The following is a 60,948-nucleotide window of genomic DNA, read 5'->3' on the forward strand; positions in this document are numbered from 1 at the left end:
AATGTGGACTTTGTATGTATATAATTGCTCCATAATAAACCGTTGATGTTCACATACCAACTAAACACAATGGGGGAGATTTATCAAATATGGTGTAAAGTGAAACTGGCTCAGTTGCCCCTAGCAACCAATCAGATTCCACTTTTTATTCCTCACAGACTCTTTGGAAAATGAAAGGTGGAATGTGATTGGTTGCTAGGGGCAACTGAGCCTGTTTCACTTTACTACATGTTTGATAAATCTCCCTCAATAACCGCAACTAAGGACAGAAGAGAAAACAGCCAATGTACATTACATTACATATCTGATAGATTGATTCTGATACCTGCTGGTTCACCTTTACTGCTTTTACATTACCTGCACAGCCCAGCAGTAAAGCAGCCATCACTCCAGCCTGAACTGCTATACCCCCTCTTAGCTCACTGTGCCATTCTATAAACTGTGCCAAACCACGTACTTCTCAGGTTACATGATGTGCATTCATTTGTATACATGGTAGCGTGTGAAAGTAGACTGAAAGGTCAGAGAAGTCAGGAATCGTTCAAGCTAAGCGTAGTAAAGAAGCTAGAGGTGTACTACTATTATGATGGAAGGAGCATGCATTTAATTATGTGAAAAACAAGGGAAGTGTATTAAAGAAATCCAGACATTCTATAGAAGATCCCATTAATAAAAGGTGCTAGTGATGATTAGAAAACGTTCTTTAAATGGATTGCAATATTAATGTAATTTATGTCAGCCAGCTACCTTTGAACTCCGTGCCCTTCCAGGTGCCTGGAAAAGCTAGATACAGTCCTGGGAAACTTCTCTCAGTTTCCCAGGACTGGATCCAGCCAGGGGCGTATCTCTTAAATCTCTTATGGCCAGAGGCAGAATCCTAGCGGCAACCACAAGAGTGACTGGCAGAGCAGAGAGCCAATGGCTGCTTGCTATGACAGTCCACTGTTTTTACCTATAAGGGCCATTAGGAGCCCTTATGGTTAAATACATAGGTGCAGGAGAGGACTACCTTCTGCTTAACCCCTTATGTACTGCAGTGTGTAATGACCCAAAGTTTCCTTTTCCTTTTTGCATTTTCCTACTTGATTGCGCAGCTGACGAGCAGAGGTCAGAGGTTATCGGTGCAGTGAAGCAGAGATCTCTGTCTTCTGCTTGTTAAGCCTTTTTTTGTGTTGCAGAATGTAAGTAAACATTGGGTCACTTACACTCTGCATTACATAAGGGGTTAAGCAGAAGGACACAAGTTCTTACCTTCTCCCTCGGGCCCTCCTCCTGCACGGGCTCCATAGCAATTGCCTACCCTGCCTCTATGGTAGCTACGCCACTGAATCCAGCTTTTTTCAGCACCCAAAGCGGCGAGTTCAAAGGCAGCTGACTGACAAGCGCTTCACTATTACTATAAATTTGTTCATCCCTAATGATCTCAATAAGTGTTTGTTTGTGTGTTTGTTATTTATTTTCTGTATATTTTTATAGTTGTAAAAAATTCTCTAATTGAGAAAAAAGAATGAAAGATCACTTATTTTGTATTTAAATACATTCTCATCTACAATAATTGTAACTATGGAGTATTGGAAGAGGGTCTAAGTACTTACCTATTCTTTTACACCATCTTGATATAATGGTGCAGATCAAGGGAACAGGGTGGCGGTTTAAAAATGGAGGGTACCATCAGAAACTGTGCATCAGTGCCCATCAGGGAGTATAAAATATTTTATTACTTATTGAGGCTATGTTCTCAGTGAATGGTCGTTGTTTAACGTTACTTACAGCCAGAATTAGTGATTATGATGATTAATTTCAGCTGTAGGGAGTGTTAGACGACGGCCTTTTATGAGGATCGGCTGTTGGGTATACAGCGTGTGAACATAGCCTGAAGTGGTACCTTCACTTTAACTATTTATCTGCACTTGTGCCAGATGTGAGGTGGCATTCTGCCCCCAATAGAAGAGGTACAGTTCAAAATGAGGAGACTTTAGCCCTTATTACACAGGGCTATTACACGCGCCGACAGCAAGCTAGTAGGTGCAGGAGCTGTGGGAAGGGCTCCCCACACGATCTTTACAACATCCGGGGAGCCCATAGGAGATAGCAGCGGTCTGCTGCCACTGCTCCTATTACGCTGAGCGATGGCAGCAGATCGTTGCTATCCTAGTCTTTAGTCTTTCAACATGTTGAAAGGTGTTGAAAAACAACGATCAGCTGACATCGTACATGTCGACTGAACGTTGCCTTTTATTACACAAAACGATAACCGGCGGTAATGGCCAATAATCAGCCAAATACGGCCGATAATCACTTTGTGTGATAGGGCCTTTTGTTTGCAAAGTAATCTCCACAATTAAGAACATGCTGTATGTTTGAAATGCAAAAGACGTCTTTATTATTTTTTAATAAAGGAGTGACAATAATGAAGTTTTTCTTCTGGTTTTAATGTTATTTCTGGTTGTTGTATATCATATAATGTGAAAATTTTGAAGCTGAAACATCAGAAAGAAATAACCTATAATATTCTAGGTACATCTATAGCCTGAATGTGAATGATAGTTCACTACAACTGCTGTGCACAATGTACTAACATTAAAACCTCCAAAAACAGGTGTATCCTCTATTGGCACTACCTCTTCTCACAAACTTCATAGCTGCAGAGAAACAGGAAAAACCAGTGCTGGGAACCAGTGCTGTCCCTTTATCTGGCAGCCAGGACGTGAATTTGTTGAAGTATTAATATGTGCCTCTAGCCCTTCTAGTGAATGCAGAGTGTCATCATGATATATAAATGAAGGATTGCAATGGGAAGCTATGGAAAAAGGAAAATAGAATGTAAAAATACACAAAGGCAACTATGTCTAAAATTTCCATACGAAAAGAAAAGGTGTCAACTGAAAATGACCTATTGTTTAAATCAAGTTTGTATGTTCAAAATATTTTTTGTTAGAACTTTCAAAATCTGAATTAACGGGATGTGAAATAAAGCAAGTTTGCCATTTACATTTATTATTTCTTTTTTCTTTTTATTGTACATTTTTATTTTATGCTTTTTTTTTTTAATTCATCTCCAGTTTTTAAAGTAGATTAAATTCACAACTATTTGTGAACATGACAATAACATCCCGTTCGGAACGACTGAGACAAATAGAGACTGTAACATTTATTTATTTATTGGACAGGAATTTCCTGGATGAACTTGGTTAGTCAGACATTAGCAGATGGAAATGTGGATCAATTTAGAGCAATTTGAAAAGTAGGTTAGATACATATCATTATTAGATCCTACTTGACTTGGTTCATTGCTTCTTACAATCACATAGTAACATACATGTCTAATAAACAAAGCTGTTCTCTGGCACAGCGGCTTGTGGCATTGTAAGGGTGTGTAATAAAAGTAGGGCTGGATACAATTTCAGAGGTCTTTGGAAGAGGGAAGAGGGAGATTTACAATTGTTTTAGATACAATGGAGTCACTGAAAGATTTAGCCAAAGAGGGAAATTATTGAACAGAAAGGAATGAAAATTGAAGCTGTGCAGATTGATAGATAAAATACACATCATGTGAAAAAAAAAGTTTCTGAGTTAAAAAAAAAGTAAAGTAATTGTTCAATACAGTGGGAATATGTAGCATGCCGAACCCTGGGAAGTGAGTGAGCATGTGAATTAATGTGTTTGTGATAACTATAACAACACTGGCACCTTCCTACAACAACCAACAAAGGCCACTATCACACCTGCCTTTTTGTCAGTATTTGTAGGCCAAAGCCAGGAGTAAAAGATACTATGGCCAGATGTTACTTTAAAGCAGGGGCGGGGAACCTTTTCCATGTCGAGGGCAGGTCGGGCATTAATAAAATCATTTGAGGGCCGCATACTGTGAGCGGCAGTTAGTAGCGTGGGTTTGCAGCATCCGGGGCAAGGCAAAGTATTGTTTCCCTAGTGCCCCTGCTATTGTAGTTAACCCCCAGTGATGTCCCTTGTAGTCTAGTTAACACTCAAGTCATGCACCTTGTAGTCTAGTTATCCCCCCCATTGATGCCTCTGGTAGGCCTCGTAAACCCCCCCAGTGATGTCTCTGGTAGCTGTAGTTACCCCCCCCCCCCAGTGATGTCCCTGGTAGCCTAGTTAACTGTCCCTGGTAGCCTAGTTAACCCTTCCAGTCATGTCCCTGGAAGCCTAGTTAACCCCCCCAGTCATGTCCCTGGTGGCCTAGTTAACCCTTCCAGTCATGTCCCTGGAAGCCTAGTTAACCCCCCCAGTCATGTCCCTGGTAGCCTAGTTAACCCCCCAGTCATGTCCCTGGTAGCCTAGGTAACCCCCTCCAGTGATGTCCCTGGTAGCCTAGTTAACCCCCCCAGTGATGTCCCTGGTAGCCTAGTTAACCCCCAGGGCCTGTCCCAAATAAAAAAAATTAAACATCCCACTCACTTTTTCTCTGTTTCCATGCTGCCCAGGTCCTCCTGCAGGCGGCGCGCAATGAAATGACACCATCGCACGCGGCCCGCAGGACAAGGAAGACGTACGCTGCTCTGGTGGGGAAGGGGGCGGCAATCACAGCATCACGCGCACACGCATTTAGCCTACACATTACATATTTATAACTGTATGTGTATATATCAGATGGTGCAGGCTGCTGCAATTTTTGAAGAAGTTTATGCAACTGATTTGTTTTGGCACTAAGCACATTGGGGGACATTTATGAACGTTGGCGTACACCACAGAAAAGGCGCATTTTCTGGGGTGTACACCAGCCATACAAGTTCTATTAAGGTGAATGGATCAGTCAGGAAAATATTGGAGCAGATTTGCTAATTTGCTTAATTTGCACCAACAAAATGTCTAAAATGACGTGAGACATTTATTATGTGTTTTACACACTTTATGGACACTTTTCAAGCTAAAAGGGTGTGCTAGTAAAAGGGATGTGATGTCTACAAAGAGGTGCAACAAAAATTTGCCAGAATTGTGGCTCAATATTATGGTGCATTTAAAGCCTAACTAATAGTTGGTGTAAATTAAAATGAAACAAGAATACAACAGGTTTACCAAACAGCAACACTTAGCCGGGCACATTCTTTGCCTGCCTAGTTTAAGATTACACTGTCTAGGAATTAGACTGTTATAGTAAATCTGAACCATTGTATCTGCCATTTGTGTAAAAAAAAAAAAAAAAACCGTCATCGTTTTCTGTAGCTTTCTCTCCACATGTTGTCTTCGTGCCGCTTCCTCTAAATGGTAAAGTCCTGTCTACCTTTCTCCCTGACAGTTAAAGGAGAAGTTCGGCCATTTTCAAAATCCTGCAGCCGGCAGGGGCAGGGGGGAGTTTGATAACGAGTATGAACTTACCTTTCCCCGGGCTTGTGGTGAGCGTTGGGACCAGCCGCCAGAAGGCATTTTCCCCTGAGTTGTGATTATGTCATGACTGGTCCTGGCTGGTGGACTGCCGCTCAGCCAATGAGTGACTGGAGTAGTGTCCCACCCTAGTCAAATTCCCACAAACATATCACAGAATGTCAGTATAATACATTAATTGATCTGGGCAGAGTAGTATGTATATAAATCAAAACAGCTTTCACAGAGGTGTACCACAAACTAAAATTTAACCTTTATTAATATTAAAAAAGTTTAAAAACGCCACAGTACATTTAGTAGCATCAAGGTCAGCCAATTGCTCACCTAGTGTAACCGGGTCCCAATAGGGCTAAATACAGGCTAAACATAAGTAAATAAATGTATAAATGCATATCATTTTGGCTTGAAAAAGAGGCTTTGTAGCCTAGAAACGCGTTGCCGTTATGCAATAAAACAACCCATCCCAATACCTACGTGTCCTGAGATCTCCCTGCACCACGAAGACTCCGTTCTCTTGGGAAGTGTACACCTACTGTGGTCACTATCTCATCTGCACGATTCTACATATCCTGCTATGGTGAGCAGATTCATGTAATCCGGCAGCTTATGTGGCTGCTCGTATGGCTTCCCCCCTGCCCCTGAGGGCTGCTGGATTTTAAATATGCCAGTGCTACCACTTTCCTCTACAAGTTGCATAATCAAATGGAGGTGTTGGGGGACAAAGTATACAGTGTCTTATTATTTCATTGCATGTTTTTTTTTTTGTCTTGGGGATATCTGAGTATCAATGTGCCACTATTATATAACAGTGCATTTTAATTCAAAATTGAATTGCTTTATAAATGTCTCTATGCTAGCAATGTGTGTTGTAGGTATCTATATGTCTGATATATATAACCCGGTGAAATCAAATCCTACCTGGGTCTCACACTTGAAAGATTTTCAATTGAGAAAGAAAATGCTACTGCTGTTACTCAGACAATGATTCTATTCAGGTTACAAAGTGAGGTATAGGCATATCAGTGTTTACCGAAAAGCCTGCTGGCCTGTAACACGTCCAGAGGTAAAGTAAAGCAAAAGTACTCAAACGGTTCTAATGGTTAGATTTTGAGCAGAGTAAAGGCTCCATTACACAAAACGATTATTGTCCGATAACGGCCGCTATGGAAGATAACCGTCTGGTGTGATAGAAGACAATGATCAGCCGACATCAACGATCGTTGTCTGTCGTTGTCTTGCAACATGTTGAAAGACAAACGACTAAGTTAGCAGCATCTGCTGCTATCTCCTATGGGCTTCCCGGACAATCTAGCGATCACCTGGTAAGCCCCCCCCCCCCACAGCTACCCGCGGCCCCCCCTGCACTTACCCGCTCACTGCCAACACGTGTAATAGCGCCGACACCAAGCGGGAAACGGGGAGAAAACGAGCACTGACAGCACTCGTTTGCTCCTCTTTGTCACCCCGTGTAATAGGGGCTTTACTGTGGCATGTATTATGGATCACATAGGGATGATGCAGGTAGCCAAATACATGCTGACATGTAGTTCATGCAGTTTCTAAATTGAGAGCCCCTTAAAGCATTGAAGAGGAGGTCCAGTGCTCTGGGTCGACTCTGGGTGGACTTGAATACCAGTGCTGGCCAAAGAAGTTGCATGCAGCCCTAGGGAGTGCGAGAAAAAACATTGATATAGCCTATGGCTTATGACTATATCCATGTTTTCCAGGAAACCTTCGGGCTCCATCCAACTTCTACATCCACCATTATTGAAATGCCAATCGATTGGACTCGTTCTAGTTGCGCTCATCTCATCAAAATTGGCACCTTGCTTTTTTTCTCATTATCTGTGTAATATTTTAAACTTGCAGCCCTGTGTCGAATTGGCATGGCCTAGAGTGTGTATTCCTTAGGATTGTGACACCACTCTGTTCCTCCTTTCCGCCCTTCTTATCACTAGGAAAGCCCCCGGGCAGGATTTTTCACTTGTCTGAACACTGCACAGGTGCCTTAACGATCCAGCTCAAGTGCAGTGTTCCCACAGGTGATGAATAGGAGAAATTGTTCAAGGGGCACTCCTAATTATGAGGAGGGTGGGGAGGAGGGACGGAGAGGCGGTGCAAGCCTAGGGCATAGACACTCTAGGTCGCGCCAATTTGACACAGGGATGCAAGTTTAAAAGTTGTTTTTTAGGACAATAACTGCATCACCTGCCGAACAGACCCCAGGACAGATCTTGAATTAAAAGCAGCTATCCGAAGGTACAAGCGGTTTGGGCCGGTCAGATTGTTGGTACAGAGTCGCTTTAAGCCGTATATAAGATTAGGCCAATTTTACACAACAGTATTTTGGACAGTGTTTTGCATCAGCATTTGTGAGCCAAAATATAAGTGGAACAATAAAGTATAATAAAAAGATTTGCATCTCTTTTCCATTTTCAACCCACTTCTGGTTTTTGTGAGATTTAACCATGTAAAAAGTTGCCTAAAGGCCTTATTACACGTGGTGATTGGGGCAAATATAATATATATACAGTAAATAATATAATAAACATTTTACTTACCTGTCCATGCTCCCCCAGTGTCATACTGCCTGTTTTGCTGAAGCTTCTACACCAGTCTCTAAAGTGACAGGCCACTCAGCCAATCACTAGCCGCCTTGCTGTTCCGTCTCGGTCAGTGATTGGCTGAGCCACCTGTCACTTCAGAGACTGATGTAGAAGCTTAAGCTGCGGCTCCCATCCTAGGAAAACAGGCAGAAACAAGGGAATGTGGGGAGGTAAGTATAAAACTTTATTATTTAGTATATTATTAATAATTTATTTACTATTTATTATTTACTACATAAATATCGTTAACGCCCTTGCCACACCATAGTCGAGGCATATGGCCCTTACACAGAATATTTTTTTTTTTCATCCTCCCTTATACATGTTACATCTTTTAAACATAATACTTTGGTCAGTATGTATAGGAAAATACAGAATAAGGCCCAAAATACTGAAATAGGTACAGGCACAAAACTTTTGTTAAGTTTTATAAACTGCATAGCTTCCAGTGCTCCATCATTTATACAATACCTGCTCATCCATTTTGGCTTCTTGACCATGTTCAGCTTCTGCAAGCAGGCCTGTAGGGTTGAGGGCCCTAAATCACATTGTAGTTGTGGGTAATTTTTGGCATATCCTATGGATAACTGTTGAAGGTTGCTCCTGGAAGCTGTCCTGGAAGTGCCCATATCCTTGAAGCTCCTTGGTGACTTTATTAGGCAGTAAGGGAGGGCCCTAGTTGACTTGATCAGATAGTACTGACCCTTTCTTTAGGGTATATATGGGTTATTAGACCTAGATTCCCGAGCAGAAACGTCCTTTTCAAGATGATTACCCCGCCTAGGATTAGGGTAATCACCTAGGGTATATCAGGGTTAAGGAAAGGCCCATAGACTCTTGCTGTGTATCCCTCACCCTTTGATTTAGGCATGCCCAGGCCAATGTCCCTGATAATTGTGGTTGGATATTTCAAATTCCCTGTACTAAATTGTCAATTTTTGGGTTGGTACTTGCTTACTTTAATTTACGAAATGGGAATACCCCCTTAAGTATTTTAGTCTTCAACTATTTGGCAATTTGTTGAAAATTATTAAATTTCTGATAAATTTAAATAGTTACACGCAGAATAAAGGTCCTACTAACATATAGTTCTATAGCATACCATCAGAAGTTGCAGCAGCGCGGAAGACACCATAGAGCATTACTGAGTGGAGCAAGCTGTGGGTCAAGTACTAGGGTTTGGTAGAAGACTTACTAGATCTTTCAGCAGCTTCTCTGTGTTTCTTTCTGCCTCTCTTCGGCTAAGTGCTTGTTAGTTGATCCCTCATTGTGTGATAGTCTGTCTCATCTCTTGTGACTGACCTCTTTTAGGCCGGGTTCACGCGCTGCATGACACCGGCCGTTCTGTGACCCAGCTGTGTCATAGAGCAGCTGGTGTCAGCTAAGATCATCCCGGCCGGTACCGGCCGGATGAACTTCATTTATGTTGGATTGGGATGCGGCGCACACGCATCCCAATTCACCATAGCACACAATGGAAAGGGCATCCGGAGCTGCATTTTCCATTGTGTGAACTGACATGTCGGAAATTGTCGCAAAACTGACAATTGTAGCGATAATGATAAGCAGTTAAGGAAAAATGTTAACGCAGCTCAATTATTGATCCTAATCCAATAATTCTGACTGTTTACATTCTTTTTTGAACTACAGAAATAATTTCTATGCAAACCCAATTTTCTTGTATCACCAAATTTACATCTCAGCAGCCTGTGGGCAAAAACTGTTTGGCACTTTAAACTATGACACATAGGGGTATTGCTGTGAGTTTTTTTATCTTTATTTTTTAAATTTTTTAATAGAAGTTATATAAGTTTGAAGTGATCGAAACAGACGGGGCAGCAGAGGTTCTGTGTCGCCCTTTCTGCTGCTATACAATGTGAGACCATGTTCAGACATCGTATAACAGTACCGGCCGGATGATCTTCATTTCTGCTAAATTTGAGCCCACATCCAAATTCTCCGCTGCACACAATGGAGTGTGCAGCCGGAGCCGCATGCTCCATTGTGTGAACTGACAGGTTCTCTGCGGCCAATATTTAATGAATAGTGGCCGCAGAAAACTAACATGTCAGTTTCTCCTGCGGCCGGATGGAATCCCCGCCGGAGCGTATACTATGTGTATATGCTCAGGCCAAGATTGCATTCATTCACAGACAACATATGGTTTGTATAAATCACTGCTGTTGTTGCAAATTGTAAAAACGGCCGTGATTTATACAAAACATACATTGTGTGAACATAGCCTGAAATAGTAAATCAAGATGTAAAAAAAACAAACATATATATGCAGCAAAGTTAATTCAAGTTCACAGGATAACACAAACACAGAATCTGTGCTTAATGCTGACAGTTAACCCTATACATGCTGCGGTTCAACATGACCGCAGCATCTATACCGATCACAGAGTCCAAAAGCTAGCTATGGACACCAGAGGCCTCCCTGAGGCCTCCAATGTACTGGCAGTAGACACTGGCAGGAGAGAGGGGGGAGGGGTGGCAGTATTTTTTCAGTACTTTTCTGCAGTATTTTTCAGGTTTTGGTATAACCTCAGAGGCACTGCCATGATCTATGCTCACTTCCTTCCCTGCCGCTGTCACAAGCTCTCGGCTGGCAGCAGATTTAAATCCATTACTACAATGACAGAACCAGTTCGGTTCTATCATTGAAATAGAAGCTCCTATAATGAAGCAGGTTCTGTCATTCTGGGGAAAATGTGACAGTGCAGCGTCAGAGAAGGGAGGAGAGCAGGCACAGATATCGGTTTCAGCTCATAGGATCATTATGATCCCATAATTTAGGTTCGAAATTAGACCTGGGCATGGAGGTATCAATGATGCTAATCAATGAACATCAAAAATGTTAAGATGATCAGATAGAAAAACTTGATATAGCATAATTTAAATCACTTTTATAGTCATGTGAAGATCAACATGTTTCAGTATTTGATTTTATTTAATTTGATTAAATTAAACTTACAAAATGATAATTCACTATAGTAGAGGTCAGTATATATCCTGGCACATATAGCAAAACAGGTAATTCAACAGAACATCAAACCCAGAGATTTCCCAGTCAATTGATTGAGTTCTAAAATATATATATCTCTATGTTTATGCTATTATAAAGAATGGCATTCAACCAGTGTATTTCGTTGGTATTCTGGGTAACAAGTATAGTATGACACTGTACCGGTCATATTCAACAACTGTAAGTTGTATCACAGCACAGCCAATGACTACAGGTGAATGACACATGGAATTACAATTTCCCCTACATAAAACACTACACAACAAAGTTCCCCATAATGCACATATAGAGATAAAACCTCTAATAGTTTACAGCTGTCTAAGCTATTTTGGTTACTTTTATGGTCATAGATACTTTGTGGGAAAAGAAAATTGTAGAAGGAACTCAGGTCAGATACATCGTGGTATGCATAGGGCAAGGCCTGAGTCAGTGGCATAGCTATAGAGGTAACATTGGGCACCTCAGCTGGGGGGGGGGGGGGGGGGGGAATATAGTCCTCCTTACCAGTGTGCTGCCTCCTTCTTGCTGTGGCTGCGAGTAGCGGCATCACTTTGTCACATAGACCCAACGAAGCAGTGCTAGGCAGCCCGCAAGATAAACTAAGGGGCTGGGGCAGAAGAAGATGGTGAGCTGAGGATGCCAAATGGTGATGGCGCATATAAAATATGCTCATGTGCCCTCGCTTCACTCAATCCGGCATCCGACTGTCCACCCTCTAACTTCTGGTTACAGTCTCATTACATGTCAAAAAAGAGAAGAAGGAGCAGTAAATGCAAGGTACAGGAAGAGGAAAAGCTCCCTGCCACTCCTCCCCTAACCTTTAAGCCCTGACATTGGATACTGGTATGATATTTGTAGAAAATCTGTGGGAGGTCATGCTCAGTAGAGGGGGCACATAGGATGGGCGACATATTAAAGAGAGAGAGACACACAGAATGGATGGATGGGGGACATATTAAGGAGAGGCAGCAAAGTGTGGATAGATGGGGGACATATTAAGGAGAGGCAGCAAAGTGTGGATAGATGGGGGACATATTAAGGAGAGGGAGACACAGGATGGATGGATGGGGGACATATTAAGGAGAGGTGGACACAGTGTGGATGGATGGGGGAAATATTAAGGAGAGGGTAGCACAGTTTGGATGGATGGGGGATATATTAAGGAGAGGGAGACACAGTGTGGATGGGGGACACAGGACACAGTGTGGATGAGGGACATATTGAAGAGAGGGAGACAGTGTGGATGGGGGACATATTAAGGAGAAGGGACACTGTGTGGATGGATGGGGGAATCATTAAGCAGAGGAGGACACATTGTGGATGGATGGGGGACGTATTAAGGAGAGGGAGACACAGTGTGGATGGATGGGGGACATATTAAGGAGAGGGAGACACAGTGTGGATGGGGGACACAGGACACAGTGTGGATGAGGGACATATTGAAGAGAGGGAGACAGTGTGGATGGGGGACATATTAAGGAGAAGGGACACTGTGTGGATGGATGGGGGAAACATTAAGCAGAGGAGGACACATTGTGGATGGATGGGGGACATATTAAGGAGAGGGAGACACAGTGTGGATGGGGGACACAGGACACAGTGTGGATGAGGGACATATTGAAGAGAGGGAGACAGTGTGGATGGGGGACATATTAAGGAGAAGGGACACAGTGTGGATGGATGGGGGACATATTAAGCAGAGGAGGACACATTGTGGATGGATGAGGGACATATTAAGGAGAGGGAGACACAGTGTGGATGGATGGGAACATGCTAAAGGAGGGGAAGATGGATTGGATAGATGAACGACATACTGAGAAGAGAGGGATGGTGTGGATGGATGGGGGACACGTTAAGTAGGGGGGACACAGTGTGGATAGACTGGGATGTGCTGTGGGGAGAAACAAGAAGGGACATGGTATGGATAGATGCATTGAATTATTTAAATGTTTACAGAGTGTGATTATAGTTATGTATTAACTGTGTGTATGTGAGATGGGGGCTAAGTCAACCTCTGGTACCCAAGCCCACAAGACTTTAGCTATGCTGACACGTGACACCAGGTAGAGAATGAGCATTACCCGCATCGGTTTTGGTCTGAAGTGTTCTTTGATATAGCAAATATTGTAGCAACTGTCAGGAATACTTTGCATATATGTTTAGGAAACCTACTAAATACTATTTTATGTAGGAGACATTATATCTTACCTAGTCTTTTAAAGTAAGTTCTTTTTGATATTTAGTTTTCTCTGCAACAAAAGCTAATAAGTGATACGCCTTTATAAGCAAGGTTCTATGTAGTACACCTAAAAGAACGACGAGAGTATTCAAAGGTGGTGCAAACTCACAGAGACTATCTGAACGCAGGAATTGTTTCTCACTGAGAAACTACAATTTCATGCAGATCATTCTTAAAGTCTTAAAATTACTAAGGAGCAAGAAGGACATCTCAGTTGTAACTCATAGCCACCTATTGCATAGTTTTACTTTAGGAATCTATCCTGCACCATTTTTTTTTTGTTATTGATATTGTTTCTATTTGAATGGGAATTATCACTTAAAGGGGCACCCCGGCAAAAAAACCTTTTAAATTTATTGGTTTCAGAAATTTATAAAAATTTGTAAGTAATTTCTATTTAAAAATATCAAACCTTTCAGTACTTATTAGCTGCTGTATGTCCTGCAGGAAGTGCTATATTCTTTTCTGTCTGACGTGGTGCTCTCTGCTGCCACCTTTGTCCGTCTCAGGAACTGTCCAGAGCAGTAGCAACTCCCTATAGAAAACTTCAACTGCTTTTGACAGACACACTGCTCCCAGACATAGGTGGCAGCAGAGAGCACTGTGTCAGACTGGAAAGACCCCAACACTTCCTGCAGGACATACAGCAGCTAGTAAGCACTCAAAGACTTAAATGTATAAAACTTTCTGACACCAGTTGATCTGAAAGAAAAAAAAATGTCAATATACCCCTTTAAATACATACTACATGCAAGAAAACTTAGGGTACACATATTGAAAGATGGCTCAGTCAAATCATTGCATTGCAAGTAGAGATTTTCTTTACTTACTGTGATACTGATGTTACTGTACTATATAAGGAGACCTCAACATTGTAAGTATTGCATTGCAAATATTGCACCCTCATTTTAGTAAACAGTAAGGGAAAGATTTATCAAACATGGTGTAATGTCAAACTGGCTCAGTTGCCCCTAGCAACCAATTAGATTCCACTTTTTATTCCTCACAGACTCTTTGAAAAATGAAAGGTGGAATCTGATTGGTTGCTAGGGGCAACTAAGCCAGTTCTACTTTACACCATGTTTGATAAATCTCCCCCTAAATGCATAAGTGATATTTTCCCTCTCACCCTCCTCCCTTTGCGAAATTATATTCTTTGTCTATACAGTGCAGAAACATATCAATTGTACAGTTATATAGTGGTACTATGGTAAGCTATAGCTCAAGTCTAAATAACTGACAAGACATACTTGAGGAAGGACTAGCTGGCAATTAAATACTAGGAATCCAGACTGATGGGTTGAGGAGTCCAAAGGACAATGCAGTTTTTGTCCATAATGCCAGCACAATGAATTCCTTTCATGTCAGGGAGTTCTCTTTTCCATCTCAGGGGATGTTTCCATGCCACTTGATGTAGGTACAGAGCATGGAGCGGTCACTAATACAAATGCAGGTGGAATATTCCACTGTAGCAAAGGAAGCTGCATTTACCATATGTATTAAGGGAATGGCGAGTAATTTAGTGGAATATACTATATTACAAAGGAACATAAATGTTACTTTTTAAACAGGAACAAAGTCCTTCCAGATGATCTTCCAGTTTCATACACGTCTTCCAGCTGTATGTCTTGTTGGGTCCTTCGTTAAACGTTAGTTTGTTAAATAAATTTCATATTTTTGGAGACACTTTGTGGAGTAGACACCGGGGGTTTACAGTTCCCTGTGTCAGCACGATGTTCATTTGGGGTAAACCTGAGTAAGGCGAGCCTTTCAATCAGATGGGGGTGTACATAGATCTTGGTTAGGATTACCTATGCCATTCCGAGGTGTGCTTGATAATGAGAATAAAAGAGAGCGTAGGTGTGAGAGCTCTATAGTTGCATTTAGGCCACAGTCTATTAACAGCAAACATTTAAAACCAAGATGGAAGCGATGCTGAAAAACAAGGCAGAGGATGAGGTCAAGGAATCTGCGTGCCCACGGGTTGTTGTTGTTGTTGTGTTTGTGGAGGTCGTGACGGGTGATGTTCCACTTGAATTTGACGGAGATGATACATTTTGCCCTGCCAGGGTTGTACTGGTATCATTGTTTTTTGGAGTAGACTGACTGTGGACCTAAAACAATCAGATAGAAATGAGAATAAGTTACATATTCAGAGGCAGGTAGGAATGCTATCTGGTAGTATTACCATATATCACTGCGGGGCTAGGTTCACACTATATAAAGATGACGGACACCTTTCATAACAATGGGTGTCATTGTGCAAATTATAAAATATATAAAAAAAATAATGGACATATTTGCGCAATGATGGGCATTTCAGTCTATGGGGAAATGGATGTGAGGTCAGATGGACCATCCAGGATATTTTCTGTCTTCCATGGGTTCACCCGAGTAAAAAACCGAGTTCACCCGAGTAAAAATACAGGTGGAATGATTGATGAATAGAAATAGCCTTAAAGGAGAAGTCCGCCAGACCCACAAGTGGTGGGGAGGGGAAGGCTAAAAAGAATAACATGCTCTTACCTCCCCCACCCCAGCCGCTTTCTGGTCATCCTGGGTCGTGACGTGTGAGGTCCGTGTGAGGCAGGACCCCACTATGGACGCTGACTGGCTAAGCGGACCTCACATGTCAAGACCCAGGTCCCTGCTCAGACCAGGAATTGGCTGGGGACCTGGGGACCGGAGCAGCGGTATGCGGCCACCAGCACTGGAGGAGGTAAGAGCATGTTATTTCTTTTATTCCCCCCCTTCCCAGCATTTGCTAAAAAATGGATCTCACCAGACTTCTCCTCTAATGCGGTCCTTACCACCAGTCGCTCAAGGCCCATGGCACGTGGCTTTCTAACTGATAGCAGCTGCTGATATTCTCCAACACTGATGCCACACAAGGAACAATATCACAGGCTTTGCTTTACGACTCAACGATAAAGTCATAAAATACTTTTTGCACACTGATATTTTCAATTTGATTACCAATGAGATCTGTTATAAATGCATTAGGTTACTGATCACCACTCTGCTCTAAAAGCAGTGGTCTGGCTGATGTATACATAGCTATACATATTTATAAACCAATTTTTGTAAAACCAATTTTGCCATGTTTAGAGGAAAGACTTAAAGAGGTTTTCCAGGCAAAATCAAAAGTAAGAGAATACCTGGGTCTGACCTCTGTACCCCCTGCTGATCTCTGTATTGGCCCCTAGCTTCTGTGTTATGAATAGAACCATGGGTCGGCACTTGACCTGTGGCTTTTTTAAGTCAGAAGGTGCCAGAAAGAGCCAAGTAAGCTGGAAGAGTGCTTACTCAGCTTTCTCCGGCACCTCCATAGGAATGAATAGAGCCACAGGTCATGCGCCATACCCATGGCTCCAGTCATAACAAAGAAGCCAGGGGCAGATATGGACATTGTCAGGGGGTTCAGAGGTTAGACCCCCCCCCCCTGCAATCTCTTACTTGTCCCCTATCTTGTGGATAGGGGAGAAGTTATTTTTCTTGGAATACCCAGGTAAACATATCCCCTCTTTTCTATCCAATTTTGCGTTGAAAACTGCAGTATGAAAACTGCACAGAGCAACCCCCACTCATGGCTAAAATACTTTGGCTAAAACGAATAAATACACTGCATTGAAAACTGGCGTGGCTCTAACCTAAAGCCATTGAGCTCCATTAGACTACATCTACCATTGTATGACTGTAGTCTTCATTTCCTTTCTAGCTGTACCATCTGTCATGTGAACACGCCATTGCCTACAATCCAATTTCTTTGTGAAATTATTTACATTTTTGTTATATGTGTATTTAAGAGATATTTAGCAATAGCTGTAAACAATGTTCATTGGAATTAGAAAGGAGAATGAAAAAGGAAAACGGAATGGAGGCTTATTGGGATATTAGTGGAAAACATAAGCTAAAGATGACTCTACATAAAGGGAGGCGTGAAACTTTCTCTAATGGGGATCTCAGAAAAAAATTTGGAAATGGACATTGGAAAAAAAAAACAAAAAACAACAACCCAAATCAAAGTGTTTAGTTATAGCAACAATTAAAGAAACAGTAACACAATGGAGAATGTTTCACAGTACATATGTACTCTGTATGTATCAAATCAAAATCATATACATACCCACATCATTCTATCCATGTATCAATTGCTAATCTGGGAAGGCAATCTACAGTCTTCACCATATGGTGCATAAATCTAGAGTCAAATTTCAAGAGACATGGTTCTACGAGTACACGTAACAGGTTGTAACTATGCATTGTGAGTTCACTAGATAAATCCAGTACACAGGGTGATCATTCCACAGTCACACATATACATACAAATTATAGAGAGTGAAAAGGACCAGATAGGCTTCTCTAATGAGATACAAAATAACTTCTTGTAAAAACCACATCACTGTTTTTTTCCCATTTTGTCTAAATGTTGATAATGTAAATAATTTTAGATGATCAGGACTTGTACTATACTATTTGTTTCTCATATATTTTCTTGTCTCGGTAAAGCACAAATGCGGATTTGTAATACACAGAGAATGTAAAGTATATATAAATCTTACCTGGCTGGGCATGAGAAAAGCCAATAGGGCCATTCCTAGACAGAGAGTAAGGATTTGATTCATCTTGTTCACAGTTCTTGCTGTACCCCTGATTGTTATAATAGTAATACACTTAGTCTGGCTCCTGTTGCAGATGGCAGCTGCTGTGTCCCTTTCAGATGAGAAGGGTGACTGACTCTGTTAGGGGTTTTTATGTGTTTTGTAGGAGATATCAATGCCAATGACGTCCAGGTTTCCTCCCTCCCATCACATGGTACTTTACCTCCTCCACCCTCCTTCTTTCCTCTCTTCATTCAGACCCTTTTCTATTTATCTATCTTTTTGTGCTTGTGTTTTTAGAATAGTTGTTTGTCAAGTTTATTGTTTTTTTTGTTTTTTTAATGCTGGTTTTATTTTTATGACCATATGCAAATACAGTCTATAACGTTTGCCATATGGTTAGCCTCTGTGTGATATACAGGATATTTTTAAATGTACACTGTGATTTACCAATCAAGATACATTTTTATTAGATTTTGAATAATTTTTGTGTTTATTTATTATTTATTTTAAAATGGAATAATAAATTATCTAACAAGGGAGGATTCAATCGATTGTGCGGCTATTTAAATTTACTATTATCAGGCGCACATCTCCTGTTTACACTGGGCGATGTGCGGCTGATATCGATAGTTTAAATGGCCGCACAAAAGATTCAAGCAGCCGAATGGGGTGGTGCTGTTTTTTCAAGAAAGTAGCTGTGTTCTTTTTTTGATCCTGGTTGACAAATTTAAGGAGAAATCTAAGCAAAATAAATACGGATGATTCCCTCAACTGGTCAACCTCAAACATACACGCAAATAAAGAAAGGGGAATCAACAAGGAGGGTGAGAGGGGTAAGATAGACATAAAGAGGAAGATAATTTTTAATTAACTTGTTATATTGATATTGTATTACCCAGATTATTATTCTAATTATTATTAATAATAATAATAATAATAATATTAATAATAGTAGTAGTAGTACTATTATACATATATATATATATATATATATATATTTCTATTATACACACACATATATATATATATATATATATATATATATATATATATATGTAGTAATAATAATAATAATCTTATTGTTGTTATTAGATTTTTAATGTAATATAAATATAACAGTTATATAAATCTAACATGTGTATACTATTGTATGATACGTGTCTAATAGAAATAGCCATCTGCTAGCTTTAGCAAGCTTTGGGACGGTTTCATTAGGTACAGTACACAAGGCTGTGAGTAATGACAACAGTGACACCTATAGGCTGTCACTATTATCTGTAAGCCAGAGAAGTAAAAAAACACACTGCTCGAAATCAATATTTTAATCATATCTAAAGATGTGGCCGGACAGGTCGGGAGATGACGTAACAGCAAAGGAAAGTTTAATCCTACCGTTCTAATCTTACCAGTAGGCCGAAGCTTTGCTATTGCATGATTGCATTGAGTGTGTGCAGGGAAGCTGTCCATACCTTTTGTAGAGTCTAGATCTAAAATGCTTCAATATTGTTCTGAGTCGAAAGGAATGGAAATTTATCCACTATTCGTAGGATGGTTGCTAAATATCTGATTGCTGGGGGACCCAAAAAGGCTCAAAAAGGGGTGTGTCGAGCCCAGCAGTAAGTAGTTTGGATCAAATGGTGGTCAAGCATGCACCTTGCTGCTCCATTCATGTCTATTGGACTGATAATAACAAGTGAACTCTGTGCTAGCTACAGTAGTCCCATAGACTTTGTGGTCATGAGGTGAGGAAGAAAGGGGGGGGGGGCTTAGGACCCCTATTCTAGCTGGTGGTCCGGAGGTTATTCATTTATCACCTCGTAGATATGTTAATTGTTGGAAACCCCTTTAAAGCCAGTTTTACATGAGCATTGTAAAACTGCATTTCTGTCTAAATCCAGACCTGGCTACAGATACAGATATAACAAACAAAACTAACATTATTATAATTAGCATCTGGTATTCATGTTTTCTGGTGCTCAAAAAAGATCCATTTATAGTTAAAGGAGTATTCCAGATACATCCCATTTTTTTAAATAGTGGTGGGGCTGCGTGACCGGCAGAGGTGGGCAGGTAGTCATCTGGGTGGCTCCCTGCCCGTGTCTAGTCACCGCTCTCTGCCTGTCAGCGTGCTCGAAGGGGATGACTGACAGGCAGAGAGGCCCAATACTGGACAGAGAGAGGTGACTAGACATGGACGGAAAGCCGCCCAGATGACTACCTCCCCGCCTCTGCCTGTCACGCGCTCGGGTTATTAAACCTCTTTCTCTCGGATATACAGCTCCTGATATTGGGGTTTGGAGACTCAGATGTCCACTCCAGAACCTTCTCTTTGTTCTGCTGTAATCAATGACAGGTCGACTTGCCGTTATGTTTTCGATGCGCAGCTTCTAGGCTAGTGAGAGCAAATTTGCCCCCTTATTTGCTGATAACGTGCTGCATTCATCTTTCCTTCAACTTTAACCAAGTTTCCTGTTCCTTTGTAGCTCACACATCCCCAAAACATCAGCGATCCACCTCCGTGCTTTACAGTAGGAATGGTGGGCCTAGTTGACACCTTGTTCCAGACGTTTTGAGACTTGTCTCTGTGCTGTTTGGCGTATTGTAGGTGAGATAAGGCATTCGCGAAGTAATGGCTTTCTTCTGGCGACTCGACCATGCAGACCATTTTTCTTTTAGTGCCTCCTTATTGTGCATCCTGAAACAGTCACACCAGGTTTTTCTTTGCATCCTTAACAATTTTTCTGGCAATTTTTGTTGGTTTACATGACTGTGGTTTGGTTTGTAAAGCGCCCAAGATTTTCCATTTGTTAACCGCAGTGTGAACACTGCTGACTGGCATTATCAATTCCTTGGATATCTTTTTGTACTCCTTTCCTGTTTTATACAGTTCAACTACCTTTTCCCATAGATCTGTTGACAATTCTTTTGCTTTCCCCATGACTCACAATCCAGAAACATCAGTGGCTGGATGAAAGATGCAAAGAGTTTGTCTGGATCCCAGAAGCTCACTCAGCTTTTATGCACACACACAGATTACAAGCAACCAGGTCACAGATGAGGATGTTAACTTTAGTAGCCATTCAAACCCATCAGTGTCCACTTCTGTGCAAGTTATCAGGCCAAAATCATCAGGGTATGTAAACTTTTAATCAGGGTCATTGGGATGTTTTTGGTTGTCATTATGATTTAAAAAGAGAAAACACAGAAGTTTGACGATAAATGACTTCACCCGACCACTAACCATGAGTGAAAAAAAAGTCTTTGTGTTATCATTCATATTCTCTGAAAAAAAGGCAAGAAAGCAAAAATTCTGCTAGGGTATGTAAACTTTTGAGCAAAACAGTACATAATATAGATATTTAGAATGGCAAAACTGCTATAATTAATAATGATTAATAAAAAATTAGGTTCTAAGCAAACCATTTGATCAAATAGTATGTACTATCTGACTACATTAAGATGACCTCAGGAAGATGGTCCTACACTGACACTGGCCTCTGTTGGGCTGATACTAAGCCTACACACTGGGCATGCAGGATCCGTCTAATCTCAGCTTAAAACCAGGGGCGGTCTTGGCATTTCTGGGGCCCCAAGCAAAGTCATGTCTGGGGACCCCCCATGCCCCCCCTCCTCGACATGCGCTGCCCCCCCCCCCCCCCCAGTAGTCCTCTTATAACCCTCCTACCACCATACAGAGATTACATATCACCTCAAAACTGCTCTGAACAAAACAGGAAGATATTACCAATGATGCCATAACATAATACTGCCACACCATGACCCCTATCACTACAGACCCTATAACAGAGTGCAGTTACATCCAGTGACTTACAGGAGGCGTCTTCTCTGATCAGCGTCTTTTACTTTTTTTCTTTCTCTCTCCATCCAGCGTGGGCCACCTTGAAGTCTTCTCCCGGCTGGTAATCTTCCCTCCAGAATCTGTCAGAGAAATATTTTAGGCTCCAACACATACAGTAGTTAGGTCCCCTGTACCCCTATATAGTAGTTACGCCCCTCTGTGCCCCCACAGATTAAAGGTGTCCCTGTGCCCCCACTTAATAATTAGGTATGTTCTGTGCCCCAGTATAGTAGTGAGGCATATAGGCACTTCTGTGCAGTCCCAATGTAATTAAGACCGCTGTGTGCTGCCCCCAGTTATATAGACCCCTTGTGCGCTGCCGACAGTAGTAAATACCACTTGTGTGCTGCCCCCTGTAGTATATACCTCTTGTGTGCTGTCCCCAGTGGTATATAGACCCCCCTGTGTGCTCCCGCAGTTATATATAGACCTGTGTGATCCCCCAGTTATACATAGCCCCCCTGTGTGCTCCCCCAGTATACTATATAGACCCCCTGTGTGCTTCTCCCAGTCGTATATACCCGTGTGCTCCCCCCAGTTGTATATACCCCCCGTGTGCTGCCCCCAGTTTTATATACCCCCTGTGTGCTCCCCCACTTGTATATAGCCTCCCTGTGAGCTCCCCCACTTGTATATAGCCCCCCTGTGTGCTCCCCCTTATATAGCCCCCCTGTGAGCTCCCCCACTTGTATATAGCCCCCTGTGAGCTCCCCCACTTGTATATAGCCCCCTGTGAGCTCCCCCACTTGTATATAGCCCCCTGTGTGCTCCCGTTTATATAGCCCCCCTGTGCGCTCCCCCCATTTATATAGCCCCCGTGCATTCCCCCACTTATATAGAGCCCCCCTGTGTGCTCTCCTGTTTATATAGCCCCCCTGTGCGCTCCCCCGTTTATATAGACCCCCACTGTGTGCTCCCCCGTTTATATAGCCCCCCTGTGCGCTCCCCCGTTTATATAGCCCCCTCAGGCCCGCTTCTGCCATGAGGCGGAATGAGTATTTCGCCTCAGGCGGCAGATTCTGCGCTCCTGCAGGGGGCGGCAGACAGCAGCCCTGCAGCCGCTTGCCTGTCCTGTCATCAGCGCTCACCACTGTACCCCGCCGGGCTCCCGCGCCGTCAGCCAGCATCTCCCTTTGCCCTTCAGCCTGTGGTGAGTGTCGGCGAGGGCTGCAGTCGGATCGGTGCGCGCGGGAGCGCCGGGGTGGGGGGTGGGGGGTGGGGGGGTATTCCTATAACGGCTGCATTCCCATGTCGAGGAATGCCTGTAACCGGAGTCTCCCCCGCCCGGACAGCATCTGATAAGATGCTGAGAGCGGGGGAGAACTGTACTGATATGTGCGATGCTGTAATGAATCAGCCGCGCGTGGTGCTGTCATTACAGCGCGGCACATATCAATAGAGTTCTCCCCCGCTCTCAGCATCTTATCAGATGCTGTCCGGGCGGGGGAGACTCCGGTTACAGGCATTCCTCGCCGACACTCACCACAGGCTGAAGGGCAAAGGGAGATGCTGGCTGACGGGAGCCCGGCGGGGTACAGTGGTGAATGAGTGGTGGTGATGGTGGGGGGGGGGGAGGCAGGGGGGGTCGCTAGTGTGGGGCGGCCGCCTGAGGTTTGCCTCAGGCGGCAGAGACCACAGAAACGGCCCTGAGCCCCCTTTGTGCGCTCCCCCCGTTTATATAGTCCCCCTGTGCGCTCCCCCCGTTTATATAGCCCCCCTGTGCGCTCCCCCGTTTATATAGCCCCCTGTGCGCTCCCCCCGTTTATATAGCCCCCCTGTGCGCTCCCTCGTTTATATAGCCCCCCTGTGCGCTCCCCCCGTTTATATAGCCCCCCTGTGCGCTCCCCCCGTTTATATAGCCCCTTGTGCGCTCCCCCTGTTTATATAGGCCCCCTGTGCGCTCCCCCCGTTTATATAGCCCCCCTGTGCGCTCCTCCCGTTTTATATAGGCCCCCTATATATAACACACACAAAAAAACAAAAAAAACATTTTTACTCACCTGGGTCCGGCGTCTCCTCTTCTCTTCTCGTCTCTTCCCTCTTGTGGTCGCAGGAAGTGTTTCCCCTGCGGTCACATAAGGCCGCTCTCCCGTTGTCATGGCACCGGCGCTCCAGTGACGCCTCGAGCGCCGGCACCAGAGACACAGAGCAGCCTCTTGTGACCGCAGGGAAAACACTTCCTGCGGCCACAAGAGTGACTGACAGGGAGGGAGCCAATGGCTCCTGCCCTGTCAGTGCCGCTGCTGCCTGTAACTATGTGCGCTCGTTACGAGCGCACATAGTTAGCTGCAGCGGTCTTGGGCACCAGAGCGGGGCCCCCCTGGATGTCGGGGGCCCCACGCAATTGCGTGGTATGCGTGGTGCCCAAGACCGCTACTGCTTAAAACACCCACAGGAGATGAGTGGAGTGCACAGCCAAATGGAGGTAGCCCCCCACCCACACAAACACATAACACAATAAAAAATCTAAAAATGGCCAGCACAACCACTACCACTGTTGACACCATGGCACCAAGATACAGACAAAAAAAAAAAGAGTGCAACAACACCTGTTATTGCGAAGACATATCATATATATTATATACAGTAATGGCAAAACTTCTATAAAAATTTTCTTTTTAAAAATGAGGGTGCACTGTCCCATCCATATTTGCATAACGCAAGATTCACATATTCTTGACATATGGTCCGTAAGCTGGCTGCATGACATAGACTAAACTCAACACCTCAACGTGACCCTCTGCATCATAATTTATCATAAACAGCTCCAGAACGACCAAAGCTGTACACGGCCGTGTCAGTTCTATAGCGTTCTATAGTGTTTAAAGCGGAAGTCTGGGCAAAATAATTTTAAGATGTGTTATTTCCCAACAAAAGTTATGAATATTACTAATAGACATTTATTATGGAAAATGCACCTATAGTGAATTTTCTCTGCACTTACTATAGCATGGCCTGTTCAGGTCTCTGTAAAGTTAATGACGTCACGTCACTAAACTGTCAACACCTGCTGCAGCGCCGGGACAGACGTGACATCACCAACTTTACAGAGACCTGAACACGCCATGCTGTAGTAAGTGCAGGGAAAATTCACTTTATGTGCGTTTCCCATAATAATAGTCTATTAGTCATTTTCATAACTTTTGTTGGGCACAAAACATATCTTAAAATTATTTTGCCCGGACTTCCCCTTCAACTATTTCGAAACTCCCTGTATTAAAGTGAATTATGATGCAGCAAGTCCTGTACGGTTCTGTCCTTGATATACAGCCAGCTTATGGACCATATATCATGGACGTGTGAATCTGGCCTTAGTAGTGAGGTCTCCCCCCGCAGCCCAGTTTTTGGGACGTTACTTTGCGAAATCTGGTGAGACGCAAGACATCACTATTAATGCATGTACGAATATGCATAAGTAGAAGGTGATGAACGATCCCGCAGGTAGGTGGGACAGTGCACTGAGGGGTCGGGGAATGGACCCAGAGCACCAAGGTAATTTACATATTTAGTTTTTTTAAGAATACACCAAAATGGCGCAACGAATCATAATAAGATGGAATTGACATCACCTACAGGTACATAACAGCTGTTCTCAGGATACAGAGCTCAGCCTCCTGAATGTTCTGTTCTATTGTCAAATAATAAAAAGGAAAAACAAAAAAAATAAAAAGTTGGACTTTTGATCACCTATGAAAGATATAATTTTTTCCCCCAACTAGAAACAATCCTTCTTGCTTATTTACACAGCACAGAGCTCCTAAAGTCACATTGGGCCAGGTCTATAAGGACAATGCGGGAGGCGCCGTCTATATACTGTATACGCTGGACGGGCAGTAAGAACTGTCTTCTAGTGGAGTAGCCACAGGCTGTAGTGAAGCGTGACTCCAGCAGGTGGCGCACACGGCCAAGTAGAGAGCAGAGGTCGGAGAGCGGAACAGGAAGAGGTGCCAGAACGAGGCTTGGGATGCAGAACTGCGGGGAGGTCAACGCTCAGGCAAGTGTGTGCGACCAGCGAGCGGGAGTGCTAGTGCGGGGGAGCCGGTCCTGTGTATACCCCAGAGGAGAGCGCTGCATGGCTCAGGCTGTGTGCATTACATGCTGCTGCCGGATCACAGTGAGGGCTGGCTCTATGTCTGCTCAGCAATGGGCTGTGCCCTGCAGCTTATAATAACCCTCCCTGCAGACTGTCAGCGCTCCTGCCCGCCTGCACATTACAGATCGGCTGATCCCATAGACCTGTGTGTGACCGGCTGTGTAATGTGTGCAGGGGGGTCCCAGGATCAGCAAGATGGTCAGCATGCCCTAGGCTTAGTCCCTGTGCAGCAACCAGCAAGATGGTCAGCATGCCCTAGGCTTAGTCCCTGTGCAGCAACCAGCAAGATGGTCAGCATGCCCTAGGCTTAGTCCTTGTGCAGCAACCAGCAAGATAGTCAGCATGCCCTAGGCTTAGTCCATGTGCAGCAACCAGCAAGATGGTCAGCATGCCCTAGGCTTAGTCCATGTGCAGCAACCAGCAAGATGGTCAGCATGCCCTAGGCTTAGTCCCTGTGCAGCAACCAGCAAGATGGTCAGCATGCCCTAGGCTTAGTCCATGTGCAGCAACCAGCAAGATGGTCAGCATGCCCTAGGCTTAGTCCCTGTGCAGCAACCAGCAAGATGGTCAGCATGCCCTAGGCTTAGTCCCTGTGCAGCAACCAGCAAGATGGTCAGCATGCCCTAGGCTTAGTCCTTGTGCAGCAACCAGCAAGATAGTCAGCATGCCCTAGGCTTAGTCCATGTGCAGCAACCAGCAAGATGGTCAGCATGCCCTAGGCTTAGTCCCTGTGCAGCAACCAGCAAGATGGTCAGCATGCCCTAGGCTTAGTCCCTGTGCAGCAACCAGCAAGATGGTCAGCATGCCCTAGGCTTAGTCCTTGTGCAGCAACCAGCAAGATAGTCAGCATGCCCTAGGCTTAGTCCATGTGCAGCAACCAGCAAGATGGTCAGCATGCCCTAGGCTTAGTCCCTGTGCAGCAACCAGCAAGATGGTCAGCATGCCATAGGCTTAGTCCCTGTGCAGCAACCAGCAAGATGGTCAGCATGCCCTAGGCTTAGTCCCTGTGCAGCAACCAGCAAGATGGTCAGCATGCCCTAGGCTTAGTCCTTGTGCAGCAACCAGCAAGATAGTCAGCATGCCCTAGGCTTAGTCCATGTGCAGCAACCAGCAAGATGGTCAGCATGCCCTAGGCTTAGTCCCTGTGCAGCAACCAGCAAGATGGTCAGCATGCCCTAGGCTTAGTCCCTGTGCAGCAACCAGCAAGATGGTCAGCATGCCCTAGGCTTAGTCCTTGTGCACCAACCAGCAAGATAGTCAGCATGCCCTAGGCTTAGTCCATGTGCAGCAACCAGCAAGATGGTCAGCATGCCCTAGGCTTAGTCCCTGTGCAGCAACCAGCAAGATGGTCAGCATGCCCTAGGCTTAGTCCATGTGCAGCAACCAGCAAGATGGTCAGCATGCCCTAGGCTTAGTCCCTGCTTGTGCAGCAACCAGCAAGATGATCAGCATGCTCTAGGCTTAGTCCCTGTGCAGCAACCAGCAAGATGTTTAGCATGCTCTAGGCTTAGTCCCTGCTTATACAGCAACCAGCAAGATGATTTGTTTTGACAGGTCTCTTATATGTTAAAGGTTTATACAAGTGACAGGGCTATACTGTGGTCAGTATTAAATAGCAGTGTATTCTAGTGAGTTCTGCTGCTATATTGAATTACGGTTGCAGAAATGGCATTTATTCAGCCATAGGACCATTAGTGAGGTCGCCCACCGAGGTTACGGAGTGAATAACTCTGGGTTGGAGCTACAGATTATCCCAAACAGTGTCCGACTGGCCCATCGGAGGACCGGACAATCCTCTGGTGGGCCCCCAGCTTTAGAACCTGCAAAAACACTGACTGACATGTTGTTTCTCACTGGTTCTTCATTGTTGGGCCCCCAGGATCATTTCCTCTGGTGGGCCCCAGATACCCCAATCCAACACTGATCACAAAGAAGGTTTATGGGGGCTGAGATTAGGTCTTTGTACAGACCTGTCTTCTACCACTGACATCGGGGACAATGTGCCAGAATTCTGGCCAAGTAGCATACATGACATGCCCCAGATGTATTATGTGAGTTAGACATTTTCGGTACCTTATTAGGCTAGGTTCACACTGACGTTTTTCTCTCCGCCACATTTCTGCAACTTTAAAGGGAAACTATCAGCGGGTTTGTCCATACGAAGCTACTGATATCTCCCTGTAGCCGCTTCCTATGTTTATTCAGGTATAGGTAAGCAGGCCGTCTTCATACAGGAGACCAGCCTGCTTCTGTATACCTGAACATGGGCAAGTAGGCGAGAGCGTAGGTGGCGGCAGGCAGAACGTTGCAATGGGATGCACCAAAGGAACTCATTTACATATTTCTTTCTGAGAGAATCATTTACATATTTCTTTCTGAGAGAATTTATCAAAAAATGGCAGGACATACAAATAGAACAAAAGCGGCAAAGGGGAGGTAAGCGACTACAGGGAGATATCAGCAGGGTTATGTAGACAAACCTGCTGATAGTTTCCCTTAGGGTGCAGATTTGATGGCCCAGATATCAATTTAACAACACAGCATAAAATGTGCTGCAGATCCTGTACGTGTGAACGCACCCTTACAGGCAGGGCTGTGGAGTCTGAGTCGGAACTAGTTCTTGCTGGAGTTGGAAAAAATGCACCAACTCCGACTCCAGCTTTAGGTTACAAACACACTTGCCGGATCTGCAGCGAGTCTCCTTGCTGCGTTTTTGCAGCGAGACTCGCTGCAGATCCCGGCCCTATACTTTCAATAGTAGAGAAATTTGCAGCAGGGATGTACATCCCTGCTGCGATTTTGTCTGCAGCCCGCCCCATTAACCCCCCGGCCGCCGGATATTATACATTATTATACACCCCCCCCCCGTTCCTGCTTGCTTCGGGGCTCCCGGTGTCTTCACGGCCCGCCCGGCCAATCAGTGCGCTGTGGCGGGGCAGCGCACTGATTGGCCGGGCGGAACGTTCCGGGAGCCGCCGAAGCAAGCAGGAGCCGGGATCAGGTAATGTATATCCTGCCCGCCCCCCTGCAGCCCCGATCGCCCGCAGCCCCCGGCCGCATGATCGCCCGCAGCCCCCGGCCGCATGATCGCCCCCAGCCCCGCAGCCCCCGGCCGCATGATCGCCCCGCAGCCCCCGGCCGCACGATCGCCCGCAGCCCCCGGCCGCATGATCGCCCGCAGCCCCCGGCTGCACGATCGCCCGCTGGGGGCGATCGTGCGGCCGGGGGCTGCGATGCTGGGGGCGATCGTGCAGCCGGGGGCTGCGATGCTGGGGGCGATCGTGCGGTCGGGGGCTGCGGGCGATCGTGCGGCCGGGGGTTGCGGGGCTGGGGGTGATCGTGCGGCCTTCAGCGGCTCCCGGCACGTTCCGCCCGGCCAATCAGTGCGCTGCCCCGCCGCAGCGCACTGATTGGCCGGGCGGGCCGTGAAGACACCGGGAGCCCCGAAGCAAGCAGGAACGGGGACCCGGTAATGTATAATGTCCGGCGGCCGGGGGGTTAATGGGGCGGGCTGCAGACAAAATCGCAGCAGGGATGTACATCCCTGCTGCGAGTTTCTCTGCTATTGAAAGTATAGGGCCGGGATCTGCAGCGAGTCTCGCTGCAAAAACGCAGCAAGGAGACTCGCTGCAGATCCGGCAAGTGTGTTTGTAACCTTAAACAAAATCTTAGAACAATTTCAAATTGAATTTTGAAAGGAATTTTATAAGTTTTGCTCATGAATATATATTATGAGCAACATTCTGATAGGACACTGGCCCTATTACATAAGAGGGGGTCATGTTCTGAAGTTGTTGGTCAATATGTGGCAGTTTGTTTCTGAGTTGGAAGAGTCCATTGTGTGGGGGGAGATCTGTGCTGTTCTCTTCCTGGATGCTGGATGACTGTATATGAGCAGCAGTGTAATATGAAGATATCCTGTGTAATATATAGGAGGAGGAGGAGAAGACATGAGTAGTGTAGCAGTTACCTCTGTCCTCAGTGTGGTGTTTTTCTTCAGTGTTCTATGGCTGCAGCAGGCTGTGTGTGTGTGCGCTATGGCTGCAGCAGGCTGTGTGTGTGTGCGCTATGGTGTGCGCCCACACCCACAGTGACCCCTCTATATCACTATGTGTGACCCCTCTATATCACTATGTGTGACCCCCTGTATATCACTATAGCTGACATCCTATATTATAGGTATCTGGCATTGTTAGCAGTGTTACTGTGTAAATGGTGAATATTTAGTTAGAAACATAGAAGATTGTCAGCAGGAAAAGACCACCTGCTCCATCTAGTCTAGTTCTGAGTTGTTCAGGACATTGAGGCTGGAGACTGGCTGCATCCACTGCACACACAGGAGAAGCTGATTTATATCTTTTCTCAGTCCCTCAGAAGTCGCCCCAGCATCATGTAGGACATTAGGAAGAAGCTGCTGAGCCAGTGTGATAAATAACTCCCCTGGTATCTGACTGGCCATTTATAAAGGAGCAGGAGTCGGTTCTGATAAAATTCAGGAGTCAGAGTTGGAGCTGCAGCTTACCGACTCCACAGCCCTGCTTAAAGGGGAACTTTTAGCTGGTCAAATTAATCTAACCTGCAGATAACCCCTAATTGTGCAAGAGGTGCTGAGGAGGAAGGTATTTCTCTTACCTTCCTCCTCTGCGTCATTCCTGTGCAGTTAGCAGTTTAATCCTCGGTCCAGAGCACCGTTGGGAGCACTGCCCCACCCCTAGAGCGTTAGCTGCCGTGGGAATGGGCTGGCTCAGGGTCTGTGGTGTGCCAGTGCTCCTAAGAGTGCTCTGGACTGAGGATTACACTGCTAATAGCATAGGAATGACGTGGAGGAGGAAGGTAAGAGACAAAGCTTCCACCTCTGTGCCCTGTGCACAGTAGGGGGCTATCAGCAGGTCAGATTAGTCTAACCTGCTGATTGTTCCCCTTTAAAGAAGTGTCTAGAAAAGAGTTGTGGGTAAGTAGAGTGTTAAAATGCACCAAATTTATTAATGTGTGCCCTTTTATTTTTGCACAAAATATTGGTGTAAAGGAAAAGAGGATTGGCTGACGTAACTCTGTTTATATTTTGGAGAGGATTAACCCCTTCAGGACCAGTCCAGAAAGTGCCTTAAAGCAAATGTAGCATCAGGCCTGGGCTGAAGCACTGGAGGCTTAGTGTCATAGAGGGGCAGGGGTTTCCCTCCACTGGGGGTGGGTCGGCCTGCCTCCAGTGCTTGAGCTCCCGGGCCTGATGGTACAGTCACTTTAAGGACCAGAGCCCATTTTTGTAATCTGCCCTGTCTGATGAGCACTGTAATGTAATATGCTTGTCATAGGCATTTCTGATCAGACTCAGCCTTAGGGCACATCAGCCACTGTAGCTATGACACTGGAGGCCTCAGAAAGGCCTCCATTTGTCATAGCTACCATTGGGGCTGTCCGATTGCTTAAAGTGACTGTACCATGAGGCCCAGGCTGAAGCACTGGAGGTGGGCCGACCCCCTCTTAGTGGGAGGAAACCCTAGCCCCTCTATGATAGGGTTCCATTGATTCTAATGGAGTCACGTCATGGAGGGGCTGGAGTTTCTTCCCACTAGGGGTGGGTCGACCTGCCTCCAGTGCTTCATCCTGGGCCTAGTGATACAGTCACTTTAAAGGGGTTATCCAGCGCTACAAAAACATGGCCACTTTTTTTCAGAGACAGCCCCACTCTTGTCTCCAGCTTGGGCAGGGTTTTGCTGCTCAGTTCCATTGAAGTGAATGGAGCTTAAAGGGGTTATCCAGCGCTACAAAAACATGGCCAATTTTCCCCCTACTGTTGTCTCCAGTTCAGGTGTGGTTTGCAATTAAGCTCCATTTACTTCAATGGAACTGAGTTTCAAAATCCCACCCAAACTGGAGACAACAGTAGGGGTAAAGTGGCCATGTTTTTGTAGCGCTGGATAACCCTTTTAATTGCAAACCGCACCTAAACTGGAGACGAGTTTTGTCTGTGAAAGAAAGTGGCTATGTTTTTGTAGCACTGGATAACCCCTTATTAACTGGAGGATATAATTGCACATCCATAAACGGATGTATAATTATGTCCTTGGTCAGGAGCGGGTTAAAAAATCTGCACCATTGTATATTGCTGCTCAGCCATAAAAAAAAAATTTAAAATAAATAAGGTGTAGATACATTACACAATCGGCAGCACTGAAAGCTATGGCTGTAGGTTTGTGACTAGTTAGCCTATGATTGACTGATTCAGGTATGTAATCAGGTCAGGTTTTTCTTGTTTTGTATGGTATATGGGTTGTTTTTTTTTGGCAATTTTTTTCTGCTTGCAGGCTGTAGCAAATTATAGCCTGCCATGGGTCCAAGACGCACCACCACCATGTAGGATTTCACACAAAAAAAAAGTTTACCTCCATGAAACTAAAAACATTGCATGTGCTGTAAAAACCATAGGAACTTTGTTTGCTGCTATATGGTGTCTATGCATGGATCATTTATAAATGGAATTGAAGCTGCAGAGTGACCTTTAACCAGATGGAGCAGTGTTTGATATGTTTTATTCTGCTGACAGGTTATGAAATGACTGGAATCAGACTGTCTATCAGAGCCTTCAATAACTTGCTCTTTTATTCAAGCTTTTGTCAGAGATCGAGTTCCCTGACATGCAGTTCTGTTCTGGGTATCACATGGTGGACGCCCTGTAGACATATCTCAAACTGTTTAGACTACAGGCAGCCAGTCACTGGTTTACATCACACACACTCCAGTGGGTTCTTGACTACCTCTACCGTGAAGCCATTTCTTTTTTCTGTGAGACATAAAGGTAAGAAAAATCAAAAAACGAGCAACACACATTCATCTCAAGAAGACGACGACGACGATGATGATGATGAAGAGGAATTGGATCCAGAAGATATCAGCGATTATGAAGATGAGTCGGTGGAAAACCACAACATGCCTAAAGACTATAAAGATCTAGAAAAATCAGTGCAGTCATTCCGTTTTGATGTCGTACTCACTGCTGGATTAGACATGTCACGAAAGTAAGTATTACAGTTCCTTATTACATATACTTTTTTTTAGAAAATCATGGTTTATTGCACCCAAAAACCGTGATGTATCAGTCCTTTTCAAGTATTTATTTATTTAAAAAAAAAAAAAAAGGTTTCAACATGGTACTACCACCAAAAAAGTAGAGAGGTGCCAGCGACCCAGGACCTGATCAGGGTTGTTTTCTACTCCCAAGGTATACAAATAAGCCTGTGACTACAGAGAGATATCAGCAGGGTTATGTAGACAAACCTGCTGATAGTTTCCCTTACAGATATGCAGCAGATTTGATTGCCCAGATATCAATGTAAAGTAGCAGTAATGTCAGGGCAGGGCAGGCCACCGCTTCCTCCAGATGCACCTGTGCACAGACTCCCACATGGCGAAGACGGCTAACAAATTAGACGAAGAAATGAATCCAGCAACAAGATGACATCCATAATCTATATTGTAAGGGCTCAATCCACATATACTATTGAAACAAACCCTTAGTTATTGCATATATAAAATATCATAAGAACACACTAAAATGCCTATGGGGAAGTCACATGGCTTAAAAAACATAGAAAACAATGTTCACCAATGCTAAAACGTTTTCATTCCACCCCCCTTCCGAGACGTGGGTAATACAACTGCTGCCTTCTTCTCCTTGGACAACCCCTTTAATCAAAGAGAAACAACAAAAACCCATTGCAAGGTGAAAATTTGTTACTTGTGCAAACTTGCTTAACCCCCTCCCGCCGCCACACTGTCAATTAACGTCGCAGCGACGTTAATTAACGATCCAGGATGACACAGGCGCAGGAGCTGCGCCTGTGTCATCCGCGACGGGTCCTGGCTATTAGTGATAGCCGGGGACCCGCTGCAACTCTCAGCACCTCAGGCTTCCGGTTTCCTGGCTACGAAAGCTGGCGGGGGTCGGAAGGCAAGGCGGGCGCATGCCCGTGAGCTTTCCCCCTCCCCTCTCTCCCCTGCCGCTGTTACTATCTTGTAAAAGTGTCAGGGGAGAGAGGGGAGCGGGCAAAGCTCACGGGCGCGCGCCCAGCCATACCTCCCGACCCCGCCAGCTTCCGTAGCCAGGAAACCGGAAGCCTGAGGTGCTGAGAGTTGCAGCGGGTGGACAGGGGGCTGAGATACCAACATCAGCTTATGGGATCATTATGATCCCATAAGCTGATGTCCAAACACGATGTCCACATCTTTAACCGGGGGGTGTTTTGTAGGTTTAGATCTCTGCTTGCTTACTTTGAATGAAAACATTGTAGTTCCACCCAACATATAACACTTACAATATGCAGAGCTGTGACACAAAGACAGGTACATATGCCTGCATTCACTTTCAGCAAGCAGATAAAGAACTATAACTTTTCATATTACAGAAAATTAGGCTCAGGGACACATGTAAGTATATGGCGCAGCACTTTCACTGGTGAACAGGTGCATAGAGATGATGCAAATGATGTCTCCAAGTCGATAGACAGCTAACCTGGCTCCCAGAGAGAAGATCACTTGTCCTGTGTCTACAAAGAGAGGGGGGAAGAGGGAAGAGATGATTTTAGACGTCCAGAGCGGGTAAGTATGAGAAAAAAAATAGGGAAAGGGTGCAAGATAGGTTATACATGTATATTAGACATAGAGCGCTATTGAGAAGGGGGATTGTTTAGAATATTGTTTTTGTTACTCAGATAACCCCTTTAAGAAAGGCCTCAGATGTTTAAACTTGCAAATATTACAGGAAAGAAGTGGAAGTGTCAGCAATTGATTTTTGGAATCTTTCTGTGGCAATAAAAAAAAATTGCTAAAAAAACAGATCGAAATCAGTGTGGGACAGTTGTAACTTATGTTGTTTGTTTTACTGTTTTGCTTTGCAATTCGGTTATCTTCTTTTTTTTTTTTTTTGCCTTTTAAAGCAAAATTGAGGAAGCGTTTTATGATGGCAAGCTACGCCTTAATGGAGAGAAACTATGGAAGAAAAGCAGAGCGGTAGGTGCTGGTTGTATTCTGTGAACCCTGTTTTGGAGTATAATCTTGTATTCATTTTATTTTAGTTGCCACTTAAAGGTTATGGAAAATATAGCAGCTACAGGGTAAACAGCTCTGGCATAGATAACATATGGTTATCAGGTATGGTATGGTTACTAGTCATGTGATCGGTCATTGTTGTCACTGCTTTGTTTTAACAGTACTCATTAAGGTTTGCTTTAGACACTTTACATCTGCTTTAAACGTTTTTGAAACCCCCTGGACAAAGGGGCATGGTAAAAATAAGTCTTTAAATGTGTGAAATTTATTAGATATGTGAACTTATGTGGCACTTGGTCTCGCATGCATATAAACTGTATGAAGAAAATGTCTTTGTTACGTATAGAAACCAACCCATTGCGTCTTTAGTCTTCAGTCAGAATCTGAAAAAATAGAAGCCGGATTTTTTTTTTGTGTGCATTTTATTTTAACCTTCAGAGCACACTGCGTGTTGCAAGAGAAAAACTGAGAAGCGCCAAAAGGAAATTTTCATTGGGTATTTCTCACTTTTTTGCCTGCACTGTGCACTCTATATTTATGTCACCTAAAGGGGAATTTCATGCAGGGAAACGATGTATGATGTGCCTGATCCATTTGGCAGTCCAGGTGGTGTCAATACTTAAAGCCACTCTGTACCCAAAATCTGCCCTTCCTAAACTGCTTGTACCTTCAGATAGCTGCTTTTAATCTAAGATCTGTCCTGGGGTCCGTTCGACTGGTGATGCAGTTATTGTCCTAAAAAAACAACTCTTAAACTTGCAGCCCTGTGTCAAATTGGCGTGGCCTAGAGTACCTGTACCCTAGGCTTGCAACGTCCCTCAATCTCTCCTCCCCACCCTCTTCATCATTAGGAATGCCCCTAAAACAATTTCTCCTATTCATCACCTGTGTAAACACTGCACATGAGCTGAATCGTCCAGGCCCCTATGCAGTGTTCAGACAGGTGAGGAATAGGAGAAATCCTGCCCGGGGGTGTTCCTAGTGATACGGAGGGACGTTGCAGTCCTAGGGCACACACACTGTAGGCCACACCAACTTGACTCAGGGCTGCAAGTTTAAAAGTAGTTTTTTAGGACAATAACTGCATCACCTGCCGAACGGACCCCAGGACAGATCTTGGATTAAAAGCAGCTATCTGATGGTACAAGTGATTTGGAGAAACAGATTGTGGGTACAGGGTCTCCTTTAAAGGGCTTATCCAGTGTTAGAAAATGTTTTATATATTGCTGCCCTGCTGGGGAACATAATAAACATGTTATGCTTACCTCTCTGCACTCCCCTCCGTGTCATGTTGTGGTGTCCTTGTGTCCTCCGCTGACTGCAGCCAATCATTAGTGATTGCTGGAGCGGGCCCGTCCTATCTTCCAAAATAAAAATGCAGCAAAACAATCTGTTTGATTCTTGCCAAAGTACAGATAAGGATCATACATTATGAGTAGCGATCCCAGCCAAACCCCGGCATATTAGGCCTATAGATCTACTGTACTGTTCAATTCCCCAGACCCCTGCAAAAAATGAACCACAATGCACATCTGAAAATGGCCTAATTTCCCTGGTCAGGCCTCCCCTGCTCACACCACACCAAAACAATGTACCAAGATATACACACACACTGTACCTTAAATATTAAATTGGTCACTAGTAAATTAAATAACTGTCCATTATATTTTCAGGTTAAAGCTGGAGACATTTTGGACTTGATTGTTGAAGAAAATCGGGACACAGGGACTGTAACTGTGATGAGAACTATGCTGAAAGATGTGCTAAAGGATAGAACGTCGACAGCTAAATTTAAAGTGCTGCTTAGACGATGGAAAAAACTGACTATCCCAAAGGTTACTGATGCTCCAAAACCTGACCTGCCCAAAGCCGATTCAGACAAGTGACACTTATATTTTCAAAACAACGAATTCTACAGAATACAGAATAAAAGAACATATATTTCTGACTATAAGGCTCAAATTTTACACAATAATTGGGCATAGTGTTCATAAAGTGCTCCTGAGAGCCGTTTGGTGTTACCTTCTGCACAGTACACCTCTCCCACCACTGATTTGCATGATCCGTGCAGAGCAGCTGGAAAAGCTACATGCGCAATGTGAGCACGTTTAGATATATATCATGGGGGGATTTATAATTTTCCATACTACAGGTCTCATATCAGTATATCATCACTAACATCAAGAAAGGAGATAAGTCTTATTTGGCTATATATTGTTTAAATCATCAAGCACATGGCTTAGTCATAGTCAGCATTTGTGCTGCGCTCTATACTACACTTGTGTGCAGGGGTTTGTTATTATTAAAAACCAATGTGTAAGGTTCTTGCAGCAGAACTGTCTGCGTGTTTGGATCCACTGTATGTGAAGCAGGGCTGTGTATTTGCAATGAGCGTTTCACTTGTGTATAATGTAATGGAGAGAAGTTTTGTAGCTGCAGAATTCTCCTAGCGTATACTTGGCACAGAGCTGTATGATGAGCAGAAGAAGCTGGCATATCATGCAATACAAGTCACTGTAGAGGAATTATTTAGTGTCGCTGTCATTATAACTTTAAAAATCTAAATCAACAGTAGATGTGATATAAAGCAAGTTTGTAACTTACATTAATTATTTTAGTTTTAGTTATCATGCTGTAAAACAAAGTCTAAACACAGGAAGTGCTGTGTTTTCCACGATAAAAAAAAAAAAGAATGTAAATTGCAATCTGTTGATTTTGAAAGGTATAACGACAGTGACATTTTAAAGTCAATCATAAAAGGCAAATAAAGCATGGTAAGACACTACAGAGCAAAGTAGGGGGAATCCCATGACCGGAGAAACATTTATTTTGATGAATGAAATGCACCATTATATTTAGTTTCAACGGTTAGAAGCTATTAACTCCCTCTCTTAGACCACTAAGCTTGTGCCAATGACATTTCCACTTCCTTATAGCAGATGTACCATTAGCTACAGCATTTTTTTCTTTACGTTAACACGCCAGCATGGCGATCCCAGTGGTTTAGCCTTTTTTTTTTTTTTCAAAATGCTGCTCGGATTCCACGTTCTGTGCTGTTTTAATCTTGTGCACCGGCCTAGCTCTATGCACTGTAGGCAGGCCCGGCGGTTCCCCTCTCCTCCCTCCAGTGTGACTATATCCCCTCTGTGATGCGCCTTCATTAGAATCAACAGGGCAGCGTCACAGAGGGGAATGGATATAATGACACTGGGGGGCATCGGGCTGGTGCACAAGACAAAAATGGTGCAGAGTGCGGGAAACCAGGGGGGGCGTTTTGAAAAAAACCAACAAAAAACACAGAATCACCGGGATCCCCACACTGGAGCCAACAGGGTACTGTACAAAATAAAAATGCTGTACCTGACATTAACTATAAATTTATTATGTAAACATTTTCTGTTGTCTAAACATGGGTGCATTTTATAGTCTGAAAAATACATTTTAACTATACCCATGCATGGTGTTTAGAAGACCATATTAATAACCTGCTATCCTCTCCATTCTTTGAGGGTGTGTTCACACTGAGGAATCAACGCAAAGAAAATCCTGTGGATTCCGCTGATTGACTATCCTCCCGTGCCATAGACTCCATTCTAGGCATGAGCGGATTCCGCCATCTGCTCATCAAAGAATTGACGTGTCAATTCTTTTGGCGGACGGCGCAATCTGCCCGAGCCTAGAATTGAGTCTATGGCGTGGGCGGAGAATCAAGCAAGGGCGAGCAGCGGAATCTGCTGGCTGTTCTCCGCACGGATACCTCAGTGTGGAGTGTCCACCTTTCACACTCTTCTGTCTTCTTCATAAAAAAAACAAAATCCTCCTAATCATGTGGGAGAGAACCTACTTTCATAGTAGTAATGATTTCTTACTGGAATAAACAGCTAAAATTTAAAACAACTTGTTTCCAGTAACATATTTAAAGTGATTGTACCATCAGGCCCATGCTGAAGCACTGGAGGCATGCCGACCCACCCCCAGTGGGAAATAAAACCCTGCTCCTCTATGATACGGCTCCATTGATTCTAAAGGAGCTGCATCAAAGAGGGGCAGGGTTTTACTCCTACTGCGGGTGGGTCGGCCACCTCCAGTGCTTCAGCCCGGGCCTGTTGGTACAATCACTTTAATTCTAAATGTAAGATGTAATTGAAGCAAACATAAATAATGAGTATTAAATATCCAACCTCACTATATTCTAGTCATTGATTTTTAAAAATAAAAAGAAACCCTCAAAAACACATTGCATGCTAATATGTTTTGGGCAGCAGCGGTTTAAGGCGGCACGCATTTTTACTGTTAAGTTGTTAACCCAAAATGAAAACTATAATGGTCCTATAAATTGGTTCTACGTATCTTCATGGTACTGTCAAATTCTTGCTCCTTTGTGGGTTTCTGGCTAGCCTGCAGGTAATGTACATCAATCCTAAGCTAGCCATACACATAAGATTTCAATCGGCCAAACTCGTGTGGTTGTAAGCCATTTCTGCTTATCCTTCCATGTACGTGCGTGCTCAGCATGGCTAAATGAATGAAGAGGTAAGAGCAACAAAAGGATCAGGCAGTTAAAATCATATGGACACCATTCATTAGCTGATTGACAACCAATCTTCCTGAAATTGTGGCTTTAGCCAGCACATAACTAGAGATGATCGAACATCGTGAAATCTTCGGATCGAACTTGAACCTTCTTCATTTGATTCCTGATGCCTTCCCGTTCCGTGGGGAAGGTGGAGCAAGCCTGACTACGGGCTGCAAAACAGGGATACAGCCTATTACCTAGGCTGTATTCCCTGTTTTCCAGGCGGTACTTGGGTTGTATCTGACCAGCTGATAGTAAAGAACTCCTTTAGATCTTGTTCACTATAAAATAACCACACACAGTCTGTTTCCTTTGGTAAAAAATAATGTTTACTTACTTAACCCTAGCATAGGCTTACAACATTGGTGCATTACACTTTACTACTAGTAGAAAACTTGAACATAAAAGATTATATTAAATGTTAGAGAACATGATGACACATACAAGTGAACTATAAATATAAAAAAAAAGTCTGCATATCAAATGTCTAACCTGAGATGTAGCACGCCATTCAGTGCAAATATTACAACTGCTACTATATTTGTCGTACGACATTATCAAAAAAAATAAGACAAAACACGTTCATACTGAGATGTAGTGTAAACATGACATCTCGTAACTTTTTACATAATATTAATTCAGTAGGAATCACATTAACAAAACATAGCAGAAGGAATGTCCTCAGCCAGGCATAGAATGCTGCTTACTTCAGCTAGATGTTGGCTGGATAATCATCTGCAACCTTAATCTAATAAAATCTAAATTTGTACCAGAAATATAATTTTGTATTGTATATCTAATCTATATCTAAGAGCCAGCACAGGCACCCTCTGCTCAGCACAATCAAATCCAGGTGTATCACAGCGTACCCAGAGGTTCACGTAAATCTGAAGCTCTTTTTTATTTAGGCCACCATGATCTTCCAGTACTATGTTTCAGTGGATAAAATTGCCTCCATCAAGCTTGTTACAGTGCATTCTGGGATGATGGTGGACGGAATAAAACACAGCTTTAGATTACTGCGAATTTGGATGTTCTGTGATCATCTCTTGTGCATTGTACATCTATATGTAACACTATATTAGTTCAATAATATAAAAATAAAGCACCGGAAGTTACTGACTTTTTAAAAAAAAAAGATTTTTTTACTATTTTTAAATTTGACAAACCTTGAGTGCTCATGAAGACAATACTTTTCCATATGACCATTTAGAGAAAATCGATATCAGAGGTCTGCTTGTAGCAGGTTGTCCATTCACTTGCATGGCCTGCATGTAACACAACACTATGGAATTCTCGTGGAAAACTCCCTGTGGATTCCAACGCTCAGCCCCCGCGCCCACTTGAATTTCCGTGGGTCCCATAGACGGAATCTGTTCATTCTTCGGGCAGACGGCAGAATCTGCCTGGCCATAGAATGGAGTCTATGGACTGGCGGAGAGTGAAGCGGTGGAATCCGCAAGAGTTCTCCATGAGAATTCCGTACTGTGCACATACCCTAACGATTTACAGCAGATTTTTGAATGCATTTAATATAGTGAAATAAAAGTTTACAGTTTTCTGTAATTGGTTTACCAGCGGTTTTGGGGTGCTAAGATTTTACCCTTTCACAATGTGGTGCAACAGGAGATTCAGAACTCTATATTGAACAGAGCACTGACCCCTAAGTAAATTTAACAGTAAAATCCTAAATCAAATTTGTCAACTCCAAAATGCAGACTTAACCGCCGGCACTGTACATAATAAAATTAGAATCATACATTTTATTGCCATAAACAATTTCCTTTATATCATGCATGCAAATGTCAAAGAGGCGGGACCTAGGGTCTTTTATTCCCTAGGGCCGCAGCCCCTCTTTGTTTTCAATGCCTGTCCCTTTCCTGTGAGATGGGCATGCAGGGCTTGGCATACACTGCCGATTCAGTTACCATTTTGGGGGTGATAGATTTGCTTCAACGTTTAGTGTAACAAATCCATTAACCACCTTCCTTGTTCATAAGGTCTGCAAAAATGTGGATGTGTGAATTCCCCCTTAGGATACTTTAAGGCCATGTTCACACACAGCAATTTTTTTATTTTTTTTTTTGTACAAAAATGACATTTTTCCATAGACTTTAATGCAGCACATTATTAGATTTAAAATATGGTCACATATTTATATATTTTTTTTTCCTGGGTGTGAACATAGCATAAGAGTTAAATTCTCTGTTTTATTAAGTAAACATGGATTTATGTTACATAACTAACCCTCTTACTTCATTAAGACAGAGCATTTTCAATTTTTCACTTTTTTCGTGGCAATTTTATTAGACGCTGTATGTATGTGTTGCTCCACATGGTAAGACACTATAACCAAACGGATTAACCAAATTTAATTCAAGATTGGCAAGAGTGCCTTTTCTAGAGCTACTTTTTTCCTAAATAATAGTATTACCTTGTGCTGGAGTAAAATAAATCAACTAAGGCAGTATGCACATGTCTGTGATATCTGGTCTACAAGCTGACTGTATAACCGACTGAATTCTTCAGCTCTTATGGAACTCTCTGCATCATGATTTATTATGATGCCAAGAACTCTGAAAAAGCTAAACTTCTTTGCTGCTGAACTGACAGGCCTGCGTCAATACAGGAGCACAGAGCTTTAAGTGTTTCGGAGTTCACGGCATCATGATAAATTAAGATGCCGGGAATTATATAAGAGGTCAGGAATTCAGTCAGCGGTATAGTCAGCTTGTGGACTGTATATCATGGACGTGTGCATGCCACCTAAGTAAATTTGATGCAAAGGTCTATATAGTGCCAACAAATTTGCCAACGTTGTAGAGATTTGTAACTTGTGTAACAGATACAACATTCCAAGTAACGTGATTGCATGCATTATCCAGTGTGATGTTCCCTTCAGTTCAAAATAACATTAACCTGCCAGCATTGTTCAGACACCTGACACCCCTTCCAGCCTCACTGAGCAGTGATTGTTGTAGTCACAGACATTAATTTAAATAGGATCTTGGGGAGAACACAGGAGGGAGACTTTTTGCATAAAGGCACAAGCAGTTAAATTGTTGTGGTCACAGATATTAATTCAAATAGGGACCTGAGGAGTAGAGATCTACAGTAGGAATGAAGTGCATTGCTTCGTTCCTATCTGCATTCTACTCACCAGGCTGCGGGCTTTGAAGTCTCCTCCACACGGTGCCACTCCTCCCCAGGTGTTAGGAAAAGATGGATCCAGTCCTGACTGTATTCATCTTTTCACAGCACCCGGGGAGGAGGAGAGTCAAGGAGCGAAGCAGACTTCGAAACCCACAGCCTGCTGAGCAGAATGCAGTTAGGAACGAAGCAATTCACTTCGTTCCTACTGTAGATTCGCTCATCTCTACTCCTGGGGGAACATAGGAGGGAGACTTTCCTTATGAAGGCACAAGCAGTAAAAAAAAAAAAAAAAAAGTGTTTGCAACTCCTAGGCTAGGATGGAAGTGTGTAGGTTGGGGGGTGGGGTAGGGGGCTGGGGTGTCAGGGGATCCCTACTTTCCCAAAATATGGGGAACCCCCACCTATTAGACAAATTGTATAACCTGTGGATCTTTCAAATGGTAACACCCCAACATAGGAATATTCTCATTAAAACTGGTATACATTGTGATGCCCGGTAACAGTCAAGGACCACCGTGACAGGCCTATATGAGGAAAAAAATTGCCTGAATTAAGTTGCTTAAAACGAATCTTATAAAGCCCCACATAAAGTGTCAGCCATAAAGTCACCCACCAAAACAGTGCCCCAACAGTTACCACCATTCGTGTCAGCCAAACACAATTAGAGCTTACCTGTTTCTGCTGTTGCGCATAGAAAATACAAGTGAGCAGCGATCAGACGTTGCTCAGATGTATCCTCCAACACCTGTATTAATATCTATGATCAGTCCAAGTATGAGGGAACAGAGCTGTTATCTACTGATGTAACTCCAAATCCTGCATAAGAATTGTGCACCTGTTTTTCATCCTATTAAGACACAGTGAAGAAGGGTCTTTTTTTCTAATTGTTGTGGGACACATGAAGTGCACCCATTACTTACATTGACAGTCAATTTTAGGACCCAAAGTTCACATTTAGGCCATGTTCCCACTATGTACAGATGAGCGCAAACTATGGATGTCCTTGTAAAACCACGTCCGGAATTAATGTACATGATCATTAATTCCGGACGCAGTTTCATATCAGCAGCCGTGGTTTAGTGTTAAACAACGGCCGTTTGCTAAAGAATGGTCGTTGTTAGTATGTAGTGGAAACATAGCCTTAGTTTGCTGGGAATGGATCCAAAAATATATAGTTCTAAAAAATCATATACATGATATTTTTCCTTGCTTTCGGTCCCACTCCTGAGCCTATGGAATTTTCCAATAGGGCTTACTCAGACCTAAGCAAAAATTTTGTTGAAAATCTGCTAACACTGCTGCTATTCTGTTAATAAGACACAGGGTGCCTTTAATAGTGCTGTGTATTCTTCCAAGTGCAAAAGAGCATTCCAGAGATCTGAAATACTATGGGCTATCATATGTCTCTGTACCACCTCCCTCCCTGATTTACAGTCAGGTCTCGGATTCCAGGCTGCTGTCTCCATATCACATGCCCCGTGGATGTAAATAGCAGTGCATGCATGATAAGTGTCTGAGGTTGCACCCACAGCAGGGAATCTCACTGAACTGCTCTGGAAGCCAGGGAGACGAAGGGGGGCAACAAGCCACACCAGGCCATTGTACTTTAGGGGTCTGGGACCACCTTTGACACTTGGCTGCGATGAAAAATGTAAAGACAGCACTACTGATGGTATTCTGTGTTCTAATGTTACGATCTGCAGACATGTTAGGTAACTGGCAATATGTTGCCAGTTACCTAACATGTCTGCAGATCGTAACATGAGCTGCAGCTGAAAGATTTGTTTTAGATGGGCATGGTCAAAAAGTTTTGGGCATGGTCAAAACTTTTGACGTCCCATTTTTTACATTTCTTTTTACATTTATAAGGCATTACAGACCTGAAATATGCTTGCGTAAAGAAGTACTTAGTATCGTCTAATCTTTATACCACATCTTTTACACAATCCATATTGCAGGAATATTTTTTATAATCCCACATCTAAACATAAAAACACCTACATTTAAAACTCTGAGAAGACACTTTTTGTTATGTTTTAAAAAATATATATTACCTAGTTTTTCAACTCCACTTTTGAAACTCAACATTTTTATTTTTAATAAAATATAGTATTTCTAACACAGATTAAAAAAAAAAAAAAAATAATAATAGTGAAACTATTATAATCCAGGGTTGGACAATGTTCTGATAAACTTCAATTTCTAAGGGAACTTATGCAATACAAGACATATGGTTCTTATTATTATATCATGCATAAATAAAATACGAGTCAACCAATCAATACCCTAGGAGCGTAAAAAATGTGTGATGATGCAGAAATATTACATCTTCAAGAATAAAGTGAAATACTACAACAAAAAAAAAAATACAAAATATAGCAAAACTCAGGAAATTGACAGGGTAAAAAAAATACCAAGAAAAGACAAAACATTTTTTAAAATGCAGTGCAAATATGCAGTCGGTCTCACATTCTGGAAAAGTACTAAAAACATTGTCCTATACCTGTAATATTCAGAAGAAGACAAATATGTTAAAGCAGCAATATAACATTTCTACAAACACAATTTGAATATTTTACTAAGTATTCTTCAGCAGGTGTTAATTTGATTTTTTGTAGCTTTTTTAAGTATATCACATTTTTTTCTGTTTGGGCGTCTGCACCTTTCATCAATACTAGGAATACATTCGTAATGCCATACTTCCTCCATCTTGTCCACGGGGTACACTGCTTCCACATAGTGTCGAATTAGCCTCAGTCTTACAGGATCAAGCTGCTTCTTATTGCATGCACCTGAGTGGTTATATTGAAGTCTTAAATTTTCTGGGGTAAATAACTCTGGAAAAAGTCTTACCAAAAGTCTGGCAGCAAAATTTCCAACAGAAAGACTCTGCTGAACGATGTCCCTAACTTCTTTGTCACTTAAAAGATACACTGAAGGCACAGGAAAGTCTGGAGGTGGAACTACAATCTTATCTAGTGGTATTTTGCAGAAGTCCTTTGTGCTACGTTCAGGAGGGAGAGGTGGTCCTTCAATCAGATCTCTGTATCTTTCGGTGTTAATGTCAAAAGAAGCAAAGTCTCTATTCTCAGGCACTGGAACATAGACCCTCCTCTGCTGTTGGTAAGATCTCCTTTGTTCAGTATCTCTTCTGCGACACCTCTCATCCAACTTTCCAACAATTTCCAGCGTCCAAACTCGGTCATTCTTTGCCCTGGGATAAAGTATTTGAACATAATGTCGGATAAGTTGTAAACGTATAGGATCGAGCTGTTTCTTTCCTAATGATCCACTGCAGTTATATTGTTTTCTCAAGTTCTCATGTGTGAAAAGCTCAGGGAACAAATGAACAAGAAGTCGTGAAGCAAAATTACCAATTGATAAGCTAGTTTCATATATATTTTTAATTTGCTCTTTGCTAAGCAAGAATTGTGGAAAAGGAACCTCAAAATCAGGTAGAGGAATGTCAACCTTATCAAAGTCAAGTGGAACGAGCCATATTTTTTTAGATCGCCTTCCTGATTTTTCAGTATCTGCCCCGTCTTCTTCTACTTTTATAATAGACAAGTCATCAGGCAAGTTTGACTCGAAGCAGTCATCCCTAGCATCATCACATTCACTACCATCCATAAACATGCTTTCCAGCTCATCATTTATTCTATTTATACATTGTTGCAGCCACACTTCTTCTTCTTGTACTTCTGGAAAGTAGATCTCTGTATATTGGCGAATTATTTGTAACCTGTGTGGATCTAGAGTAAAACCTTCAGGATTTGTAAAATACCTGTCTCCAAATTTTCTTTGGTTAAATATTTCAGGAAATAATCGATGAAACAAAAATACAGAAAATTCACCCGGAGATGAAGCCTCTTCTAAATATTCATTTAGGTCTTGTGAACTGAGAACATTGTCAGAGACAATGGGAATGGCCCTCTCCAAACTACCATTGTCCTCCTGCTCATTACTTTCAACAAAGTGAGCATTCTGACTTGGCACACTTTCAAAAAAACTGGAGGTTTGCATTCCATGGTGGGTGTTCTCCATTTCTCTTTCAGCCCAAAACCGATTAAAAAAGTCATTTATCTGAGGTAAGACGTCAACTTGCCATACAGTGTTGTTTTGGACAGAGGGATAGCATGCTTCAACATAGTTTCTTATGAGCTGGAGATGTAGGGACTCAAGTTTATGTTTGCTAAAGAATCCACAAGTGCTACAATTTCTAGGCAATGCGTTACTTCCGAAGAGCTCTGGAAACAGTTGAAACAATAACCGACATGCCAGATCACCTGCTGAGGAACTTTGGTCCATCACCTGTTTTAGTTCAGTGCTAGTTAGCTGATATTCAGGCGGTGGATGAAATTCTGCCACCATTTCATGGGGGCTGACTTTTTTCTTTATTCTATTTACCTCGAGAGACAGAAGGTCAACTTTACTGTGAAGCTGTGTCATATTGGAATTAAGAGTGTTGAGTGTGAAAAACATTTTTTGTATCAGAGAGTATATGTTTGAGTCCTCAGTTATTTGAGGACTACCATTGCTGCTAGACTCTCGTTTACGCACATCATTAAATATGCGAATATATGAAGTGTTGACCTGACTTCCTCTTTCATAAAGGTCATTAGATAACACGAGATCCGATGTAATAGGATTTCTTTTCTCTGTAATTTTATGTGAAATCCCGTATAAAGGTTTTCTATGAGAAGAGGCAAATTCATTGAACATTTCATCTCCTTCATCTGAAGAAGCATTATTCAGCTCAGGATTATTTCTTAAATCCAGGTTTGAGGGTTCAGACTCTCTGTTTCTCATACATGAAAGCAGACTCTAAGATGCAAAAGATATGTAATTAATACGTGCAAACAATCATTTTAAGCATTTTAAGTTTGATGGTATATATAAAAGCATGAATCAATCACTGATTGAATTATAGCAAAAGAAATTAGAATCCTAACATCTTTAACCCCTAGACGACCCTGGACGTACAGTTACGCGGAGCGCACTTCATAGGAGGTGGGGGGCCGGCTGCAGTGAGCAGCTGGCACCTCACCGCTAATAGCAGGCTGCAGCGATCGCGCTGCAGCGGGTCATTAACTCCTTAAATGCCGCAACAGCGGCCGCGGCGTTTAAGTGTAAGTGACAGGGGGAGTCCCCTGTCACTTACCGATCGGGACCCCTGCAGTGTGACTGCGGGGGTCCCGATCGCTGTATCGGACCGCCAGAGGTCTCTTACCTTCCTCCGTGCAGTCCGATCGGCGATCTGCTCACTGAGCCTGCACAGGCAGGCTCAATGAGCAGATCACCTATCACACTGATTAATGCTATGCCTATGGCATAGCAATGATCAGTGTGTGTAATCACACAAGTGAATGTTAAAGTCCCCCAAAGGGTAAAAAAAAAAAAAAAAAAGTAAAAATCACTATTACACTACCCCAAAGCCCCTCCCCCAATAAAAGTTTAAATCACCCCCCTTTCCCATTATATAAATAAAACATCTAAAAATAAACATATAATATACCGCAGCGTGCATAATTGTCCGGTCTATTAAAATATAACAAGTGTCATTGCAAACGGGGTACGGCGTACACGATAAGAGGGAAAAAAGTGCGCAGATTACCGATTTGATGTTACATTATATATAAAAACAATTTTATAAAAAGTGATCAAAACGTCCGATCTTCACAAATATGATATTAAAAACTAGAGATCATGGCGGAAAAAATGACACCCCATACAGCCCCGTAGGTAAAAAAATAAAACCGTTATAAGCGTCACAATAGGCCGATTTTATTAATGTATAATTGCCAAAAAAAAGGATTTCATTAAAAAAAATATATATAACATTAGAGAATCTGTGTAACCTGCCTGTGGTTGTGTTCGGGCTGACCTATAGAGTAATAGTATCATGTCGCTTTTACCATATAGTACATTACGTAGACACAGGAACCCCCCAAACGTTACCATATTGCATTCTTTTTTACGATTTCACCTATTTATATCTTCATAAATAATATATTTGGAATTCTGTCATACATGTTATGGTAAAATGAAAGACGCCATTACACAGTACAACTATTCCCGTAAAAAACAAGCCCTTACATGGCATTGTAGATTAAAAAAATAAAAGTGCTAGAGCTCGTAGAAGGGGAGGAGGGAAAACGAAAACACTAAGATAAAAATTTGCGTGGTCCACTGGGTCATTTGGGCCTGGTCCTCAAAGAGTTAAAGTACCATAAGTAAATGTGCTATATTTTCCTGTACATCATTAGTGGAATCATTTGTGCCATTCATTCTGTGTGCCTCTAAACATCGCTTGCCTTAAAGCCCCATATACTTAGCCCTTTCATGAAGTCCCGCTGCCGAGAAATCACCGTCAGAAGCCCTGCGCATGTAATGCTAATTATTAAGAATGACTGCTCCAGTCGTTTTTTATGGACGTCAAACTCATCTCTGTTACACAGCATAAAGCGCGCGCAGCGCTTCCGACAGCGGTTTCTCATCGGCGGGACTTGGTCCAGGAGCGGGACTTTATGGAAGGGGTAAGTATATGGGGATCCATCGGGGGGTGGGGTGGGGGGGGAGTGTCAAGCTGGGGTGAGCGGTTCCCTTTAAGTAATTCCCTGTAAATATTAAAATATACAAGGAGTTATTTCACATATGTCTCTGCAGATCAGCCATTTCCCCCTTTTCTCCTACCTGTCTAAGACAATATGCTTTCTTCTGTTTACCCTTTATTATTTAGTGTTACAGGCCTATAAAGCATGATTGTCGCCTAGCCACTTGCTTTATGAGAGTTGCTTACTAGACAGCAATGCCTATTGTCATTGTCACTAAGAACACAAATTACATTCAATATTGTGCCATAATATCAACCATTTTTATTGCGCAATCAACATCAGATCTATCATCTCTCCTTAATCTGTGCCTGCATTCCCACTAGCCAACAGGAATGATAATAGTTGGCCAATGTGAATAATTTTTTTTTTTTTTTTTTTTAAGAAATGAGCAAACTATTCAAGGTTCGGTTTTGTACAAAATCTCTTGAGGTGCATCTATAACACCCAAACTAAGGTTTTTGGTTCCTGCTATCTGTCCTCTCTGTATAGAAGGTGGATACAGCCTGAGGACTGTCTGGAAGACAGGGATACAGCCATAGGCCATATACATGTTTTCTAAGCGGTACTCGGGCTGTATCCACCTTCTCCAAAAGCAGGCAAACAGTGGGAATCCAAAGACGATCGTTCATACTAACTTGAACCTCGACAGGTTCGCTCATCTCTAGTTATATAGTTATAACCCAAGTAAATAGCTAAAAGAATGTTTCCCAAAAAGAAACATGCTGTATTCACCTCTGAAGCAAGTCGTCTTTTCTTCAAAATTGTAAGAATTTCAACATCATTGCTTGAAGTTTCAGATGTGTTATGGACTGGTTTCCGTTTACTGGTCTGACAGTTAAGGGTAGATTCTGGAACTAGCTTCCTTACAGAAATAGGACGGGAACAAACCACTCGATCCTCTTCACTTGATGATTCCACTTTTACAACTTTGACTGTAATGTCCAGATAACACTGACATCAGATACTAAATATTTACCCAAACATACAATGCACGTAACATGAATTCAACCGATGCTGGTCAATACAGCAGTATAAGGGGGAAAAAAGGAAGACTAGACTATGACTATCCTGCACTAAACATGAATTACTCTCTAAGTATTGTATTTGCCCTTTTATATTATCTAATCCCTGCCCACAGTATGCCAGGTAATGTCGTAAACCAATAGAATGGTTTTTACCCATTTACCAATGGACTTCTGCCACTTGCAATCACCAGGTTGCCTGCACCCCTCAACACTCCAAAGAAACAAGTGAAATTAAACCCATTGTGGGATATTTTTCAGTGCAAAGCTAAGACACATAGCAAACAGATTTCAGCTTTAGGGTGCGTTCACACTACGGAATCTGTGCAGAGAACTTTCCACGGATTCCGCCACTCCCGCTTGAAGATCTGTCCGTCCCATAGGCTTCATTCTGTGCTCAGCCAGATTACGCTGTCCGCCCAAAGAATTGACAAGTCAATTCTTTTTGGGTGGACGGCGAAATTTGCCTGAATAGAATGGAGCCTATGGGACGGGCAGATCTTCAAGCGGGAGCGCGCATGGAATACGCTAGAGGTTATCTGTGCGGATTCCGTAGTGTGAATGCACCCAACATTTCTTAGATCAGATGTCAAAATTAAAGAAGCATTAGTTTCTATAGACAACACTGTTAATTTTAGTTAGAACAGGACCATGCTTGAGCCGTTTTGTGTTGAAACTTTTTACTAATCGAAACATATCAATGCCACCATATACTTTGGGTGGATGCCATTTAGAAACATGTCTATGTGAAAAAGTAAAAAAATTGGGTGTGGAGTTTTCATTTACACTGGTTTTAGAATGAAGTATTAGGGTGGGTTCACACTACGGAATTCTCTCGGATAATATCCGCGGAATTCCGTCGGCTGTCCGCGCGCCTTTCCGCCGGCTCCATAGACACCATTCTATGGGCTGGCATATTCCGCCGAAAGAAGTGACATGTCACTTCTTTCGGCGGATAGTGGAATACGCCGGCCCAAAGAATGGTGTCTATGGAGCTGGAGGAAAAGCGCGCGGCCATGCTCGCGGACAGCCGACGGAATTCCGCTGGGTTTATCCGCGAGAATTCCGTAGTGTGAACCCACCCTTTTAAAGGGAATCTTTAAGCTGCAATTCATGTTTCCTGCTGCTGAAATGTTTGATAGCTGTTAGATAAGGGAGACAGTAGCTTTCATGTCTGTCTGTGATCCCAGAACCTAGAAAAATACTATTATTATATAGTAAGAAGAGTCAAAGAGGCTTTCCTGAGCTCCTGAAGTGCTGCAAGCTGTAAAACCTCCTTACTCCCCCTCCCATTCCTGATCCTGCTTGGAGCTTCCAGGTGTCAATAAAGTAGGGAGGGAAGACAGGAAGCATTCCAGTTTGCAGCAGATGAGGATCTTGAAAAAGCCTCTTTGACTTTTTGTACCAGAGAATAAAAGAATTTATCTACATCCCGGAAGCACTGCTGGATATATGAAAGGTACTCCATCTACTTGTCCTAAAAGCTTAGTGTCAGTGAAAGATTCCTTTCAAAGTATCCCTGTCAAAAGCTTTTGACATGTCACAGCGATACATACAAAAAAATTATTTTAGGGTCTGGGTGTTCAGACCACCACCACCAATTGTAAGCTATAGCTAAGAGATAAGCTTGTCTAAGTGCTTCACTGCCCTCCAAAGACTTAAAATAGAGACTGCAGCAAGAAGAAAAGGGCAGCGAGTCCCTGGCTTTATCGAACAATCGGTGGCAGTCTGTACACCAAGACCCCAACCAGTCACTAATATTACACTTTGCAACACTTTAACTCTCTTCTTGACAGTGGCGTAACTACCAGGGTCGCAGCGGTCGCCGCTGCGACCCGGCCCGCCACAAGGGGGGGCCCCCCCTCATCAATCACTCTTGTGACCGCAAGCATTGTGTTGCTTGCGGTCACAAGAGGCCATCTTCGTCTGTCCCCGGATCATGCTCTGCTGCCAGGGGTGTCGCGTCCTATCCCCGGCAGCGCGCGCATCATAGAGTTCCCTGTGTGCCTGTTACCTCTGGCACAAGGAGTGCACATTAGAGACGCTCCCTGTGCTGGAGGTCCCAGCACAGGGAACTCTATGATGTGCGTGCTGCCGGGGATAGGACGCGACACCCCCGGCAGCAGCGCATTTTTTTTAATTTGTTTTCATAAAGGAAAGAGGGGGCTATCTATAGGAGGGAGGGGGCCATTTATAAAGGGGGGGGGGGGGAAGAGGTGGCCATCTATAAAGGGGGCAAGAGAGGGGACCATCTATAAGGGGGGTGAGAGAAGACCATCTATGGGGGGGGGAGGGGGAACCATCTATAAGGGGGGGGGGGGAGAGGGAGACCATCTATAAGGTGGGGGGAGAGGGGGCTATCTATAGGGGGGCAATATATAAGGGGGGGAAGGGGCCATCTATAAGGGGGGGCATCTATAAGGGTGGGAGAGGGGGCCATCTATAAGGGGGGGATACACAGAGGGGCCATCTATAAGGACGCTACATAGTAGGGGGTATATACTATAAGGTGGGATACACAGAGGGGGACCATCTATAAGGAGGCTACATATAGGGCATACACTATAAGGGGGTCACATAGAGTCAGCCTACCCACTAAATGAGGGCATAAAGGGGCCAATACAGATGTGCAGTTTGTAGAGAGATGAGGATGGTGTCAGTGTGAGGAGCCTAATATGTCTGTCTGGCAGATTCTGTGGATTCGTGGCTCAGAGAAGTTCTTATGATGGCCCAGGACGGATGGAGAAGATGATGAAAAGGGAAGAACTCCCATAAGAGAAGATGCCCTCTGTGAGTCACGTGATATAACGGCACTGGAATGTATATGGTGTACAGAACCTGTGTGGAGCTGCGTCCACCTCTATATGTACAGTGGATGTTATTCAGTAGCAGCGGTGGTGTTAGTAGGTGGTGGTATTAAGTCAGTAGCAGAGGTGGTGTCATTCAGTATGTGGTGGTGTTAGTAGCAGCGTTGGTTAGTCAGTATGTGGCGGTGTTAGTCAGTATGTAGTAGTGTTAGTCAGTATGTGGTGGTGTTAGTCAGTACCAGTGGTGGTGTTAGTCAGTACCAGCGGAGGTGTTAGTCAGTATGTGGTGGTATTAGTCAGTAGCAGTGGTGGTGTTAGTCAGTATGTGGTGGAATTATTTGTTACTTGCTATCTGGTACTGTGTTTTATTGGTCTTAGTATACAGAATTTGGTCAGTAACAATGTGGCGGTAATATGTATGGTGATAATATTTTCTCTTCCTATCTTCCTTATATGCTGGTGTTATTGGTAATATCTGTTAGGGTGTGTGTATATATATATATATATATATATATATATATATATATATATATATATATATATATATATATATGAGGAAGGGGGGGGGGGCCCAAGTTGACCTCTCGCACCAGGGCCCAGGAGTCATTAGCTACGCTCCTGCTTCTTGACATATATGAACTTTACTATAAGTAGAAAATAAAACAATTACTACATTTTGGAGGGTTACTAGTGAGGTTTACATATTACAGGGGCTCCATGGGAATTTGCTCCAAAATCTGTAAAGTTTCTTGAAGTGTACCTGTCATTACACATCCACTTTCCGCTTTGAATTTGAAAAAAAGAGTTGGATTTATAATGGGCTTCTATGGAGCCTTTTTTTTTTTTTTTAACTTTGGGGACTGGGGAGAGGAAGCGCTGCATCTGCTGTCCTCTCCCCGTTCTATCTCCTGATCAGTACCTATCAAAACTTTTATGCAAAAGAACACTGCAGAGACACCATCACGTGTCTCGACGTCAGTGAACTAGCCCGACCTTCCTCCGGGAAGGAACAACCAAGCCAAGGAATGTCTCCAATTAAGGAAACCACCTAAGCAAGGTATCCATCCACAAACAGCTGTTTCGGGGGGTTTGCCCCTCATCAGTGTGGAATAGGTTTCTGGCTAGTAGGTTTCTGGGAGCAATGACTAGTAAGTGCATGCAAAATGAGGCTGGTTGACCCTTAGGGAGATCAACTAAAACACAGCAGAGACACCATCACGTGTCTCAATGTCAGTGTATTCTAGAACATTGCCCCCTGGGAAATCAAATATGCAAAAAAACACTGCAGAGACACTATCAAAACCTTTGACATGTCTCTGTGACATGCCAAAAGGTTTTTATAATGACAAGTACACTTTAAGTTAAAGTGAATGGAAACTGAAAGGAATGAGGGCTGATTTGCAATACCCCTTGCCACCACTACGCAATGTACAGAGCTAAGGCTTCCAGCTAATGAAGATTGTGTGCATCAAAGCACTGCAGCTAGCACAAACAGATTTATAGGGGTTCTGGTTGTCAGCTACCAGCCAATCAGATATTGGTATCCTATTGTGAGGACAGTCAATCAACCTATGAAACTGGCCGTTAGACATGTGCCAGCTGAAACTGGCTGTTAGACATGTGCCAGCTGAACCCGCCAATTTCAGCAGAACTGGTCGACCATGTAATGTGTACAGTGGCCTCCCAAGAAGGATCAGGCATGTGGCATTTTAAGTACCTGATTATTTTTATTTGTGGAGAGATCAGCTGTAGAGATGCTTGAGTCTATCTGCATCCAGAAAATTCAGCGTGGCTGAAGAAGTTGGATGCAACCCTAGAGAGTAATGGAAAACATGGTTCTTCAAGACAGGCTGCATCCAACCTCTTCAGCCACTGCTAATCAAATGCTGAGACTTCCAGGTTCTAACAGACTTGAGCATCTTTGAGCTGCTCTTATCTCTAATCATCTGCTACAACAGGACTCTGGATATGGCTTACCCCACTCTCTCTATTGAAAACACATGCATGCAGCTGTATTGGGGGAAGTGGGGTTGGGCGAGATAGCTATGTGTGGCCTGCTTTAGGCCATGTTCACACAGAACAAAGGATTGGCCATGCTGAAATTTGACAGATGCTTCATACAAATTGGACTATCTGCTGATCCCACCAAAATAAGCTAACATTTATCTAGATCAGGGGTAGGGAACCTTGGCTCTCTGGCTGTTGCAAAACTACAACTCCCATCATGCCTGGACAGCCAAAGCATGATCGAAGTTGTAGTTTTGTAACAGCCAGAGAGCCAAGGTTCCCTACCCCTGATCTAAGGTATATACCCTGCTTAAGTACATGAAATATAAATAAAATAACCAGGGTTCTTTCAGTTAATGTATCTAATACACACAGAAGATATATGAACATTTTCTAACAGAAAAACTGCCTTGGTTGTCCATACCAAACAACTATAGCTCAGGTTTAATTTCTAGAGCCTAGTGCACACTGAGTAATTTCAGGCAGAATTCAAGCTGATTATGAGGCGGACTGTGCCCTAAAAGCAATGTGAATAAGCTTCCCATTGAGTTCAATAGGAATTCCACGACTTTGTTTACAAAGAATAATTTAAACATGGATATTTTTGCCACAGATCTGAATTTCACCTTATGGCTATGTTCACACAACGTCCAAAATAGAGAAAAGGCACAGTTCTTTCTCCGTTTTTACAATTAAATTCAATGGACTTTTCAATTAAGCCCCACCCAAAGGCCACTTAGTAATCCAAAACTAGTATAAAGTACCAACAGCCTTCATTGCACTAAGGCAGGGGTGGGGAACCTTTTCCATGTCGAGGGCCGGTCGGGCCTTAATAAAATCATTCGAGGGCCGCACTCAATGTTATACATGTTATACCGTGCGAAACAGTTAGTAGCGGGGGTTTGCAGCACCCGAACAAGGCAAAGTATTGTTCCCCTAATGCCCCTGCTATTGTAGTTAACCCTCTGTGATGCCCCTTGTACCTGATTTGAATCCTTAGTGATGCCCCTGGTAGCCTAGTTAACCCCCCAGCCATGTCCCTGGTGGCCTAGTTAACCCCCCCAGTCATGTCCCTGGTAGCCTAGTTAACTCCTCAGTCATGTCCCTGGTAGCCTAGTTAACTCCTCAGTCATGTCCCTGGTAGCCTAGTTAACTCCTCAGTCATGTCCCTGGTGGCCTAGTTAACCCCTCAGTCATGTCCCTGGTAGCCTAGTTAACCCCTCAGTCATGTCCCTGGTAGCCTAGTTAACTCCTCAGTCATGTCCCTGGTGGCCTAGTTAACTCCTCAGTCATGTCCCTCGTGGCCTAGTTAACCCCCCCAGTCATGTCCCTGGTAGCCTAGTTAACTCCTCAGTCATGTCCCTGGTGGCCTAGTTAACTCCTCAGTCATGTCCCTGGTGGCCTAGTTAACTCCTCAGTCATGTCCCTGGTGGCCTAGTTAACTCCTCAGTCATGTCCCTGGTAGCCTAGTTAACTCCTCAGTCATGTCCCTCGTGGCCTAGTTAACCCCTCAGTCAAGTCCCTGGTGGCCTAGTTAACTCCTCAGTCATGTCCCTGGTAGCCTAGTTAACTCCTCAGTCATGTCCCTGGTGGCCTAGTTAACCCCCCCAGTCATGTCCCTGGTGGCCTAGTTAACCCCCCCAGTCATGTCCCTGGTAGCCTAGTTAACCCCCCAGTCATGTCCCTGGTGGCCTAGTTAACCCCCCAGTCATGTCCCTGGTGGCCTAGTTAACCCCCCAGTCATGTCCCTTGTGGCCTAGTTAACCCCCCAGTCATGTCCCTGGTAGCCTAGTTACCCCCCCCCCCAGTCATGTCCCTGGTGGCCTAGTTAACCCCCAGTGTCTGCCCCAAATGAAAAAAATAAACATCCCACTCACCTTTCCTCCGCTCCCACGCTGTCCAGGTCCTCTTCTCCCTCTTCTCTTCTGTGCCGGTCTTCTCCTGCAGGCGCCGCGCGATGAAATGACGTCATCGCGCGCGGCCCGCAGGAGTCAGAAGACGTGCGCCGCTCTGCGCCGCGCTGGTGAGGCAGGAGCCGGCATACAACACATCTTCCTGTATCTGTGCCAGCTCCTGCCTCACCAGCGCGGCGCACGTCACAGGAGGGCAGGAGTCAGAAGATGTGCACCGCTCTGAGGGGAAGGAGCCGGCACTCACAGCATCCTCCTGGCAGCTGTCACAGACACAGGAGGATGCCGTGTGTGTCGGCTCCTTCTCCTCCAGAGCGGCGCATGTCACAGGGGAGCCGCGGGCCACATCCGGAGGTGTCAGGGGCCGGATGCGGCCCGCGGGCCGGAGGTTCCCCACCCCTGCACTAAGGGGAGGCCAGACAGCTAAATGACGTCTGTTATTTTAGACTCAAAATGACAGACATAATTTTAAACGGAGCTGAAAAACGTTGTGTGAACATAGCCAAAGAAATTATAAGTCAATTCTTAATGCAAAATTTGCTAGCAGAAATCCTTTAAAGTAAATTCTGCTCCAAAATGCCTAATTTTGGCTTAAATTTGACTTAAAGGGAAACAATAAGCAAGTTAGCCGAATCTACTGATCTACTGCTGATTACTTGGTATTGTGCACAGGATGTTAAAGATAAAGGTATGTTTCTTACATTTATCTTGGGCGCTGTTTCTGTGCAGTTTGTAGGTAAATTTCTAGGCTAATAATGCAGTTTGGTGCACTGGGGGGCTGAATACTGGCCTCAGTGCACTGATCTGCCCACCTCTTCTAATGAATATCAGTGGAGCCGGCCACGGGCGGACTGGATCAATCAACTGGGGGTGGAAGTCCTGCCTAAGTGCACCAAACCACTGTATTAGCCTAGGGATTTAACTACTAACTGAACGGAAAGGGCACTAAGGATGAAGGTAAGAAACTTTCCCTCATCCTCAGTGCCCCATGCACAACTGGGACACAACTCGGCTAACCTGCTGATGGTTTACCTTTGTTTACTCAGTGTTCACATGCTTAAGGGAAATACCTTTAGTATCATCATCTTCATCTCGGAATTCAGCCGAATTCATTTTCCTTTTAACTTTTCCTGTATAAGAAAATTAAAAAACAAAAACAAACTATCACTACTGTAAAAAGAAAATGAACCCTTCACTTTCCATTTTATTTAAGAATTTTATGCAAAATTGAACAAAAATTGGGATTTATTTATTTTGTTTACATACAGAGAATCGGACATCTTTACTTTGGCACGGTTTACACTGCGTTTTTTCTGTCTATTACAGTGGTTTTCATTTTAACATACATAATAATGGTCAACATTTTTGTTAACGTAAACAAAAAAATCTCAACCATTGTCTTTTATAAAGTAAGGGTACTATTACACGGAACGATAATCGGCCGAATCTGCCCGATTCGGACGATTATCGCTCCGTGTAATAAAGACGACGATCAGCCGATGATCGTTGTCATCGGCTGATCGTTGATATAGGTTAGAACCTATAATTGTCGGGCACCGACCGCGCATTGCTACGTGTAATAGCGGTGCGCGGTCAGCGACTGACGATATACATTACTTATCCATGCTCCGGGGCTGCTCCTACGGTCCGCTTCTTCCCGGGTCCCGCGCGCTCTAGCTTCAGAGCGGCCTGTCAGGGATCGCCGCGGCCTGTGATTGGCTGAGCGGCCTGTCAGCTGACAGGCTGCTCTGAAGCTAGAGCGCACAGGACCCGGGAAGAAGTGGACCGCAGGAGCAGCCCTGGAGCGTGGATAGGTAAAGTATATAGTTAAAGCAAGGGCTGCAGGGACATCGGTATTCCCACATCCCGTATTCTACGAACAGGGAAGTCCTGTAGTGGAGTCTTTCCCCACCCTGCATGATGTGTCATGCCAAGAAAAGGAAAAGCGGTAGAATCCTTGTGGCACTGTAAAGAGCACAGTCCTCTCCCGACTGTTTCACGTGACGAGCCGGGCTCCTAATGTAAGTCTGTGTCTTTCATCGACGAAGAGTAGGGAACGGATAGCATGGTCCTCTCCCCGCTTATTCTCACGATCGGTACGGGTGTGAACACTCAGACCAATCAAAACTTTTGACATGTCTATATGATATGTCAAAAATTGTTTTAAAACGACAGGTACACTTTAAATCACCGTAAAAGTGTCCAACCTCTGGATGTAAGTGGAAAAAAGTGGCATGTCACTTACTTGTTGTAGATTTTACATGGAAAACTAAAGGATTAGCCTCACTGATGACAAGTGAGTGAGTTCTTGCGCAGAGCTGCAGTGGAGTACGGGCTAATGCACACGTCAGTACACGGACGGTGTTCTGCGGACTGGGTCTCGGAGCTCCCAGCATCATGGCACTGGGTCAGTACAATAGCACAAACTTTTAAGCTGTTGAGGAGCTCCCGACATCATAATTCATCATCCAGTCCGCAGAACATCGTCCGTGTACGGATGGAATTCTACAGACGTGTACATTGGCCCTAAGCTGAGATTTCCGAGTTGTTTTTTGGGGAGAGGGGTTGCGCAGCAATGGTTCTATAGCAAACTGGCAACAGGCGGACAAATCCAAGTTTCATCGCCCACTAAAGGCTACTAAGACTGAAGAATAGGTGTGAGCAGTAACCATAGCTACAGCCTGTGAGGGGCGGAGACGTCAGCTGATCACTCCCCTGGTGCTCTGCCGCGGCGGTTCGGCGGGCTATGACGTCACGAGGTGGACGCGGCGGTTCCACCACAGGGTGAGCTGTGCAGCTCCTCGCCTGCTCGTGGATGAGGGAACTGTGCTGTGACTGTTAGCCGTGACTTCTTCGTTCCAGTGTGTGGCTGCACATCTAGCAGCCTGCAGAGCCTCGTCCCCCCCGCTCCCCTCCGTGTTTCAGGTCGCGCTGTGGTTCCCACTTACCTCACATGGACACCAGTTTGCTTTTGATGTGCTGCGCGCATATGTGTGTGGTGTGGACAGTAAGGACGCGGTGTGAGGGGGCTGCCTCGGCTTTTCTTCGGGTCCCTTTCCCACTGCCTCCCCCCCCGGCGTGTCTTTGTGTGCTGCGTGTCCGTGCGCTCTCGCGTGACGTGACGGGACTCCGTGTGTGTCATTTCCGCAGAAGGACACAGGGAGACTGAGGCTGCTGTGGGAACAGCCCCCTGCCCTGTCTCTAGTGAGGCACTGCCGCTGGCAGGACACGGCGGGGGGTGGGGGAATCACTTCTCAAGGACACTGTCACTCGTGTTAGCTGGAGATCGCGCAATGCGCACGTGACTTCCCGCCAAACTTTTCTCTCAGGCAGCTGCTGTCCGCTTTCCCGCCCATGGACAAACGTAGACTGGACGCGTTCACATTGTGTGGTTGTCATCCGTATTTATTCTGTCCAGAGCCAGTGTTCAGCTATGTCAGTATATTGCCTCTACCTTCTGCTGCATTGCAGGGAGAATCATGGGTGGGTGCCTTAGAAGCGTGTTGGGTGTGTGGAGCTTCATGTGGTGTTTGTGGAAATTGTGGGGAAAATGCAGATAAGTAAACTGGGGGGTTTTTATGCTGTTCACTTTGCTTAAAACGTCCATTATCACTATTCTGCAGGACGGTATGATTACAATGATACCATACTGATAAGGCACTGTTATATCAGGCGATTATCGGCTGTACTTGGCCAATTATTTGGCCGTTCTGATAATCGTTTGGTGTAATGGCGCATTTTAACAGACAACAATTTGATTGTGGTCTTCCAACATGTAAAAATAAATCCCGATCACATCAGCGACAGTCTGCTGCTTGTCGCTCCATGTTATAGGAGCGGCAGTCTGACTTAAATGGGCTGCCCGGGCGATCTTAGGACTGTCAGGCTGGCCCCTCCTGCTGTTCTCTGTGCTCTCTCTCTGTCTGTACGTGTAATAGTACAGGCAGTTAGCTGGGAACGAGGGGTGAGCGCTCGCTTACCCCTAATATTGTGCATGTAATACGTACTTTAGGCTGCTATCATACACACAGTGGAACATTTA

The 60,948-nt window shown here is 43.9% G+C and overlaps 2 protein-coding genes across 4 annotated transcripts; one reads left to right on the top strand and one right to left on the bottom strand.

Annotated features, from left to right (window-relative positions):
* The first annotated feature begins 25,597 nt into the window (after nucleotides 1–25,597).
* Nucleotides 25,598–37,141, top strand: MTRES1 (mitochondrial transcription rescue factor 1). The gene is made up of 4 exons (XM_069974801.1): nucleotides 25,598–25,673; nucleotides 32,317–32,788; nucleotides 34,706–34,778; nucleotides 36,491–37,141. Exons 2-4 carry the CDS (start codon nucleotides 32,325–32,327, stop codon nucleotides 36,701–36,703), a joined length of 750 nt encoding a protein of 249 aa, XP_069830902.1. The 5' UTR covers nucleotides 25,598–25,673; nucleotides 32,317–32,324; the 3' UTR covers nucleotides 36,704–37,141.
* Nucleotides 37,142–44,686: 7,545 nt separating this feature from the next.
* On the bottom strand, nucleotides 44,687–60,200 carry BEND3 (BEN domain containing 3). 3 transcript variants are annotated; one of them, XM_069974799.1, is made up of 4 exons: nucleotides 59,855–60,200; nucleotides 57,977–58,036; nucleotides 49,893–50,092; nucleotides 44,687–47,370 (listed from the first exon to the last, which is right to left on the bottom strand). In XM_069974799.1, the coding sequence occupies exons 2-4, from the start codon at nucleotides 58,017–58,019 to the stop codon at nucleotides 45,136–45,138; spliced, it is 2,478 nt and encodes an 825-aa protein (XP_069830900.1). In that variant the 5' UTR covers nucleotides 58,020–58,036; nucleotides 59,855–60,200; the 3' UTR covers nucleotides 44,687–45,135. The 3 variants fall into 3 exon arrangements, with proteins under 3 accessions (XP_069830900.1, XP_069830901.1, XP_069830899.1); XM_069974800.1 differs by lacking the exon at nucleotides 59,855–60,200 and adding an exon at nucleotides 59,576–59,846; XM_069974798.1 differs by lacking the exon at nucleotides 59,855–60,200 and adding an exon at nucleotides 59,152–59,846.
* Nucleotides 60,201–60,948: the final 748 nt, after the last annotated feature.

Source organism: Dendropsophus ebraccatus, chromosome 6 (assembly GCF_027789765.1).
Source record: "Dendropsophus ebraccatus isolate aDenEbr1 chromosome 6, aDenEbr1.pat, whole genome shotgun sequence".
Taxonomy (NCBI): Eukaryota; Metazoa; Chordata; class Amphibia; order Anura; family Hylidae; genus Dendropsophus; species Dendropsophus ebraccatus.

Coding starts and splice junctions, on each gene's coding strand:
- MTRES1 (XM_069974801.1), top strand. CDS start 32,325: ATGACTGGAATCAGACTGTCTATCAGAGCCTTCAATAACTTGCTCTTT. Junction 32,789..34,705: donor GGATTAGACATGTCACGAAA/GTAAGTATTACA, acceptor TGCCTTTTAAAG/CAAAATTGAGGAAGCGTTTT. Junction 34,779..36,490: donor TATGGAAGAAAAGCAGAGCG/GTAGGTGCTGGT, acceptor TTATATTTTCAG/GTTAAAGCTGGAGACATTTT.
- BEND3 (XM_069974798.1), bottom strand. CDS start 59,305: ATGATGCTGGGAGCTCCGAGACCCAGTCCGCAGAACACCGTCCGTGTA. Junction 50,093..57,976: donor TGAAGATGATGATACTAAAG/GTATTTCCCTTA, acceptor TGGACATTACAG/TCAAAGTTGTAAAAGTGGAA. Junction 47,371..49,892: donor AAAGACGACTTGCTTCAGAG/GTGAATACAGCA, acceptor TTTGCATCTTAG/AGTCTGCTTTCATGTATGAG.